This window comes from Heteronotia binoei, chromosome 4 (genome assembly GCF_032191835.1).
Source record: "Heteronotia binoei isolate CCM8104 ecotype False Entrance Well chromosome 4, APGP_CSIRO_Hbin_v1, whole genome shotgun sequence".
Classification (NCBI taxonomy): domain Eukaryota; kingdom Metazoa; phylum Chordata; class Lepidosauria; order Squamata; family Gekkonidae; genus Heteronotia; species Heteronotia binoei.
Genome location: NC_083226.1, coordinates 632568 through 691374, shown reverse-complemented (window position 1 = coordinate 691374; position 58807 = coordinate 632568). Strand labels below are relative to the sequence as shown.

The 58807-nt window shown below is 49.9% G+C and overlaps 1 protein-coding gene across 1 annotated transcript; it reads left to right on the top strand.

Annotated features, from left to right (window-relative positions):
* Positions 1 to 534: 534 nt before the first annotated feature.
* Positions 535 to 49534, top strand: MYOZ1 (myozenin 1). The gene is made up of 6 exons (XM_060236322.1): positions 535 to 618; positions 16073 to 16165; positions 20229 to 20410; positions 40072 to 40351; positions 42229 to 42394; positions 49283 to 49534. The coding sequence occupies exons 2-6, from the start codon at positions 16090 to 16092 to the stop codon at positions 49512 to 49514; spliced, it is 936 nt and encodes a 311-aa protein (XP_060092305.1). The 5' UTR covers positions 535 to 618; positions 16073 to 16089; the 3' UTR covers positions 49515 to 49534.
* Positions 49535 to 58807: the final 9273 nt, after the last annotated feature.

The window sequence follows — 58807 nt, the reverse complement described above, 5'->3', positions numbered from 1 at the left end:
CAAAGCAAGCTGCAGAACTCTGCAATGGTCCCTCTGCCACCAGGGCCTTTCTGGGTCTACTGACTTGGCACAGAAGGGAAGTTTTGTGCAATTGTGTGCTCCCCCCGTCACTCCTCCTCTACTAACCCCAGAGCAGAAGGGCCTCGAATGCCCACACACACCATTCCTAGGACCCCACCCCCTCAGGCAGCCTCCAGCACTGCATGGGGAGCATAACCTGGCGTCTGTGAAAGGAGAAGGAGCCTCTGGGTCTCCGGCCCCAGGCTGAGGTGGCTGCTTGGGGAGGGCAGAGGTGCACTCCCCCCCTCCCCACTCCTGCCTAGGCTGGTGCCATCCGAGACCTCCTCGCACTTCGAGATCCCCTCGACTATTAATAACCGCAGGATGCCTGTGTGAGCAGTCTCCAAGAGTCAAATTCACAGCACTCCGCATCAGCACTTTGTGCTGTGCAGACCCTGATCTGGGAGTGGGGGCTCTGGAAGCACCGGGGGGGGGGACAAGAACCCAACCAGCAGAGCCACCCACAGGAGGAGGAACGCCAGAGACCCCGCAGGAGGCCTTTGCTCTTGCTGCTGGAGGCTCCCCAGAGTGGTCGCTGCAGGTGTCTCGGAGCCAAAGGTAAGTCTCTCCAAGAAAGTTTGGAAGGAAAGAGCACGGAGGAAAGAGCAAGCAGTGCAAAGACCTTGTAGCAGGTGGCCTGGCCGTGGGGTGGAGGATTAGCAGGTGGCTCAGAGAAGGCAGGGACTTCTTTCCCTGGGGTCCCTTTCCTCCTGTGGGTTTCCAAGGGCTCTTTCCCCTGATGCAGTTCAAGAGGCGCTGACCTTGTTCTGAGACTAGAGAAGCAAAGAAGTAGAGACCCCTGGAAATCCCTTAAGCCTGACAGGATCCGCTCCCAAATCTTTCTATCGGCACCAAAAGCTACAACATCCCTTTAGCCACTGCCCAGAATGTCCTGGAAGCATGCCAGCTCCCCTCTCTTCCTTCCTTGGCCTTACTAGATGCCAATGCATCAGCTCTTCCCCAAAGAATTCCCTCCATATATCTCACTTGGGGGAATGCCCCCCCTCCGGGCGTTTCCCCCACTTGGTAGCCTCAGGCAGGAGAATCCCTTTGTGGCCGTCCCACTGCATCTCCCAGTATTTCCCACCCATCTACTTCTGTGCTCTATCGGCCACTGGGTCCCAGAAGAAGTTAGGCATTTTCTCAGCACACCTGCTCTTACTTCTGACTCGCCTCAGGTTTGGGCCTGGACTTCCCAGCTTCCCAGTTGCATAATGCCCAGTTAGGAAGGAAACCCCTGAACAGATCATTCAGTCCAGGTGAGGATGCTGCTTGCGAAACTGAGGGGAGCTCTTCTTCTTCTGGCAGAAGATGATCGATGCCTTCACATCTCTTCAGCACAAAAGGATTCCTAAATCCGCTTCAGATTTTGGAGGGAGGAGCTCTAACTCTTGGGATTGAGTTGAGAATTACTGGGTGATATTTTCACTCGCCTTAAACCAGTCAACAATCAGGCTGTCCTCTGCCCTTGACGTCTAGGAATAATGAAAGGAAAGTCTTGTTTGTAACTGACACACTCCTCCAATCCTCTCTGCCTAATGCATGGAGTGACTTCTGCCCTTCTAATCCGAGAGGGGAGAGCAGATGGCACCCTGGATGGAGCAGCAGAACGGAGCTGCCCAGATCCCGGATTCCCCTGCCGGCTCTAAATAGAAGGAGCAAGCGGCTCTCTGGCAAGCAGTGCTGCCCTGCCATCTGTCCCAGGAAGAAGCTCTACCCAGTTGTCTTGGAGCAGGCAGAGCCTGTCACTCTTCCACACACTTCTCTCTGGTGGCCAAAGTGGAGGCTCGGCGGGGCTTCTTCAACATAACTGCTCTCTTTATTCCAGAGAGCAAACGAGGCTAATCATTTTGCCCACAGAAATCTTCTCAAACTTCAGCTCACCTTCTTCAGCTTATCAAAGGCGGGGGGGGGGCAAAAGGGAGAAAGGGGGATCCACTGGCCCCATTCTGAGGCAAGGAGGAGGGGAAAACTTGAAACATCCCAACAAACATAAAGCAACTTCCTTAGCCAAACTGAACTCCCTGTCCTTGTTCAGCATATTTCTATAGAATGGCTTATGAGAAAAGAAAGAATGTTTTGGAGATTGTCCTAAGCATTAAAAGAAGAAGAAGATGATATTGGATTTATATCCCCCCCTCCACTCCGAAGAGTCTCAGAGCGGCTCACAATCTCCTTTACCTTCCTCCTTAGAAAGGCAACAAAATGTTGAGCCATTCTCTATAGACTGCAGGAAGTCAATGTAAGGGCAGGTACCTGCGTTGTCTGAATGTGGTGTGTATCGTAAAGATTCTGAAATTTATCTGATGTTTATTGAAAGCACATTATGGTGCCCAGAGACAAAATACAGCAAACTGAGGCCAAACAGGCAGAAAAAGCAGGAACCAGCGTTGTATGCAAAGCTCATGTTTTAAACATGAGCGGATCTGTGGGATCCAATGTGCGTTTTCCATTCCTAACAAGTTTGTGTGACATGAGAGATCAGAAGCAGTCAATTCCCTCCTGAAAGTGGGAGAAGAGACCCTGCAAGGAGCATCATCTGAGGGGGCAGCCATCTTGACCTGGGGCAGAAGAGCCAGTCCAGGAGCCCCTCAGAGACCCACAAGGTGTTTGGAGCCAAAGCTCAAGAGAGTGGAAGTTCCCTGCAGCGACAGAGACTTTGGCTCTCAACAGCTTCTCCCCTGGGAATGCGGTTGGTCTTTGACGTGCTTCTGGACTCCAATCTTGCTCTTCAGGACCTCTAAATGGAACCCCATCATCTGCTCATGGGGCAACCTTTTGCACTCCAGAGAAAGGACCCAGCCTTTGAAAGAGAGTGGATCTGGAGAAAGTGCATAAAATATCATTCCGTGATCTTCGGGAGAACGAGATGGATAGCCTCCAGGCAGGATGTTGGGCCTTCAGACATCTCGGCAGCCTTATAGGGAACGGTGCTCCCTGGCCTGTCAAGGGGGGACCAGTGACATAGGGAAATGTCAGCGAGACGTTCTGGATTCTAAATTTAGACGGTTAGGTAAGATAGCAAAGTTGGAACTTCTATGGTGGCTTTTTAAAAAATATACCTCTCCTTTCCAGATAGAGATCAAGCAGGCAGGCAGGCAAAGGGCCTGATTGGCAAAGCATGAATCAGTAAACCATGTTAAAAAGAAAAACACCAGCGCTTTATTTGATGTTAACTAAGGCATCTTCTGTGAGGAAAGAAAAAACATCAATCAGTTTTAATGAAAGCAAAATAAAACCAATGCTATGCCTGAAAGCTTGCAGAAGTCCAAGAAAGAAAGAAAGAAAGAAAGAAAGAAAGAAAGAAAGAAAGAAAGAAAGAAAGAAAGAAAGAAAGAAAGAAAGAAAGAAAGAAAGAAAGAAAGAAAGAAAGAAAGAAAGAAAGAAAGAAAGAAAGAAAGGGCTAGTCTTTGCAGAGAAAACTCTGGGAAGGAAATTGCTAATCTATCTTCATGCATTGGGCACAAGCACTCAAAGTTTGGGAGGGGGTTCCTTTGAATCCATCATTGGATCTTTTCTCAACATGAACTTTACTACAAAGCTCGTTGCTTTGTTTTAGACCCAGTTCCAAAAGATTGTGAAGGTGCTTCATCTCTACCAGTTAGGCAAAGGGTGCTGGGCTGCTTCACAAATGATGCCCCTCCACCCCACTCCCTTTTGTCTATTTGTTTTTAACAAAACTTTCAAAAGTATGCTTTGTGACTTCTGAAGCTTGGCATGGTCACTTACATATTTTGCTGTGAATGTGTGACCTGAAATAACTAACTAGCTTCCCAACACAGATAGATCTTACACTTGCCTTGCGCTTCCCGAGGGGTCATTTAATAGAAAAAGAGGTGCCAGAGCTCATTTGCACAACTCATTTGCATATGCCACACACCCCTGACATCCCCGGAAGGTGGACTACATTATATCAGCTCAGCATCTACCTTAAAATGCTTCTTGAATTAGAATGGTCATAAAAAAACCTCACTCACATCATACTTTTTAAATGACTTTCTCCTATGTGGCCACAGTGGCAGGAGGAAGATTTCCATCTGTCTGCTTTAGATGTTTTGGTTCTTTCCCCATTTTTTTGCAGAGGAAAATATAAGAAAGTTTGTCAAATCTGAGAGTTCGTCAAAATTCTCACAGGGGGTTTGAACAATGGAGGCCAGAAGCAAGTATTTTTTTTTGGGGGGGGGGGGTGGGGTAAGAAAAAAAGAGCACAATAAAATTGAGAGGTTCTGGAGCTCTGCTCCTGTGAGCTCATGTCCAAAATGAGGCCTCACAAATGGCAGCCTTCTCTTCATGGAGGTCAGCTTTGAGTAAGAAGAAATGCAGGTGAATTGATCCTGGCCTGCCTGGGGCAGATAGCCATTCCTCTGGATTTGATCTACAAGCTGTGTGTAAGTGCAAGATATAGGCTGCAATGACCTGGGTTCAAATCCCCACTCTGCAATTAACCTCACTAAATACTCTGAGCAAATCACTGCTCTCCCTCTTACACTTGGGGTGGGAATAAAACGGGATAACCCCATGGATAAAAACGAGAGCCTGTCCCCGGATGAGATACAGTGGAAAGGCCCTAAAGGGAAATCAACTGCAAAAATTCTGCCAAGTTAAATGTAGAACTTTAAGACTTGCCCCTAAATGCTGGTGTTATATATTGAACATAAGTAACCAGACCTCATGGCGATGGCGACTAAAGGAAACCCTGGGGTCCCCGGATGGAGCTCGCCTGAGGCCCCGCCCATCAAGATCTGCGGCGGGAAGTTTGACCGACCAGGAATGGCCTGGTCGGATGGGGGGGCTGTACCGGGCAATGTATATAAGCGGGGCCCGGCCCGCATGCTCCCTCTCTTGTGATGTACGTCTGATTAAACTACTATGTTGCCTTCAAACCATCTCGGTTCTCAGTACATTACAGTGGCAACGAAGGTGGGATCCTAGCCAGCCCACCCCATAGGGCTGGCAGATCCGGTGAGAGATGACCAAAGCAGCAAGGTTGACCGACGGGCCACCACCACAGCCACCATAGGTAACCAGAGCGGATCCACCGGCCGTCTTGAAGAGTTCAACCCTGCTACTCCGGAGAGGTGGGAGACCTACACGAAACGAGTCGCGTGCTACCTGCGAGCGAACAGGATAACGGAGGATAGCCTAAAGAGAGATGTCCTCCTGAGCATCTGCGGTGAGGCCACGTTTGAGATCACCAAGGGTCTCTCGGCCCCCGCGAGGATCACGGAAAAGACCTACGAGGAGATAATCAGACTCCTCAACAGGCATTTCCTGCCCCAACCCTCACTTGTTGCCCGCCTGCTCCTCTTCCACAGGAGAGACCAAGAGGCGGGATAGACGGCGGCAGACTACCTGGTTGCTCTCTGCCAAATCACGGGCAACTGCAGCTTTGAAAAGCTGGAGGAGACCCTGCGGGACCGGTTCACATGGGGCCTGAGGAACGAGAGGCTGCAACAAAAGCTCTTGGCGAGGGAAGAGCTCACCCTCCAGAGCGCCTTCAACGAGGCCGTCTCATTCGAGCGGACCACGAGAACCTTCTCCAAGATGAAGGCCGAAGCCGTCCATCGGGAAGAGAGGGACCCCAGCCCACCGGACGAAGAAGAGGCACTCCAGCTACGCTGCCCAACAGGGACAGGCCCACGAGTGGCCCAGTGAACCCGAGCGGTCGAGAGACCCACCGGCACCAAGTGCACCAGCTGCGGAGACCCACACGAGCGACGAGACTGCCCCTACCGCCACGTGGTCAGCAGGAGCTGTGGAAAGATGGGCCACATCGTGAGGGCCTGCTGGGCCAAGGCCACCCGCCGCCGCCAGTCAGCCAACCAGGAATCGACCAGGGACTACGCGATCACCTCAACCAGCGTGCAGGTAATGAACTTGCCCGACGAGACCCCCAAGAAGGTTAAGGTTTCGGTCAGGGTCGAGGGCAAGCCCTGCCTGATGGAACTGGACTCGGGTTCCTCCATATCTATAGTCACGGAGGAAACCTTGAGAAATCTGTGCCCACGTGGCCTGCCCAGACTGCGACAGGCACGCTTTGTGCTACGGGACTTTCAAAAGAACCCCATAGAAGTCTTAGGGTGGGCAACGGTGGGGGTGGAATACAACGGGTTTCGGGACAAACTCGACATACTGGTGGTCAAGAGGCAGCTCACCACCTTGTTGGGCCTGGCCTGGTTTCGGCCGCAGGAAATAAAGATCGTGGGGGTGCAACAGCTGGGGATGGGGGGGGATTTGAAAACATGTGCCGGAAGTTCCCGGAGGTGTTTGATGGGGCCCTGGGGGGCTACAAGGGGCCTCCCGTATCCTTACCCCTCGATCCCCATGTGCGACCCATAAGACTGAAGGCAAGGCGGGTTCCCTTTGCTCTGAAGTCGAAAATCGAAGCGGAGCTAGATCGCCTCACAGCCCAGGGGGTGCTTGAACCTGTGGCCTATGCTGCATGGGAAACCCCAATAGTTACCCGGTGAAGCCGAACGGGGAGGTGTGCATATGCACGGATTATAAGTGCACAATTAACAAGGCACTACAGGATAACCCCTACCCTGTTCCAGTAATAAGCCACGTTCTGGCGGAATTAGCGGGGTCCAAAATCTTCTGCAAACTAGATCTGGCCCAGGCGTACCAGCAGCTGCCTGAGGACACTGCGACGGCCGAAGCACAGACCATAGTCACCCACAGGGGGGAGTTTAAGATGCGGCAATTGCAGTTTGGGGTGATCGTGGCCCTGGGGGTGTTTCAGAGCCTGATGGATTCTCTCCTCAAAGGGATCCCCAGGGTGCAACCGTTTTTCGATGACGTTTTGATTGCCGCACCGAACGCGGAGGAATTCAGCAACCGGCTACGAGAAGTCCTCCGCCGTTTCCAAGAGGCCAGTCTTAAAGTAAAGCGTGAAAAGTGTTCCCTGGGGGTACTGAGGGTAGAGTTCTTGGGGTTTGCGGTCGACGCAGCGGGAATCCACACCACACATGACAAAACCAAGGCCACGAGCCCCCCAAGGCCCCATTCCCGCGAGCAAGGCGGAGCTACAAAGTTTCTTGGGGTTATTAAATTTCTAACATTCGTTCTTGCCCCACAAAGCCACTATTGCTGAGCCCCTCCACAGACTCCTAGACAAAAATGCCCCATGGGTCTGGGGGAAGAAACAGGACGCAGCGTTCCAAGCAGTAAAAGGGCTGCTCGTATCAAACAACCTGCTACAGCATTTTGATGAGAGCCTACTGTGATCTTAGCATGTGATGCATCACCGTACGGGGTGGGCGCCGTTTTGAGTCACCAACTCCCGGATGGGAGGGAGGTCCCGGTAGCCTACTACTCGAGGACTCTGACCCCCGCGGAGCGAAACTATGCCCATATTGATAAGGAGGCATTAGCGATCGTGGCAGGGGTGCATAAGTTTAATGACTACCTGTACGGGAGGCGTTTCACCATTGCCACGGACCACAAACCGCTCCTGGGCCTCTTAGCGCCAGACCGCCAAACACCACAGATCCTATCGCAGCGCGTTTTGCGATGGAATCAGTTTCTTAATTCCTACACGTATGCCCTGGTCCACCAGCCTGGGAAGGCGATGGGCCATGCAGATGCTCTCAGTCGCCTCCTGCTGCCCTCCACGGACCCCGACCCAGCCCCAGCCCATCATGTGATACTCATTGAAACACTGCCTGAAAGACCCCTACACGCAGCCGAGGTAGCAAAAGCAACGGGGCAAGACAAAATTCTCGCGCGGGTTCTCTACTGGGTGGTGAGGGGCTGGCCAGAGGGAAAACAGGGTGAAGAGTTCAGGGCATACACAACACGCAGGGACGAACTATCCGCCCACAAGGGATGCCTGTTATGGGGGAGCAGGGTGGTGGTTCCTCCCCCGCTGCGGAAACAAGTGTTGGGCGCCCTGCATGAAACATACCCAGGGATTGTACATATGAAGGCCCTAGCACGCAGCTATGTCTGGTGGCCGGGGATGGATGAAGAAATAGAGGGTTGGGTCCGAGGGTGCAAAGCTTGCCAGGAGTCCCGACCCGATACGCCCAGCGCCCCTGCACAACACTGGGAACCACACAGGAAGCTGTGGTCTAGACTACACATAGACTTCGCAGGGCCCTTCCAGGGCCAAATATTTTTTATCTTGGTGGACGCATACACCAAGTGGTTGGAAGTGATTCTGTTAGCGTCAACCTCAACAGCGGTGGCAATCCGGGCATTACGCAGGGTCCTATGCACATACGGGATCCCGGACATCATCGTCTCGGACAACGAGACTGCCTTCACATCCCGGGAATTCCGGGAGTTCATGCAGCAATACATGATCCAGCATATCCGGTCCGCCCCTTTCCATCCGGCCACCAACGGCCAAGCCGAGCGGATGCTGCGCACCACAAAGGAAGCACTGGGCCGTATAGTACAGTGGGACTGGGACCACCGCCGAGCCGCCTTCCTATTCGATAATAGGATAACTCCCAAACCAGTCACGGGGGTCAGCCCAGCCGAGCTGTTAATGGGGCGGAAGCTAATCACAAGATGAGATAGGCTGCACCCTGACCGGGCCTCGGACATACGCAGCTCCCCAGAGACCAGAGAAGTGGCCAGGGGATTCTTCCCAGGGGACCCAGTGTATGCAAGAAACTATGCGAACGGTCCCGAGTGGGTTGAGGGCCGGGTACTTCAAGTAGTAGGGTCCCGCCATTACGACGCTTCCATGGGGGTAGGCAGGATATTGCGGAGGCACATCGACCAGATACGTCGCCGCACCCTGCCGGAGGAACCGGCCGAGACACTGGGCGAGGAAGAGCTCACGATCACGGCTCCACTAAGATCCAACATCAACACAACCAACCACGCAGGCGAACCAGGAGGTAGAGCCCAACCGTAGCGAGAGCCTGCCCCAGGGAGCAGGGGCAACCAAGGAACCGAAAGGCGCTGACAACCGCGGGCTGGTGGCGTCCCCACGCGGGGAGTCCACCACCCCGCCCGCGACGGAGGCTGGGGCCCCGGAGGCACCGGCGACCGCTCTGACCTCACCAGCTATTCCGAGGAGGTCTAACCGGGAGCGCACGGCCCCTGCTTACTTGCGGGACTATGTGTCCTGAGCCAGGGGGGAGGAGTGTTATGTATTGAACATAAGTAACCAGACCTCATGGCGATGGCGACTAAAGGAGACCCTGGGGTCCCCGGATGGAGCTCGCCTGAGGCCCCGCCCATCAAGATCCTCGGCGGGAAGTTTGACCGACCAGGAATGGCCTGGTCGGATGGGGGGGTCTGTACCGGGCAATGTATATAAGCAGGGCCCGGCCCGCGTGCTCCCTCTCTTGTGATGTACGTCTGATTAAACTACTATGTTGCCTTCAAACCATCTCGGTTCTCAGTACATTACAGCTGGCATAGCAATTTAATGATATAAAAAGAAATAGAGACCATAGCAAATATCAAAATGCTGGTGAGATGTTGGTGCTGAACCCCCGGGGTCACTGGGGAAAGCTCACTGGGCACCATTAGCTTAACTGATGAGGAAAACCCATTTGGACTGCATGTTGATGATCTTTTGATGAACTTTGCACCTGTAGGAGAGACCATCACAGAACATCAATTCTCATCAAAGGAATGTATAATTAGAAAACTGTTAAACTGGAAAACATTTATCTGTTTATTTGTGGGTTCATTTTATTGTTAATGAGGATGAATAATTTGAGAATCATTCTGGAGTTTCCCACATAAGTCCTTGCAAGAAACACCACAGCTTTCAAACTGGCGGTCATATGCAAAAAAAAGCCAGTTTCCAGGTTCTGCCGTTGGATCATGTTCCTGTGTCACCAAGAAGCCTCACAGCTGGAGGTGGCTCCATTCAAAAAGTGTCCATTATGAGTCAAGTGGATTTCACAGGACCCAGTGAGTAAACTAACAGAGAACACCACAACTGGGAGGAGTGCAATATGTCAGGAATCTATTTCGCCCCCTGCCCTCATTGTGCCACTGCATGTATACCTGTACTGTGCCCCTGAGTAAGTGACTGGGGGTCACTCATCCAATGGCAAACAATGAAGGGGCAGGACAAAGCCTAACCCATCCTCTGAACCCTCCATGCTCCTTAGGCCTCAGTTGCAAAGGATGGGTCTCATGGAAGTTCCCATCTTTTCCATTCCATCTTCACTTTGCTTATCTGATAGCAATCCTTTTATTTCATCAGCAACAAATTCCAACCTGCCCATTTCAGATACAGAATTTCATTTCTCACTCTTGATGATTATTCCCTTGAGTGCTGCAGCTCCTTCCTTTTCTCTGTATCTTTTTAAATCAGACCATCTTGATCACAGTCTTTAATCCACATCCAGCAAATCCATAGATTTCCTTCCTCACATGGGAGACCATGGCAATGGCAGGCTTTCCATCTCTGCAATCGGCCCCCCTTGGATCAAACACCCTTTTTGCTCTGCGCCTGGCTTCGTTCCTGCGGGCTGGAAAAAACGTCTTTGGCTGCTGGCAGCCAACGCCTTCTCAATGACTTCTCTCTTGCTGCAGCAGCCCCAACATTATTGTTTTTACTTCTAAGTCCCTAAGACTTTATCCCATCTATAATTTCTGTAGCTTCTTTCAAGCATCAATCTATTTGGAGGAAACTCTATTACATGTGTAGAAAATCTGTGTTAACTGCAGGAACTCCTTTGCATATTAGACCACATACCCCTGATGTAGCCAGTCCTCCTGGAGCTTACAGTAGGTCCTGTAATAAGAGCTTGCTGTAAGCTCTTGGAGGATTGGCTACATCAGGGAGGTGTGGCCTAATATGCAAAGGAGTTCCTGCTACAAAAAAGCCCTGAATCTAACACCAAAGACAAGTTGATAAATTCTACCCCACCTTTATTTATTTATGTTACTTATAGTCTGCCTTTCTCACTGAGATGCAAACCCAATTACCCACGATGTCTCTGAAGAAGGGATGGGCAGGAACTGGACCATGAATCCTAACTTGTGCTAAAAATGGCTCATTTGTGGTTCGTTCTGGTTTGTCTGATCCCACTGCACCCGAACGTGACCTGGCCTTTTTTTTGGCATGTCATTTGGTTCGTGTTTGCTTCATTTTTCCAGACAGCCTGGCACCAGCATGCTTCTAGTGAAACTGACTAGAAATGGCAACTCCACTCTCCCTGCCCCCCTTGGCTTCTGGTCAGTTTCCAGTGAAATTAACTAGAAATGGCAGCTCTGCTCTCCCCCTGCACTTTTGGCCATTTTCACTGGAAACTGAACAGAAGCACAAGGGGGCTGGGGAGAGCAGAGCTGCTGCTTCTAGTCAGTTTCCAAGCTTCCTGGGGGTGAAACTGACCAGAAGCTGCAGGCTGGCTTCCCTTTATTTCCCCAGCTTGACATACTCCTAGGAGAGCAGTTTACTGGGGGCACCTGCTTTGGGGGCTGTAGCTCCCCTGAAATCCAATTTGGAGAGCAGGTAGAGGAGAGTCCACTGAAGAGTTTTCCACCAGTTCAGCATCTCTGGCCCACTTGGGGACCATTCTACGCCTTCTTGAATTGAACAAAACAATGTACCACAAATAGTTCAGAAAACTGGGGAGGGGGGAAACACGAAACAAAATGAACCACTGATTCATGCAGCCCAGAGAATCACTATTTTCACATCCCAGGCCCTTCCCTAGTCTGAAGGGCCATCAACAGGATTGGGCATCCAATAAACAACACAGCAGGACTAGGATCCAGAAACCAACTATAGACAACTTTATGTGAGAATTTATTTGCTGCTTGGTGTTTTCCCATGATTCTGTTCTCAGTTCCTGTCCTATTGCCATGTTTTATTTATGCTGAACATGGTTCATCTCACTGTACGTTGTTTCTAATAACACACCCAGGGCATGATCATTTTTACTATCTTTTCAATAACTTTTTGGTTTTTAAGACATCCCCCCAAGTCATTGCTTTCCTGAATTGTCTCCATTATAGATTCAGGTGGGTCCCAGTGCTGGGATGAATTAGCAAAACAAAGTTCAAATCCAGGGGCGCCTTTAAGACCAACAAAGTTTATTCAAGGTATCAATTTCGTGTGTACACACACATTTAAATACAATGAAATGGAAGGTCCATACATATAGGTAAAGAGTGAGCAGTAAATACAGCATAATGAAGATGTTAAACAGATTCACAGACCAAACAGGAATAACAAGCTTAGTTTATCTGGTTACCATTTGTTTGGGTTTAATTCCAGGGGAAACATAGTGAAGGAAATAAATATGTCAAAATTGGAGACTGATGGGCAGATGTATCCTTAATTGTGGAATGCTGAGAGTAAATAATGGGGACCCTGCCATTATACTCCATCCATCTCCTCTTCGGCATGGAAGTCACCTGACGGCATCTTCTTCCTCCCCCCTAGACCAGAGAAATACGTTCCAGTCTACCATTCCAGTTTACATTACATTCCGCTATTATTAAATCACATTACAATCTACTCTTCTAATCTATTTTTTAAAGAAATAAAACAAAGAGGATGTGTGGCCCTTCTAGGGGACTGGTGAGAATACAGATGTAAGGGATGAATGAGGTTAGCCTATGTAGTGAGATTAGAAACCAATATCCCTGTTAAATCCTGGGAATTTCATTGAATTCTCAGGGTCTTGGTTGAATCTGTTTAACATCTTCATTATGCTGTGTGCTAATTTACTACTCACCCTTTACCCTATATGTATGGACTGTTACCTTCCATTTCATTGTATCTGAAGACGTGGGCGTGCACATTAAAGCATATACATTGAATAAAATTTTGTTGGTCTTAAAGGTGGCACTGGACTCAGGTTCTGTTCTGTCTCCATTATAAAATGTTTAACTTGCCAATACCCAAATATTCTTTGGATAGTTATTCACTGAACAGTGCCAAAGGGCTTAGAAGGCTGTATATCCTGTTTAGGAATGCACTGCAAGTTGGTATTCCCACTGTGACCCCGTGTTTGGAAAGTTCCTGCAAAATGCATCATGATTAAATCCAGTGTAATGTGGAAAATACTCTAACAGGACCTCTGGAGTATAAAATCTTGTCCCAGAAACTGAAAATTGCAACCCAAACCTGAGCTCCAAGGGATCTGAGACCAAGTTCTGCCCTCAGTGATACTCCAGCAATGCAAGCCAGTGATTTTTCAAATAAAATAATTCAGAAGGGAGTCAATCAATTCTCCTGGACTCAAATGTCATGTTCACAAAATGCAAAACTCAGGGCAGTGGAACCCCCAGGGCTTAACAGGGATATTGATTTCTTATCTTACTACCCATGCTAATATCATTCAATTCTCACATCTGTTTCTAACTCTTTTGTTATGCTGTATGCTAATTTGCTGCTATTCACAGGTTTTACCAATTGCCTTAATCCAATTTTAGCTGCTCAGTTGCTTATGCATCTTGACTCTAATTAGCCCTTCCTGGCAACACCCTTCCCACCTTCTACTTACATGTAATGGGTGGTAACTTCTGTTTCAACATATCTGAAGAAGTGTGTGTGCGCACATGAAAGTGTATACCTAGAATAAAACTTTGTTGGTCTTAAAGATGCCCCTGGACTCACACTTTGCTCTAAAGAAACAATGTTAGCTTGAACTGTGGTGGCTGGAAGGTAGACAAGAGCAGAGATGCTTTATGCTTTTTCTATGCACAGCCAGTTTTCTTCTTCAGATGTGTGAAGTTATTTGGGGAAGCAGCAATGTACATGCCATATGTTGAAGCAAATCAGACTAAACTGCAGTGAAGCAGACAAGCCTAATTACATGAAACAGTGGAGGAAACTGATCTGTAACCCAGGATGTAACTTTATGCTTGAAGTGTTCCTAAAAATCTGATTGATTGGAGTTAGCCAATAATGGCTAGGATGAATTACTCTTCCTGTAATTACCGCCTTGCATAGACTTGCCTCTGGAACATCTGGCCCTGGCTGTGTCAGAGGCAGAAACGGAGTCTGGGACTTTGCAGCTAAGAAAGGAGGGGGGGGGGAGCATGACAGAGGTTTATAAAATTATGCACAGGGTAGAGAGAGTGGACAGATAACTTTTTCTCCTTCTCCCAAAATACTACAATTTGAGGGCATTCAATGTAGTTGGTTTTCAACAGAATCAGAACAGATGAAAGGAAATACTTCTTTACTCAACAAGTGATTAAAATGTGCAGTGAACTGCCAGAGGATATAGTGATGGCCATAGGCACAGAAGGCTTTCAAAGAGGAGTAGAGAGATTCATGGAGAAGAGGTCTATCAGTGGCTAGAAGCTATGGTGCCTAAAGGGAACCTCCATGTTCAGAGGCAGTCAACCCCTGAATGCTGGTGCCAGAGGCAACATCACCCTCTATGCCCTGTTATTGGCCACTTCAGGAGGAGTTGGTCACGGGGTGAAGCAGTTTGCTGGACGAGATGGACCTTCACTGGTATGATCCAGCTGGGCTCTTCTTATGCCCGGTCTCAAGTCATCCTGGAAGCAATGCAAGTTGGTTGGAATAACTCAGTGGTGAGAGAAGGCCAATGCCTGTAGTTCACTCAAAGGACTTCTAGCTTTTCCCTCAGCAGCTGTTACTATGCAACCATAGTATTCCAAGCTTGGTTTTGTCAGTAAAAGGCGGGGGGAGGCCCTTTCCAGGACTATTTTAGTCTTGAAGGGAGACCTCGTTGGGCCAGTTACCAGCTCCAGGTTGGTGGGAAATTTCTGGAGATTTCATGGTGGAGTCTAAGGAAGCCAGAGTTGGGGGAGGGGAGAGGCCTCAGCTGAATATACTGCCATAGAGTCCATCTTCCAAAGCAGTTATTTTCTCCAGGGGGAGAGAGATCTGTTGTCTGGAGTTCAGTTGTGATACCAGGAGATCTTCAGACTCCACCTGGAGTTGGCTACCCTAGACTTGGCAGCATCCCCTGGGTAACTTGATGCTTCCTGACTGACATGACTTAACTAGGCCCTGCTGCTTGCTCCTTTTCAGCAGCAGATTCCCTATGACAGCCAGTGTGGCATAGTAGTTAGCACTTCAGATCAGGGTCTGCCAGACCCAGATTCTTGCTGTGGAAGCTGTCTGAGTGATTTCAGACCAGTCATGGATGTTCAGTCTAACCTACCTCACAGAGTTGTTCTGCAGAGCAAAAGGGGGAGAGGAGAATGATGTAAGCTGCTTTGGTCCTCACTGTAGAGGAAGACTGTACTTTTCCTAGTTAGAAGCTGTTGGGGGGAAGGAGATGGAAAGCTGAAGTCAGAAGGGCAGATAAAGGTAGAGTGATGGTTGGCACAAAAGGAGATAGGGTTGTCAACTCCAGATTGGGAAATTCCTGGAGATTTGATGGGTGGAACTTGGAGAGGGTAGGTATTGAGGAGGGGTGAGACCTCAGACAGGTATAATGCCATAGACTCCACCCTCCAAACCAGCCATTTCCTCCTGAGAAACTATTGTTGCCAATCTCCAGGTGATGGATGGAGATCACTCAGAATTACAACTGATTTCCAGATGGCAGAGATCACTTCCACTGGAGAAAATGTTGGACTCTGTGTCATTAAATCCTGCTGAGGTCGTTTCTCTCCTGCTTTGGGCAACATTGTGGAGAAAGACTGTACTTTTCCTAGGTAGAAGCTACAGAGGAGAGTGGGGAGGAGATGAAAACCTGAAGTCAGATCACTTCCCCTACAGACCCCCATATAGCCAATTGGTCAGGGCAGGCCCTTTGGTGGGGAAAAGGCTGGAACTGTCATAATCACTGCAAAACGCCCTCCCAGGGACAAAGAAGCCCTAGTGTAGAAGCCCCTCTTAGAGACCATTTAGGAAATGACTCTGGAGTGCATCTCTACTGGTGGGAAGGAAAGAGGGACCAGTGTGGCCTCAGTGTAGATGGTGCCCATATCTTGGGGAGATGAAGCTTGATGGGCGGGTCTTCTATATATGAAGGAGTCATAGAGGGGGTAAGTATGGGGTGACAATGTGCCTGCCCCACCATGGAAGGGGCAGGTAGTGGCTTCCTGGGTCAGGAGAGCATGCACTCATTTCCACTGTTCCATTCTCATGCAGAACCTCCCTCGCACAGCATGCCTCTTGCAGGAACCCCGGCTCCCAACAAGAAGAGAAAGCCAACTAAGCTCATTTTAGAACTAACCCAAGAAGGTAAGAGGGGCGCTCTCCATGTGTGCACACAATGGCACCTCTCCCCGCAGCCCCTCTCCTGCATGCCTGCATTGTCTGCAGAGGGCCAGGTAGGGGAGGATCAGGAATCCTGCTCCAGGGGGGAGGGGGGCAGTCTGAGGAGCCACAGGCTGAAAAGGAGCCCCCGTTTCACAGCTGAGCTGCAGGTCTGCCTCCATTATTCCAAGGGAAGAGCTGCGGGGGGGGGGGGGGGGAGGCAGACTTCTGATGCTCTGCAAGAGACTGCCAGGGCTGTGGAGTCCCCTTGACTTCTTACTCCTGACCGGACGAGGCCCCAGGCAGGACTCTGGCACAGATGACTGCAAAGTTTGTTGAGGTTAGTGTGGTGAAGAGAACCAGTTTGGTGTAGTGGTTTAGTGCGTGGAATCTTATCTGGGAGAACCGGGTTGGATTCCCCACTCCTCCACTTGCAGTTGCTGGAATGGCCTTGGGTCAGTCATAGCTCTTGCAGAGTTGTCCTTGAAAGAGCAGCTTCTGTCAGAGCCCTCTCAGCCCCACCCACCTCACAGGGTGTCTGTTGTGAGGGAGGAAGATAAAGGAGATTGTAAGCTGCTCTGAGTCTCTGATTCAGAGAGAAGGGCGGGGTATAAATCTGCAGTCGTCTTCTTCTTCTTCAATGGGTGCAAGTATAGCACGGAGGGCAGAAGACAGAGATCAAAACACCTACAACCCCTCCCCCTCCACTGGTGATGTCAAAAGGGACTGGCCAGCATGGAGGACTGGGTCAGGGAAAAGACAATGAAGCATGTGGAAGCCCCGTCCGTTGCCATTGGGGTGAACTGGCCCTTGATGTTTCCCCAGCTTCCTCTCTGTCCCTAGAGGTCCTCTTGACCTCTACAAAGGGGGGAGGAATAGTGTGTGGGCTGGGGAGGGGCGAGATGATGCTCACTGTGGCTGTGTTTCATCCCATCGCCTCTCCTCACTTCAGCACCCCCTCCCCTCTCCGTGGCTAGTCCTCCAGGTGGGCAATGGTCATTCAGGGGGGTCGGAAGGGGCTGCAGGAACAGAGAGCAACACAGGTAGGGTTGCCAGGTCCTTCTTGGCCACTGGCAGGTCCAGGCTGGGGAACTTCTGGAGATTTGGGGGTGGCGCTTGGGAGGGGGGCACAATGCCCCAGAGTCCACCCTCCAAGCCGTCCATTAACTCCAAGGGAACTGATCTCTGTAGTCTGGAGCTCAGCCATAATGCCAGGGGATTCCCAGGTCTCACCTGGAGGTTGAGCTCTGCCTTTTGTCCCTCGGTGGTTGGGTGCAGGCCCATTTCTTTTGGCAGCCAGGAAGCAGAGGCTGTGGCTATGTAGAGACAGGAACTTGCACAGCTGCAGCACCCCACCCTACCTCTTCTTAGGGCCAAAGTTCAGTGGAGCAAATGGGAGAGCTTTTGCCAAAGTGCTGTTGGCAGGAGTCCTTGGAGCAGTGTCACATGGCCTTCAGTGGCAATTGCACACCTGTGGACAACAACAGCAACCTAATGGCACAGCAAAGAGGTGCTCAGGAGGGGACGGAGAAAGCAGCATCCACAAAACTGCCACCAGCTACGTCAGCCCTGAGAACAACTGGATGGCAGAATGTTTCGCCTTTGATGGTGATGCAACATACCCATGCCAGCAAAACTCCACAGTGCCCTTTTGGACCTTTCCCTTTCAAGCCAGCACACCTGACTGATGCTCCTGGGGTAGCAATCCATTAATTACCATGTGGGCAGTGTGTGTAGGACAGCCAGGAGATCCTAAGATTGTCTGGCAGCCAGAACCTCTCGCTCTTTAAGCCTGATGCTGCTGGGGCATGAGATGCTGCAATAACTGCCTCTGTGCCGTGAGGGGACTGAGCTCAGACTGAGAAAACCACGAGAACAAGGCCAGAAATGATGCTACAGAGCAGCACCCCCAGGGATTTCAACAGTAGGGAACTGGTGAGGATCCACTCCAAACACCAGAGCGTCAGATCAACGTTATTTTACAGAGTTTGAATGCTGGGTGAGGTTTAGGAGCTACCCTGAGCCTTGGTTTTTAAAAATCACAAGCATCTTTTCCAATCCTGATTCGTGGGTGTCAGTCTTAGAGCCTTTTGTTCTGTCTTTGGACTCTGTTGTATGCTGTAAACTGTCCCGGTGGGTTTGTCCCAGATACGAGTCTCTACCACTCTCTGCAGCAGGCAGTGAGGACGACAGGAATTCTCCTGCCTGCAGTCCTGCTTGCGAAACGCGCTGCTCATCCAGCTGATGCTATTCACTTGGGGCAGCAGTTTGTCTGTGAGTGTGTTGCTGATTGTAAGTGTGTGCCACGTGGCAGGGTCCAAGCAAATGGGCTTCGTAAACCCTGGATGGGGTCACCGGAGGAGAACATGCGGCAGCTGAATGTTTCCAGAAGCCGGAGAAAATGATGTGTGGCTGTGCAAATCTTTGTCTGTGTTCTTGCCTGGTGGGAAGATGCTTTTATGATAGTTGTTGCTTTCTCCGTCTTGCTTCATCCATGCATTATATGACATAACAATTAAGAATTTAGGATGCACAGACAACATTGTGACCTTGTTGATAAAGAAAGGGATTCTTATGGGGACCCTATTGACAATTTGTGACATCATTGACTCAGGAAGTCTATTAACTCAGGAGGTCATCTAGTCTAACCCCCTGCACAATGCAGGAAATTCACAAATATGCCCCCCACATACATCCCCAGTGACTCCTGCAGGCTCCATGCCCACAAGATGGCAAAAACTTGAGGTCCCTGGGGCCAAACTGACCTGGAGAAAAAAATCTCCACTGACTCCAAAATATAGTAAACAGCATTTCCCTGACTGTGTAAGAAAGGGCTAGGAGAACTAAACACTGCTGCAGCCCTTCCTGCCCTCCTTCTCATGATCTGCCCAATTCACAGAATCAGCATTGCTGTCAGATGGCCATCCAGCCTCTATTTGAAAACTTCCAAAGAAGGAGAGACCACCACTTCCTGAGGAAGCCTCTTCCATGAGGAACCACTCTCACAGTCAGGAAGTTCTTCCTAATGTTGAGCCAGAAACCCTTTTGATTTAATTTCAACCCATTGGTTCTGGTCCTGCCTTCTGGGGCCACAGAAAACAATTCCACCCCATCCTTTAGATGACAGCCCTCCAAGTTCCTTGAAGATTGTGATCATATCACCTCTCAGCAGCCTCCTTTCCAGGCTAATCATGCCTAGCTCCTTCAGCCTTTCCTCATAGGACTTGGTCTCCAGACCCCTCACCATCTTCATCACCCTCCTCTGGATCCATTCCAGCTTGTCTATATCCTTCTTAAAATGTGGTGCCAAAAACTGAACACAATACTCCAGGTGAGGTCTCACCAGAGCAGAGTGATACCATATCATGCCTCACTGTATTCTCCTTGTCCCAGTCCCTCTCCAAGAGGTTGTTTGGGACTCTTGGATATCAGAGCAGAGAACACACACTACTGAATCAGACCCTCCTCAGTCCATCAGGGTCAGTCTTGCCTCTCCAGGAGTCTCAGACTGAGGTCTTTCACACCATCTGCTGCCTGGTCCTTTGAACTGGAGATGCTGTCAGGGATTGAACCTGGGACCTTCTGCATGCCAAGCAGATGTTCTGCCAGTGAGCCACAGCCCTTCCTCACACAGGAGAAGACACAAACCATTTGAGAAATATGTCCTGAATCAATTCACCTGCTTTGTTTACCTTAGGATGTGCCTGTACAGATTTTTATGGGGCACTGTGGATGGAATGAGATATTTGTGGGACACATTTGTGTTTCCAAAGCTATGTTTGTCAAGATAACAGAGAGTACTCAGCGAGGATGTTTGACAGGTGGGAGACAGAAATACTTTCCCCCTTCAGGATATGCCAATTGCCCCCAGTCTCTGAGTTCTTCCTCCCCATCTAAGAGAAGGCCGTTTCCACCTCTGGTAGTTTATGAAGCAAACAGTGCCTTGAACTTCTCTGAATGCCACTAGTCCTGAGCAGCTGAGGGGTGGGAGTTTTGTTGCCTGTTGTTTTCATGCCCTTCTCTTTCTGCTTCTTCTTGCCCTCTTCAGTCATGCCACAAGAAGGGTCCAAGCTGAACCTGGGGAAGAAGATCAGCATCCCCAGGGATGTGATGCTGGAAGAGCTCTCTCTCCTCACCAACAAGGGATCCAAGATGTTCAAACTTCGCCAGATGAGGGTGGAGAAATTCATCTATGAGAACAACCCAGATTCCTTTGTGGACAATTCTGTGGTAGGTACAGCATGTGCACACACATATGAACATATAAACATATGAAGCTGCCTTCTAATGAATTAGACCCTGGGTCCATCAAAGTCAGTATTGTTCTCAGACTGGCAGCGGCTCTCCAGGGTCTCAAGCTGAGGTTTTTCACGCCTATTTGCCTGGACCCTTTTTAGTTGGAGATGCCGGGGATTGAACCTGGGACCTTCTCCTTCCCAAGCAGATGCTCTACCACTGAGCCACTGTCCCTCCCCCATTGTCTCTGACCCAAAGAAATGTGAGGAGTGCAGATGGTGCTGTAGGGTCAGCCTAAGGACCAAGATGCACACAGACCCTAGAGGACTGTTGGGTTGTATGTGTGTGTGTGTGTTTTGGGGGGTTGTCTTTTGAATCCCAAGATCTGGACATGTTTGAGATCCACTAAGAAATAACTGCCAGGAAAACCACAAATGGTGCTGCAAGGAGGAGGGAAGCTGCTGCCTGCCCTTCTTGCTACCCGTACCCTGGGGGAGGGGGAGGGAGATGGCCCCCAGAGGTGCTGTTTGCTGCAGCAGAAGACACCCCCCCAGCACTGATGAGAGGGAAGCGACAAGGCTGTCTGGTGCCCCAGTGAACAGGCCAGCACTGAGGAAATGTAGCGTAACCTATGAGGAAATGTAGCGTACCAAAGGGAGTTTCTCTGCTCCCTCTTTCTGCATCCAGTCTGCTGTGCACATGATGAGGTCAGATGCAACCAGGGGCCACTGGAAGAGTGTGTGGAGATGTGCTTCCTTTTTCATCTCGTCTCATGTCCACCTCACGTCCACATCATCCAGAGCAAGAGAATACTGTGCCTCTGCAGTGCCCACCTGCAGAGAGCTTTGCGAAACCCTTTCTGAGACCTGGGCAGGCAGAAAAACTCCACTGCAGTGGTCAGCACAGACATGCCCGTCCAGGGTGGAAGAGGTTAACCATCTAAGTGCCCCGGCTAAGAGAGCTGGCTCTTCTCTTCCCTGGGGGAGTGGTTGGAGCGCTGCATTTAAGAGCCCCTGGTTGAAACCCCGTCTCCGTCATGAGGCTCAAGGGTGGGTTTGGGTCCATCGCTCTCACTTAGCCTCACCTACCAGGCAGGGCTGCTGCGAAGAGAAACAGGAGGTGACAGGAACCCCAAGTTTCTGGAAGGGAGTGAGAAATAAAAATGTTCCTCCTCCCCGCCCCCAGTTTTAGGCTCTGCTACACCAACAGTGACCACTAAGGCAACGGCAGATGCCAAAGGGGTGAATATAATTGATTCAGACCTTACTGGTGTGATGGGTGATCACATTCTATTTAGCTGTTATTTGGTCTCAAGGCAGTTTTTGTTTGATAGATATGCCTACTTTCCAGGCAGTTTACAAATAATCTGTAATAATAATTCTCCTGTCATGGTGGCAAATCTGACCATCTGGATTGGTTGGGGCTCAGTGGGATTGTGGGCAGCGTTCCAAGCTTACAGTTTTTTAGCCTCCAGCTTACACATTTGTGTCTTAGCTCAGGAAGGTTGACCCCAGAGCACAATCACTGATGCAGTAGCTCACAATTTTAATGCCAGTAGCTCACTAAGTAGAATTTTTGCTCACAAGACTCTGCAGCTGAGAGGGAACATTGATTGTGGGGTATCAGCCTTTGGTCTGTCAAACTATCAATAAAGAGTACTTGTGTGCCATTGGCTGAGTCTGCTCCACTTTCCTGCCTGAGTGGCTGTTGCAAGCCAGCAAAGCTAGCTGATTCTGTCAGTAAAAGGCAACCAACCTTAGTTCTGGCACTATTGGCCCATCACATGTCGGTCACTATTTCTGGCCTCCCATGGGCTGACTCCCCTGCCCCCACCTACTGCAGGCCCAGGAATGTTGAACAAACTGCCCAAAGCAGTCTTACCTCAGAGACAGCTAGATCTCCAACTTTTCTCTGTGTTCTCTCTGTCAGCCAGCCTCAGAAAGTGTTGCAGAGCTACTGTGGCCTCCCAAAAGGCCTCCAAGCACACGCAGCCTCCAAAGGCCACAGAAATAGTCAGGGAGGCCAGTGTTTCCTTAGAGCTCATGGCTGCCCCCAGGAGATGCTAACCAGAGGCTGCTGCCAGGCAACCCAGGTTGCTTTTGTCAGGAAAGGGAGAGGCCTCAGGGGAATGCAATGCCATACAGTCCACCCTCCAAAACAGTTATTTTCTCCAGGATGGGGAAAGAGATCTGCTGTCTGAAGTCCAGATGGCAGAGATCAGCTCCTCTTGAGGGTGGGGGGGAGTGAATGCCTTCACTTGGGTGGGTGGGAAGACAGCAAGGGAGGGCACTCACCTAAGGCCTTTACTGATACCTTTCCAGGTTGGTGGGAACTCCACTTGGTTTTTCTGGCCACTGTGTGACACAGAGTATTGGACTCTGGCTGATTCAACATGGCTTCTTTTATGTTCTTAAGGAAAATAGATGGGGAGGGAGGGAGAGGTAGAAAGAAAGCAGCTTTAACTTTAAATGCATTCTGCAATCCACCAACTTGCTTGGCTTGGAGAAGTAATTTAGAATGGGACCCCCTGGTCCAATCGTTTTGAAACTTGGGAGATACTTTGGGGAGAGTCACTAGATACTATATTGAAAATTTGGTACCTCTACCTCAAAAACAGCTTCCCCAGAGCCCCCGAAACCTCCAGATCAATTCCCCATTATACCCTATGAGAATCAATCTCCACATAGAGAATAATGCTCAGCAGACGTGAGAGGATGCAAGGACTACAAGTCCCAGCATGCACCTCGCGAAGGGAGGCTGGACTGGAGCAAATAGCAGGCCAGCGGTGGGTGGGTCTTTGTGAGCCGGAGGAAGGGAGAAGCCTGAAGCCAGGCACGGAAAAAGACACGATGCCATTCCACCCCCCACCCCCACTATCAGATTTTTAGATAGCGGGGGATTAGGCTGCTAATCCAGGGGTCCCCCGGCAGGGTGGGGGGGTTGGAAAGCCTAGTCAGCAGGGCCGTGACGCCAAAGAGAGCCTGCCCTCCAAAACTAACCTTTCCTCCAGGGGAAATGACCTCTGTTGTAATTCTGGGACATCTTCAGGATGCATTTGGAAGTTGGCAACCCTATAGTGACAGTCCAGTCTGTTGTGTCTTCTGAAAAAACCTGGCACTGGCCTCCAAACCCAGGGTCCCCCCCCCCCCCGCCCAGCTTTTTATTACACGTTTTTCAAGCACTTCCTCAGGTAAACATTTGGCTGAAATAAGCTACTCTGGAGCAGAGTGAGAGGTGACTTCATGACCCACAAGCGATGTGCAGAGTGGCAAACTATCATGAGGTGGTTTCTCTTCAGGGCCACCCTACAGGGAACATTCTCCATTGGGGTCCCCAACACGAGGCCCATGGTCGCCATGGCACCAGCCAACACTATTCCTAGTGCCTGCCAAGTGTTTTGAGGAAGTGGGTGGGGCCATGTGGGGCTTTTGCCCAGCAAAGCTTCTGATTGGTCACTGGGAATTTGATTGGCTGTGTAGAATCTTCTCTGTGTGACTGAAGGGAAGCTGTGGCAGTAGGCTTCCCAAATCCCCCGCCTAGCCGGGGGACCCCCCGATTTGGAGCCTTCTCCCCCGCTCACCAAAAATCTGGAAAGCTGGGGGGGGGGAATGGCAGCCCTTCCCACCCAGCCCCGATCCCAGCAGCTTCTCCTTGCCCTTCCCTTCCCACCCAGCCCCGATCGCAGCAGCCTTTCTTCAGTTTTTCCAAGCTGATTCCCACCCCCAATCAGCTGGCTGGCGGGGGGGGAGGGAGCCCCGCCCGCAAAGGACCATGTGCCTTTGCACCTCCGGAGGCTTGACTTGAAAGGCTTCAATTTAGGATGGTGTGTCTGTGTTTCTGTAAAGAAGCTGGCAGCAACTGGTGAGTAGAGAGGCCGATCCGCTGCTTCAGACTCGCCAGAAAGGGGGGGGAGAGGGAAACGTCTTCATTATTCCCTATGTGATCGATTCTCATAGGGTATAATGGGGAATTGTTCTGGAGGTTTCGGGGACTCTGGGGGAGCTGTTTTTTGAGGTAGAGGCACCAAATTTTCAATATAGTATCTAGTGCCTCTCCCCAAAGTACCCCCCAAGTTTCAAAACGATTGGACCAGGGGGTCCAATTCTATGAGCCCCAAAAGAAGGTGCCCCTATCCCTCATTATTTCCTATGGAAGGAAGACATTTTAAAAGGTGTGCTGTCCCTTTAAATGTGATGGCCAGAACTCTCTTGGAGTTCAATTATGCTTGTCACACCCTTGTTCCTGGCTCCGCCCCCAGTGTCTCCTGGCTCCACCCCCAAAGTCCCCAGATATTTCTTGACTTGGACTTGGCAACCCTATGTGGCAGCCATTTTGTGGCTGGCTCCACCTCCTTGGGCCTTGCCCACCATGCTGTGTCAGAAGCCCTGAAGTGCCCACAGGCTCAAAATGGTTGGGGCCTCTGATGGACATGAGCTGGAATAGGACGTGTGTCCAGCTCCACACCGGCTCACAGCACAATCCTAAACAGAATTCTACCATTCTCAGTCCATTGACTTCATATGGCTGAGAAAGATGGGACTGTTCACAGTATTATCGGCAGTTGTCTCGCTTGTCAGATGCTTCTCAGAAAGAGAACACAAACCAGAGCTCTCTGTGACTGCAGGCGGGGTGGGGGGACTGCCAGGTAGGGTTGCCAATCTCCATTTGGGGGAAGGAGATCCCCTGGTTTGGAGGCCCCCCCCCAATTCAGGATTATCAGAAAGGGGGGGAGAGAAAATGTTTGCTGGGCACTCCATTATACCATCTGGAGACTGGCTCCCATAGGGTATAATGGAGAATTGAGCTGTGGGTATCTGGGCTTGGGGGGCTGGTTTTTGAGGTATCAGCACTAACGTTTCAGCATAGTATCTGCTGCCTCTGATCAGAAAACACCCCAAATTTCAAAAAGATTGGACATGCATAAGAACATAAGAGAAGCCATCTTGGATCAGGCCAATGGCCCATCTAGTCCAACACTCTGTGTCACACAGTGGCCAAAAAAATTATACACACACACACACACATATATACACACTGTGGCTAATAGCCACTGATGGACCTCTGATCCATATTTTTATCTAACCCCCTCTTGAAGCTGGCTATGCTTAAAGCTGCCACCACGTCCTGTGGCAGTGAATTCCACATGTTAATCACCCTTTGGGTAAAGAAGTAATTCCTTTTATCTGTTTTTACCTGACTGCTCAGCAATTTTATCGAATGCCCACGAGTTCTATGAGCCCCAAAAGAAGGTGCCCTTCATTATTTCCAATGGAGGGAAGGCATTTAAAAGGAGTGCGGTCCCTTTAAATGTGATGGCCAGAACTCCCTTTGAAGTTCAGTCGTGCTTGTCACACCCTTGCTCCTGGCTCCACCCCCAAAGTCTCCTGGCTCCACCCCCAAAGTCTCCTGGCTCCACCCCCAAAGTCTCCTGGCTCCACCCCAAAGTCTCCAGATATTTCTTGAGTCGGAGCTGGCAACCATACTGCCAGGTGATGCCTGCAGCCTGCCCAAAGAAGCAGGCCATGAATTTGCCCCTCCTTGCCATTATTCACCCTCGTAGGGTTGCCACCTCCTGCCTGGAAAATCCCTGGAGACTGGGGAGGGGAGGGAATTCATCAGGGGTGGGATTCCACAGAGAGCGCACCAGCAAAGCAGCCATTCTCCCCAGGGGAGCCTGCTGACCTCTGCAGTCGGCTGCATGGGTGGAAGTAGCCCTAGGCAAGGCTTGTCCTGCCTGCCTTTGATTCCCCTCTGGGGCCTCCACCAAGAAGGCCAAAAATCCCTTTTCTGCAAGAGAAAGAAGTTGTCTTCATCTCTTAGCAGGCAGCAGCTGAGCAGCAGGAACTCACAGCATTTGCACTTTTTGCACCTGAGCAAGATTCTGGACGCTCTCACTCTGATTGGGGGGCTAGGGCATGCAATACAATTGGGGGGCTAGGGTCCATCATGCTCAAGTCAAGCTGGCTTGGTTCTGACCCGGCCACCAGACCTACACTGGACGGATGTTGCGGTGTGGGGTTGAAAACAGGCTGCCCAAGTTCCAGCTCTGCAAAGGATGACACTTGAATATAGTCTTTTACAAATCCAAAGGCTCACCAAATGGTGTTGCAGAGAGAAGGGAGAGGCTGGCTAGTAGATCATTGCCACTAGACTGCTACCAAAGGGAATACTCAGTTTCTAAAAGCAATGCTGTGTCTTTTGAATTTAAAATAAAAATTCTGGGGTCCTACCTGAGGGTTAAAAAGAGCCCTGTGGTGCAGAGTGGTAAAGCTGCAGTACTGCAGTTGGAGCCCTCTGCTCACGACCTGAGTTCAATCCCAGCGGAAGCTGGTTCAGGTAGATGGCTTGAGGTTGACTCAGCCTTCCATCCTCCCAAGGTCGGTAAAATGAGTCCCCAGCTTGCAGGGGGGGAAGTGTAGATGACTGGGGAAGGCAATGGCAAACCACCCCGTAAAAAGTCTGCCGTGAAAATGTTGTGAAAGCAACAACACCCCAGAGTCGGAAACGACTGGTGCTTGCACAGGGTTGCAACCCTTTACCTTTTTTAACCTGAGGGTTGCTACTAATCATCAGTAAGGAGGACTCAAGTGCTAGTCTGTGGCTCTTCAGCGACTGCACAACAGTGTTTAGCACACAGATATGCTAGTTGGTGAGGGGGGAGGCACATTGAGTGCTGGGGAAACAGGACTTCCACAGAGCTAGACGTGCATTTGGGGTGGGGGGGAAGAGGTTTTGCTCTCCTGCCCCAGTTGAATATTTTAAAAGCACTCCATGCACAATGTGCCATTTTCCTATTTCAAATGAAAAAGATACTGCTTCTTTTTTGCAAGGGCAACTTCTAGAGTGACTGTAACCCCAGAAGTGTTGTTAATAACACAGACAGTAAGCATTTTGGGAAGCTCTTCATGAGGGCAGTGGAAATAGAAGCACACATGGCCATCTCAATCATTCCCTTCGGAGCACACCAAAAGCAGCTCATGGTGCCCCCCCACCCTCAATGACGTCTGGGCCTTGCGATGCCAGGCAGTTCCCTCCCCTGGGGGCCGATCAGCTTCCAGGGCTTGTTTCTCCCACCACCAGAAGTGCTGAAGCCAGGGAGGGCCTGAGGGCAGCGGCTGGGACGTTGCCACTGCTGCAGGGCTTGGGAGAGGGCACGAGTTTGTCCCTCTTGCTGGCACTGGAGGCAGCAGCCAAAGCTGAAGGTGCCCTTCAGACAGCGTCTCTGTGGGCTGGCTGGGAGGAGGGGGGTGGAATCCAAAGAACTCTCAACTTTATTATTGAATATATTTATGGGCCATCACACTTAATTAAAATGTTCTGATCTGCTTTGAATGTTAAGGTGCGCACACAAAACATTCATCATGAAGTCCAGACTTTGCTATGCCCTGCAGGTCCCATCTAGCCCTCGTGTCCTGGGGCAGGGGGCGGGGAAGTGCCATCACGTTGCAGCGACTTATGCCCCTCCCCAAGTTGTGAAGGCAAGAGATCTTCAGAGGTGGTCTGCCCTGGACTGCCTCTGCTCGGCAACCCTGGACTCCCTTGGGGGTCTCCCGTCCAAGGACTCACCAGGGTAGATCATGGGAGGGGGGGGCAGGAAGGGCTGCCTCAGGGCTTCATTGTTCTCCTGGCCCCTCCTTACAGGCCCAGGGAAAGACTGGCCGCACTTTAGGGTCCAGCAGCAATTGTTCTCTAGGCCAGTTTGGCCAGGGCTCACTGGCGTGTGTGGAGGGAAGTATTTCTGAGTTTCCTGCATTGTGCAGGGGGTTGGACGATGCACCTGGAGGTCCCTTCCAGCCCTATGGCTCCATGACTCTAGAGCTGACCCTGCTGAGCTCCTGAGACCTGAAGAGGTGGGGCTAGCCAGCTGGCAGGGTTGCCAGTTTCCAGGTGGGGCCTGGATTCCTCCCAGGACTATGGGTGACTCCAGACCACCCATCTAGATGACCCTGGAGGTCCCGGAAATGGCCGCTTTGGATGACAGGCACTGGTGTGATCACACAAGCAGTTTGACCCGCCAGAGCCACTCCTCCCCTCTGGACTGAACAGCTGCAATCACATGTGCACGTCTGGCTCCCCTGCCCCATTTGCCTTGCCTTGCACTAAAACAATTGCCATGCAGATTAAATAGCCCCCAGCAAATTCCACTGGCTTCCCCAGTGAAGCGCTTCCATGGCAGGTTTATGGCCACCTGATCACCCCAGTGCACCATGGAAATGCATGAGCACAGTGATTGCTGCACTCTGTTTCCTTTCCCCCTCCCCCCCTCCAACCCCACCACAAAGTGCACTTCAGCACTCCCATGGAACGTGTGCACGTGTCTGCTTCTGCACATGCACAGCAGGAGGGAAACACCCAACCCAGCCGCAGGTCAATGGTTGCACTGCATTAGTGATGTGGACGACCAGCTGTGGGATTGTGGCACTATGATGCCGGCTAAGCAGCTGCTGTCTAATCGATGTGAAGTGGCCCCAAACCCTGAGATCCTGCTGCAGGAACTTGCCCACCTGATCACCCCCACCCCCACTGCTCTCTCTCCCCACATCCCACCTTCCCCAGGCACTGCCCTCTCCAAAGCCCCAAGAATTCCCCCAGGATGAGTGGGACACCCTCACTGGCAGGTCAGAGAGAACCTAGAGATGTGCAGCCTACCATGTGCCTGTGGCTAGACAGTACCGGAGAACTGTGAAGAAGGCCCTCCAGGCCTTCCAATACTTCCCATCCCTCCATCCCTCCCTCCATCCATCCACCCATTGACATCTTCAGTGATGTCTAGCACAACTCCAAAATCTCTCTCCTTGTCAGTCTCCACCAGTTTGGACTCTATTGATGTATACTTATAGTTAGGATTTTTGGCCCCAATATGCATTATGTGCATTTGCCTAAGTTGAACCTCATTTGCCACACTGATGCCCACTCACCCAGCCTTGACAGATCCCTTTGGAGTGTGTGACGGAACCGGCCTGATTCTGCCTTCAGACCCGGTCCCGTCAACTCCCTATTGAGTCGCCAACTCCTGGAGGAAGCTATTTCTCCTCCGGCCACTTGGGCTCACTGCCACCACCTGCTCAGTCTAGGGGTTCAGATTGAGAGGAACAGGACTCCCAATCCCCCTCTCCAGCTCTGAGGCCAGGCCTACCAAATGGCAACCAGAGCCTATATAAGCGACCCTGCTTCCATACCACTTGTTCAGTCAGAGCTTCTGAGAACTCCACTTCCTGGTCCCTTGCTACCTTACGCAGTGGTTCCAGACTAGGGTAACGTTGGATCTCTGACAGGAAAGTTTCTGGTTCCCTTAGACTCTCTGCCCTCAGCTCCTCCAAGCCACCCATAAACCCACTATTCCCAGGACACTCAGCCAAAGTTTGGTTTGGGTTCTCCGCCCCCTCAGTTGGTTTTTCAGTGTCAACCAACTGAACTCCTTCCTGCTTGGAAGGCTCCACAGCATCCTGCTGCCCTTGGGTGAATTGGCACCCCTCTTCCCATTGGGCATACCCTCCTTCAGGGCTTGGGACAGGCTGGTCCTCTCCCTCCTGGGTGACTGACCTCTCTTCGTCCTCAGTAATCTGGGCTATTTCCCCCTCCCTGGTTGGTGGTGAGGTGGCTTCCCTAAAGTTGCCTTCCTCCTCCTACTTTCCTCTGAGGGTTTGGCTGCGGGTTACAGCATTGATAGAGTACTGGCCAACCAACAAATCCCGGCCCAATAACACTGGAACTGTCCGTTCCTTCATTACCCCAACCTCCATAAGACCTGCTGATCCTTGCCATTCCACTAGCATCCGGGCCACAGGAATCGTGGCGGGTGGTCCCAGAACCCCCTTGATTCTGAACGCCATATCAGGGACAATGTCAGCTTCTGACACCAGATCAGCCCTCACAAGGGTGACTGAAGAGCCAGTGTCAGCATATCCCAAAACCAACCGGTCCTTAAGCCTTACTGGTTCAACAAAATCACTCCAGGCCTCCGCAGGCTCCATTCTGGTGAAAAGACATTCATGGCTTACAATGGCCACATACTCCTCCTTCACCTTTGGAGTGACTGGTGCTTTTGTTGCGGGTTTGGGGGGTTCAGCTTGCAGCTCTGGGCAGGCTGACCTTAGATGTCCAGCCTTCCCGCAGTTGTAGCATGTTCGAATCTGGGGCCGATCCTGATTAGTCAAATCAGGGGATTTCCTACCCTCTTCCTGGGCAGGTTTCCCTTCCCTTTTGGGTAACGGGTGTTCCTTCCCACCCCTTGGGGACCCCTTTTGTCCCCATCCCAACTGGGAAGGGATCCAATCCAACCCCTCTCTGTTCTGCACCAGCTCGTCCACCAGTTCTGAGGCCTCTGTAATGGTTTTAGGTTTCCTATCTTTTACCAGGCATTTCAGCTCTTTGGGAAGTCTGAAGTGGAACTGGTCTAAAATCAACAACTGAAACAAAGCCTTAAAATCCTGGGCTTTTTCTTCCTCTACCCATCTCTTCCCAAGATCACCAAGCTTTACCCCAAATTCAGAATAGGATTTACATTCGGGAGGGACTAAACCCCTGAACTGCTTTTGGAAGTGGTCTGCCCCCAGTCTAAACCTTTTAAAGACAGTGGCTTTATAGGTTGCAAAAGTTATCCCCCATCTTCCATAGGCATGCTGTGATAGATGGCTGCAAGTTCTTCAGTCAGGATGCTACAGAGGTAAGACATATAGTCTCCCTCTGCAATTCCCCACTGTTTGGCTGCCTTCTCAAAGTTGGAGAGGTATATGGAGGGGTCTTCTCCCTCTCTGTACACTGCAAAGTCTTTGGGGGTGACTTTGATCTTTTTGCTTTGTTCAGCTTTCAGACGTAGCACCTCAAGCTCATGGTGACGTTGCTCTTCCTGCTCCCGTCTGCGGATCTCAGCTTGTCTTTCATCCCTCTCTCTTTCCTCCCGGCTGCAGATCTCTGCCTGTCTTTCATCCCTCTCTCTTTCCTCCCGTCTGTGGTCTCGGTCCGCCTCGATACGCATTCTCTCCAGTTCCAATTGTAGCCGTAAGGTTGCTTCTGACTGGGCGGGGTGCACTTCTGCAGGTGCCCCTGCATGCTGATTATGCTCCAACAGGAGGTCTTGCATATCTGCTACAGTCCTGTTGTCACACTCCAGCTTTTGCTTTGCACACTCTTCCTGGAGCTGTGGCTTTGTCATCTTCAGGATGTCCCATCTCTTGGCATGCTCCATCCTAACTAAACTAAACTTTCCCTACTCCAGTTGACCTGAAAATAAAACAAAACCTCTGTTGCTTCCTGTGGGTGCTTGCACATATCAAATTCAAAATGCCAACTTAAAAAAAAAATGCCTGGCCAATCAAGTTCTCTGTTTGTTCTTATCCCACCGCTGCCGCCAAATGTGACGGAACCGGCCCGATTCTGCCTTCAGACCCGGTCCCGTCAACTCCCTATTGAGTCGCCAACTCCTGGAGGGAGCTATTTCTCCTCCGGCCACTTGGGTTCGCTGCCACCACCTGCTCAGTCTAGGGGTTCAGATTGAGAGGAACAGGACTCCCAATCCCCCTCTCCAGCTCTGAGGCCAGGCCTCAAGGTCCTCTGCCACCCTGTACTTGGGTATCACAGAGAAAACAGCACTTCTTCGGGGAACCCCTGGAGGATTGGCACCTTATCCAACTGCATGCCTTCCCCCTTCCCCGGGGCCCCCTTCATAAAGCAGCGTGGTCTAAGCGGTTGGGGATCTATGTGGTACAGAGTTTGACTGCCAGCATTCAAAACAGTAAAAATGTTTAATAAGAAGAGAAAGAAAAATAAATAAAAACAAAAACAGTTACATGTAAAAGTTTAGCACAGCACCTGATCAGCAACAAGAAGGACAAATAAAAGGTGGATTTAAACGCATCCTCTCGTCCCTGGTGTAAACTTGCCCTACCTTGTGAATTACTTACTCGGTCTGACTGCCTGGGGTCCTCTTCCTCTTGAGTAGGCCTCTCCCACAGTCAGGAGCCCACAGACTGACAACCTCTCTCTTTGAGGACCAGTTGAGAACTGCCCTTTTCCCGCTTCACTCCAATAAAACAAAAGAACTTCCTGCCCCTCTAGGAGGCTCTCCCCCTAGAGTTGATGGTTTAATTCCAGAAGAGAGGGGGGAGTGAAGGGAAGGTAGGCCCCAAAGCCTGCCTAGCAGTTTCATGTTCCCTCCCAACTAAGATGGCATTTCTCCACAGAGTGTCTCACAATCCTCGTTGGTTCTCGCCACCCTGAACAATTTAGTGTCATCTGCAAACTTGGTCACATCACTGCTCATTCCCAACTCCAAATCATTAATGAACAAGTTGAAAGGCAGCAGACCCAGTAATGTCCTGCAGTATCCCACTTCTTACCACCCTCCACTGTGAAAATTGTCCATTAATACTTACTCTCTGTTTCCTATTAATTAGCAAGTTTTTGATCCACAAGAGGGCTTGTCCTTTTACCCCATGACTCTCGAGCTCACTTAGGAGCCTTTGATGAGGAACTTTATCAAAAGCTTTCTGGAAGTCAGGGTCAACAACATCTGTTGGGTCTCCTTTGTCCACATGTTTCTTCACCCCCTCCAAGAACTCTAACAGGTTTGTGAGACCCATGCTGAGTCTTCCTCAATAGCTTTTGTTCATCAGTGTTCCTACTAATTCTCTTTAATAACGGTCTCTACTAACTTTCCCGGTATTGAAGTCAGACTGACTGGCCTGTAATTTCCTGGATCTCCTCCGGGACCCTTTTTAGAGATGGGCCTCCGCCTCTCTGGCCTGATGGCACCCTAGGGGGCTGCCTACCTGGCTTATTCCTAGCGCTGGCCCTGGCCAAACTGGGAAGAAGAAAAGGAATACTAGGTTTTAATACTCTGCGTTTCTCTACCTGAAGGAGTCTCGGAACGGCTTACAATCTCCTTCCCTCCCTCTCCCCACAACAGGCACCTTGTGAGGCAGGTGGGCTGAGAGAACTGTGACTGGCCAAGGTCACCCAGCAAGCTTCAAGTGGAGGAGGAGGGGGGGGGATCAAACCTCCCAGCTCTCCAGATGCTGCTGCTCTTAACCACCACACCAGGCTGGGAGAAAGGTGGGCCTTAAGAGGAAACCAGCTGCCAATTATTTAGGCTAGATTCCCATGTAACATTTTTTTCCTTCCTTCTCTTGCTTCTCAAACCCCCCACTTGAGCCAGGTTTCTATATTGACTAATGACCGCACTGTCTGATTGAGAGGAGATGGCTTCCTGCTCTGCAATTCACACCTGTTTACCTGGGGTGGGGGAGGAGCCACCGTGCTCCAAAAATGTCTTCCCACCCACTTGTGCAGCCCCTGTGGCTCGACTGCAGCCTCGCCTGGCATTTCACCCCCCCCCCCCCGACTGCTTGCTTGGTTTCAAGGACAAATGACCCGATGGGCCTCCCTGGCAAAACCCTGAGCAGGGCGGAAAAGCTCGCAGCACAGGACCTCGTGACACACTCCGCTTCAACATAGGGCAAAGATCCCTGAAATCAATGCCGAACACACTGCCCATCAAGCTGGCCGGCTCACACATTGTGACATCTCCATCCATTAGCTCACGTTCATTTCCAGGCACTTGGGAACCTTGACGGGTTTCTCCTGTGGGGCTTCCTAGTGAGATGCCTCCAGGTGGTCCAGGAGGTCAGGTCTGGGGTCCTCGGGAGTGCCTTCACTGAATGTCATGCATGGAACAGAACTCTCCATGGAAATTATTTTGGAGGCTGGCAACCCCCACTTAATTCTTGCAGATCATTTTTTTGGGGGAGGGAATGGCTGTGCTCATTGCTTTGGGAGAAATCTTGTGGTTGCTAATATCTGCTTTTCTTGGCAGCAGAGAGTGGACTCATCACATTTCTGCTCATTTTTGTGGTGCTGTTCAGGGGTGGAATTCTAGCAGGAGCTCCTTTGCATATTAGGCCACATACCCTCCAAGAGCTTACAAAAAAGAGCCCTGTAAGCTCTTGGAGGACTGGCTACATCAAGGGAGTGTGGCCTAATATGCAAAGGAGCTCCTGCTAGAATTCCATCCCTGGTGCTGGTGAAAAGTCCAGCCAAGTGGTGACCAACTTATGGCAACCACATCTGGCTGCCAAGACAAGAGATGAGCAGAAGTGGTTTGCCTTTGCCTGCTTCTGCACAGCTGGTCTCCTAGCCAAGTCCCTGCTGTGCTCCTGAGGTCTGCTGAGAGCGGGCTGCCCTGGGCCTTGCAGAGCTCTGCAGGCACTCACCTCTGTCCCTTGGCTCTGGGAGGGCTGCTGTAGGGGGCAGGGCTGGAAGCTGATGTGGACAGAATGCTCCATTCTGGGGAGGCTGTGGGCAGGGTGAAGAAGGGCCACAGCTGGGAAGCCTGTTCTGTCTCCCGCTGCAGCAACACATGGCCTGCTGCCTCCCATGCCCAAAGACCAGCCTCTGGTTTTCGTTTGCATTTGTGCCATTCCTTGGTTCCCCCTGCTCACCACACCAGAACAAGCAGCCTGGCCCCAGCCTCTCTCCATCGTTTCATGCCCCGAGATGAAACCTTCGACCGATTGAGGAGGATTCTCTGCCACTGTTGTCCCCCGCTGCCCCCACCAGGTTTCCTGACATTCAGGGGAACTTTATCTTCCTCCTTCTTTAAGTGGGAAGCTCATCCATTCTGGGGGAGGGCCATTCCCCAAAGACACCTCCTGGCCCCCGCTCTGCCAGTTCAGTTGGCTGAAGGTCCCCTGGATAGCCTGCAGATAGAGGGTCCCACTGCAAAGAGCTGGTTGCTGCTGCTGCGGATACGTGGAGGAAAGCATTAGATAATTCTACACTTCTCCTTGGCTATATTTAGCTAGCCGAACAGCTGGCCTCGGTTGACGCCCGGGAAGTGTCTTTCTCCTGGCTGCTCAGAGCAGGCAAACAACAGTGACCCTGCGCAAACAGCAGCGGCAGCAGAACAGAGGGGTTCTGTAGAGGACGTCTGGCCCTCTGAGCATTTCTGGGAGGGCCCCCGCACAGAATCGGAGAGGCTGTTGTAGAGTCTCACTGGTGGCACCTGAGGGACAGGCTCCTGGCTCTGCCAGGCTGAGGGCTGCAAAGTCTGAGTTGGGAAATTCCTGGAGATTTGCAACAGTGATCCATGCTGCAGTCACCTCAAGACTGGATTACTGTAATGCCCTCTACATGGGCCTGCCCTTGTCTCAAATCTGGTGGCTCTAGCTAGTGCAGAATGCTGCAGCCAGGTTGTTAATGGGAGTTTCTTTATGGGAACACATTCAGCTAGGGTTGCCAAGTCCAATTTAAGAAATATCTGGGGACTTTGAGGGTGGAACCAGGAGAGTTTGGGGGTGGATCCAGGAGACATTGGGGTGGAGCCAAAATCAAGGCTGTGACAAGCATAATTGAACTCCAAAGGGAGTTCTGGCCCTCACATTTAAAGGGACACCTTTTCAATGCCTTCCTTCCATAGGAAATAATGAAGGATAGGGGCACCTTCTTTTGGGGCTCATAGAATTGGACCCCCTGGTCCAATCGTTTTAAAACTTGGGGGGTATTTTGGGGAGAGGCACTGGATGCTGTACTGAAAATTTGGTGTCTCTACCCCAAAATACAGCCCCCCCAGAGCCCCAGATACCCGCGGATCAATTCTCCATTATTTTCTATGGGAATAAATCTCCATAGGGAATAATAAGAGTTCCCAGCAGACATTTCCCTCCCCTCCCCCCACTTTCTGACGACCCTGAAGCGGGGGGAGGGCCTCCAAACCGGGGATCCCCTGCCCCCACCTGGGGATTGGCAACCCTATATTCAGCCTGTGCTGAAAGCGCTGCACTGGCTACCAATAGTGTACCAGATTTGCTTCAAGGTGCTGGTCATTACCTTTAAAGCCCTATGTTATTATACCCTATATGGCCAGGGTCCTACCTACCTTAGGGATCGCCTTTCTCTGCATGTGCCCCAGCGAGCACTTCGGTTCGAGTCTCAAAACCTGCTAGCAGTTCCCAGCATCAGAGAAGTTAGAGCCAGCCTTTTCTGCTGCTGCCCCTCGCTGGTGGAATGAGTTGGCCCTGCAAGAGCTCTCACAGTTCCACAGGGCCTGCAGGACGGTACTCTTCCGCCAGGCATTTTCATAACAGCAACACCTGCAGCAACGGGACAGGCCCATAAAATACTGCCAATGGTTCTATCTCCTCATGCTATGGTGATCCAGGGACCTCTTAGAGCATCTAATAGCGACCATCTAGCTACTTACCACCATTAGAATTCTAATCATTGTCTGAAACCACTAGCACCTGTGGATGTTTTAATAATTGTTTTTATGTTTTCATTGTTGTTTTATCTTGTTTGGTCATGCTAATCTGATTGAGTGACCCTTAATGTGTCAGCCGCCCTGAGCCTGCCATTGATGAGGAGGGTGGGATATAAATAAATTAATTAAATAAATAAGGTTGCCAGACCTCCTGGTGGAGCTGGGGGGCTTACATGGAAAAAGAACGAGGCCCAGTTGACGTTGCAGTGACATGACCCAGAAGTGACATCATCACATTGGTGAAGCTCTGGTATTTGGGCAAAAACTCTATGGCAGTAGACAAATTTACCATAGAGTTTTTGCCCAAATACCAGAGCAATGCACTGCATGATGATGTCGCTTCCAGGTCACATTGGTACTAACATACCAATGTCAGTGGGACCTCCTTCCTGCTCCTGGTAAGCCCCTCTCCCATCCCCCACTGGTTGCCAGGAAGGACTCGGCAACCCTCATTCTGTGACCTCAGACTGCACTGAAGTCCTTCCTCTCCTCAAACCTTGCCCTCCTAGGACTGCCAGGTCCGGTTGTCCGGGTGGTGAGGGGCGGGAGGGAACCATCTGGGAGTTTTTGGCCAAAAAGCTAGAACGTCGAGATGCGTTGTCCCTGGCATGATGACATCACTTCTGTATGAAATTATCATGCTGACCACGTCGATGCATGACGGGATTCTTTGGGCTGGGATTGGAGCCCCAAAGATCAGTTGTAATTCTGGTAGATATCCAGGCTCCAGCAACTTTAGACCTCCTGGCTGGACTGGAGGTCTGGCAACCCTATGCCCTCCTCCACTGATGTGGCTGGTCTCTTTAGCCTGCCTGGGGAGGGGAAAGGCTGTCTCCTGGGGGGGGGGGGCTAGATTAAAGTGTGAGTATAGCACCACATCACAGGGACCAATTCTAGCCCTGGGCAACATCCATAGCAGACTGGTGACATACTCTTTGAGATGACTCATGGCCTCAGAAGGCCTGAACCCACGGCCTGGCCATCCTCCGGCCTTCAGGCCCCCGGCTGGTTGGATGGAAGAGAAGGGAGGGCCAGCAGCTGGTGTGTGTGTGTGGCCCTGAAGAACCAAAAGTCTGGCACTCCATCCCTTTTTCATAAGTGTGTGTGCGCATGTGCATGCCCTATGTGCACACATGTATAAAAGGGCCAGGACTAGGGTTGCCAACCTCTGGGGGGGGGGGGGACTTGAGCTCTCTCAGAATTCCAACTTATCTTTAAACTACATAAATTGCTTGTTTATTTAATGTCTATTTATTTAAAACTTTTACTCCATTTCCCCTGGAGAAAATGGCTGCTTTGGGAGGTGGACTGCAGGGCACTATACCAATGCCACTTCATCCATTAGTTTGCTCTGGGGCCCTTCTTCCTGAGCGAAGACAAATATGTGTGAGCTGGAGGCTAAAAAACTGTGAGCTAGCTCACACTAACTCAGCTTAGAGGGAATATTGCACTATACCCTACCAAGGTCCCCTCGCTCCCTAAACCCCTCCTTAAACCCTACTCTCCCAGGCCCCACCCTCAAAGCTCCGGGTATTTCTGAACCTGGAGCACACAACCCTGTGGGGGGGGGGGCTGCTCCCTGAAGCTCAGAAAGGCTCCCAAAATTCCAGGAGAGAACTATTCACTACTCCCAGAATTCCTGGTGTGTTTGTTTTCATTCAGGCTTCCATCCTTCCGAGGTCAGTCAAATGAGTCCCCAGCTGGCTGGAGGAAAAATATAGGACGGGGGAAGGCAATGGCAAACCACCCTGTAAAATGTCTGCCATGAAAACATTGTGATGCGAATGTCACCCCAGAGTCAGAAATGACTGGTGCTTACACAGTCTTTTTATATCCAGACACACACCCCTAGTGCTAATACAAATATAGATGATAATTGAGAATGACCTGTAACCCCCAGCATTTCCTGACTGCTCTGGGAATTAGTCAGAAAAGGCTGTGTCTCCACCCCAGCTGGCCAGCCAGTATTTCAAACAGGCTGTTGAACAAACCACCACTGGAGAGGAAGCTCTGCCAGCTTCCTCACAGGTCTTTTGCGAGCTTCATGGCTGGGTGGGGATATTAACCCGCCGTCTGTGCAAGCCCAACTCTCCAGTGTTGCTCATAAAAGGGTGTCAGTCATCTTTCAACCCAGATGGCAAAGGGCAAGAAGCTACAGCTTCTGCTGCATTTCCTGGTTTTATGGTGCAAAGTCTTTGTTCCCTTTTGCATGCCATACAGAAGGCTGGGCTGCTCAAGGAAACCACCCTGGCCCCAAAGCCCAGCTCTCTGCACCTGGTTCTGCCCAGGCAGAGGGCTGGCTCCCTCTTGGCACAAGCACTGTCAGCCCTACTGCGTGTCCACCGTGGGCTCAGACATGCCCAGACATGTTGTCATCATCACCTGGGCAAGCCAGCTCAGGCCTCTCCTAAGCCCTATTAAACATTTCTGAAAGTCCAGGCCAGGCTCCACCACTTCAAAGGCCTCCAGAACACTGGAATGACTAACCACTTCTGCGTGGAGAAAAACAGGGACACCCTTCGATTCTTGTGGCTTCCATACTAGCAACTGCAGCTCCTATGTGCTCACCCAAACACACCAGTCAAACATCTCTAAATCTTTGTCTTCCTGTTCCTGTCCCAGACCAGTTCTTGGAACAAATTTGTAAACCAATAACAGTATCTACTTTTAAAAAAATTAAGGATAATTAATACGAGGGGGCAGTGTTGCCACACTAGGTTTTCAAGATTATGCATGGAATAGAGAAGGTAGAGAAAGAAGTACTTTTCTCCCTTTCTCAAGGTCTCATGGGCATTCAATGAAATTGCTGAGCAGTCAGGTTAGAATGGATAAAAGGAAGTCCTTCTTCACCCAAAGGGTGATTAACATGTGGAATTCACTGCCACAGGAGGTGGTGGTGGCTACAAGCATAGCCAGCTTCAAGAGAGCATTGAATCAACATATTGAGCAAGGTCCATCTGTGACTATTAGGTATATCTGGAACTCTCTGTCTAGGGCAGTGATGCTCTGTCTTCTTGGTGGCGGGGGACCACAGTGGGAGGGCTTCTAGTGTCCTGGCTCCACTGATGGACCTCCTGATGACACCTGGTTTTTTGGCCACTGTGTGACCCAAAGTGTTGCACTAGTTAGGTCATTGGCTTGATCCAACATGGCTTCTCTTATGTTCTTATGTTCAAGCATGACATAAATGGTTTAATAAAATAAATAAATAATAGATAAATGCCAAACTGTGGTTTCTGAGTCATTGATCCAGCATTCCCTCCCCCCACAAGCAGACAGCCCAAGTCCTGCCTGAAAAAGGGGTCAGGAGGCTGCCTCTAAAGCCTTATGTGTGTGTGTGTGTGTCATCTTCACAATTACTTGATAATTTCTCTTTCTCTCTCATCCCTCCCTCTCTCAGGATAATTTCCAGAGATTCATCCCATCTGTTGGCGGACATTACGGAGCTGATGCTCACAGTTACTCCCTCAGTGGGGGGAGGATGGTGAGCGGCGTGACTGTGGGGCCCTATGGCTCCAGCAAGCTGCAGTTCCCTCCCAACCCTCCTCCAAAGCCCGGGAGCAAAGGTGGAGCCGGAGGGGCTGGAGGGGCCGGAGGGGCTGGAGGCTGCCACCCCGAGGGGATACCTGGCACAGGGGAAGGAGTAGACGGCGGAGGAAGCGAGACCGCAGGTGGGAAAGGCAAGTATGGCTTCAGATTCAGCAATAATGGATTCAGGAAGGAAAGAGGGCAAGAAAACCTGACCCTCTTCCTCAAGAAATGGATTCCAAAAGAGCAAGGCAGAACCTGAATCCTTCCCCCAAGGTATTTCCCTGCCACAGACAGACAGGGGTCTGGGAGATAATTTTTTTAAAAACCACCCTAACTACACCCTAACTGGCTCATTTCTCAGCTTTCAGGCTTTCCTATTGACTGAATTTTCTAATTAATTGTCCCTCAAATCCTAATCCTAAACTCTTCAGAGAACTTCATAATTTTATCTCAGATCTGGTGAACATGTCGTAGTACCTAAGTCAACAGAGGGTAAGCCTGGCTGTCGTCACCACAGCAAAAAGGTAACTGTTGATGCTAACCTAACTTATCCCCAGTTGTTTTAATATTGCTTTTAAAAGCAATATTAATTGAGTATTTAATTGAGTACTGGAGCCAATATAGAAAACATCTGGTTAAGGATTCACTTCATTCACCACCACCACCACTGAATGGTGTATAAAACTAACATAAATAAGCAATGACAAAAATGGCACGTGTGTGTGGATTTTTCTATCACACAACAAAACATTCTAATGTGAAACTGATCCAGGTAGGTGGCTGTATGAGGGTGTAGCTGCAGAAAAAAGTCCAAGTCCAGTAGAACCTTCAAGACAAATAAAAGTTGTGACCGGGGAGAAGCTTTTGTGAGACCAATTCCTCATTAGCCTTATGCTGCTCTCACGCGCCTCTTCTCCGCGGGGCTTCCGTCGAATTTCACACTCTCTGCCCTGGGGCTGCAACTCGCTTCACCTTTTTCGTGCAGCAAACAGAAACTTGTTTCTAGAGAATCTTGTTTGCTGCGTGAAAAAGATGAAGCTAGTTGCAGCCCTGGGGTACATAGTGTGAAATTTGATGGAAGCCCCATGGAAGAAGAAGAAGAAGATATTGGATTTATATCCCGCCCTCCACTCCAAAAAGTCTCAGAGCGGCTCACAATCTCCTTTACCTTCCTCCCCCACAACAGACACCCTGTGAGGTGGGTGGGGCTGGAGAGGGCTCTCACAGCAGTTGCCCTTTCAAGGACAACCTCTGCCAGGGCTATGGCTGACCCAAGCCCATTCCAGCAGCTGCAAGTGGAGGAGTGGGGAATCAAACCCGGTTCTCCCAGATAAGAGAGCTATGGCTGACCCAAGGCCATTCCAGCAGGTGCAAGTGGAGGAGTGGGGAATCAAACCCGGTTCTCCCAGATAAGAGAGCTCTGGCTGACCCAAGGCCATTCCAGCAGCTGCAAGTGGAGGAGGGGGGAATCCAACCCGGTTCTCCCAGATAAGAGAGCTCTGGCTGACCCAAGGCCATTCCAGCAGCTGCAAGGGGAGGAGTGGGGAATCAAACCCGGATCTCCCAGATAAGAGTCCGCACACTTAACCACTACACCAAACTGGCTCTCCAGCACTGGAGAAGAGGAGAGTGAGAGTGAAGTAAGGCTAGTGGGAAATCGATCCCACTGTTCACTTCTTCAGATACAGCTAGAAAGTAAGTTCATCTGCCCTTCTCTCTTGGAGAGCAGAGTGATTTCAGTTACCAAATTACAATAGCAAGGTATAAAATATACAAAAAACAATAAACTGCTCATAGCCCCTTAATAAATTCGCAATAACTTATAAATAAAAATAATAAAGTGACATTTTTGTGTTTTATATAATTCCACATGCATTTGAAAAATATACTAATATAAACAATTACCATTTTCCTCCAAGAACCTTCTTGGAATGTATTTGCCTCACTTCAAGCTTGCAAATGGAGGAGTGAAGTCTCTTTGCCTCCCTGAGCCTCCTAACTCTTCTTTGCTGTCCTTGAAAAACAGGTGAGAGCAAGGCTGGGGGTGGGAAACACATCTCCATTTTCAAGACTTACATCTCTCCCTGGGAAAGAGCCCTGGGCATCACCCCACAGGAAAAAAGCGAATGCACGACTGACCTCCTGTCCTACGACTCCAAAGCAGCTCTCTGCCATTACAAATCTTTCAACAGGTAAGGAAACCAAATGGACAGGTTTCTTGGACGAGAGATGGAGAGACCTGGGTTCCAGTTCTCATTCAGCCATGAACCATTCGTTCTCAGGGTTGTTAGGAGTATGAAATGCAAATAAAATGGAGAGGAGACTTTATAGTACCTTTCAGGAAGGTCAAGATGAAAGAGAAAGAGCAGTTGTGACCAGGCCAAATCATGTTACAAAGGCCATGAGGTTGGTATGTGAACTGCTGACAGATGTGGTATATTGCAGGGGTGGCCAACGGTAGCTCTCCAGATGTTTTTTGCCTACAACTCCCATCACCCCCAGCCATTGGCCATGCTGGCTGGGGCTGATGGGAGTTGTAAGCAAAAAACATCTGGAGAGCTACCATTGGCCACCCTGTTGGCCACCCAGAGGCTGAGCACATTTCAGAGAGTTCTGAGAGAGAGCAGAGTAGCTCTGAGAGAGAGCAGAAAATAAGTGATATAAGATTTGGCTAAGCAGCTGGGGAAGTTGCTGAGAATTTCTGAGTTTGTGTGACTGCTGAAAATTCTGAGTTTGTGGTTGCTGGGGAACTGCTGTCTGTTTTGGTTTGAGTGGGCTGAAGGTGAAGGTGAAGGTGATTGAAGGTGATTGTTGCTGATTGATTAGGAGTGGCTGTGTTCCCCACCCTCTTTGCATTATTAAGCTGAGCCTTGCCAGAGGTGTGAGCCTTTGGCACAAGCCGAAGGGCGAGAGCTAAAGGGCTTTTGGCCTGGGGGCTCTGTAACAACCTAGAACCCAGATCCCTAATTTCTTTGTGTTCCCAATAAGGTAAGTTGATCCTCCAGAGGGGAGCCACATAAACAAACAGGATTTTAAGGGGACTGTATATATTTTTTAAAAAACTATCATGAAGGTAGAATGCCAGCATGGGGATGGGGGCTTTCCAGAGTTTTGCACTGAGTGTCACATGTATGACTGTCTGCCCACAGGACAGAAGTCTTGGGTGTGTGCTCGATGCAAGGAGCTCCTGGTCCTCACAGAACGAGTTCGTACCCTTGAGGCCGAGGTGACTGACCTGGAGAAGCAGAGACGGTCAGTTAGGCACTCGGGGAAGACTCTCAGGGACGTTTTAGATGAGCCCTGCTCTGAACATGGCAGCCCCGTTGCTGCCAGGAAGCATTAGGGTCAAGAGGGAACACGGCACTGTGCTGAGGATAAGGGGAATGAGCCCTCAGAAGGGACCTCTTCTTCAGTTGGTGAGTGGGAATCTTTTCGCGCCAAGAAACCATCCCTGGGCAGGGAGAGGGGGGGGGGGTCTTGGTAGTTGGTGATTCGATCCTTAGGCAAGTAGACACCTAGGTGGCAAAACCGTGTACTGACCGTATGGTGACTTGCCTGTCTGGTGCAAAGGTAGCGGACATTACGCATGTAGTAGATAGGCTGATAGACAGTGCTGGGGAGGAGCCAGTGGTCGTGGTGCATGTTGGCACCAACGATGTGGGAAGGTCCTGGAGGAAAAATTTAGGCTGCTAGGCAAGAGACTTAAGGCCAGGACCTCCAAGGTAGCCTTCTCAGAAGTGCTACCTGTTCCACATGCAGGGCTGGAGAGACAGGCATAAATTAAAAGTCTCAATGTGTGAATGAGACAATGGTGTAAGTAGGAAGGGTTTAAGTTTATTAGGCACTGGGATGCTTTCTAGAACAAGTGGGAACAGTACAAAAGAGATGGTCTCCACTTGTCCCCAGATGGAACCAGGCTGCTGGCGCTTAAAATCAAAAAGGTGGCAGAGCAGTTTTTAAACTAAATCTTGGGGGAAAGCCGACAGGAGATGAAATGTCTCTGGTTCGGGAGGACTCATCTCAAAGAGATGAAGGGTTAGCTGTTACTTTTCTACCGGGTAATGGATCAGAGTTGTCCACTGAGATGGTGACAAACAGTATGGAGTGTCTGCCAAAGTCTCGAGGCAGCAGGAGGAAGGTTGAGAGCCTAACTTGCCTGGGAAATTATAGATGTTTGTATACAAATGCTAGAAGTGTTTGAAGTAAAATTGGTGAGTTGGAATGTTTAGTATTGGGGGAAAACATAGACATTGTGGGAATTTCTGAAACTTGGTGGAATGGGGAGAATCAGTGGAACACGGTGATTCCTGTATATAAGTTATATAGGAAGGATAGGGAGGGAAGGGTTGGAGGTGGGGTGGCTCTGTATGTCAGTAAGACCGAGGTCAAAAAATTAGATTCCCTTCTGGAAATGCTTTGGGTTAAAATAGAGGACCCAAAAGGAAATTAACTATGGGAGTTTGTTATCGCCCATCGAATCAAAAGATAGAGGACAATTATAATATGATGGAAGGATTAAAGATAGCGGCTAAATGTAAAAACTGTGTCGTAATAGGTGATTTTAACTACCCGCAGATTGATTGGGTCAATATGTGTTCAGGATGAGAGAAAGAGATTGAGTTTCTAGATGCTCTTAATGACTGTGCTATGGAGCAGATGGTAACAGAACCTACCAGGGGTGGGGCGATCCTGGATTTGGCCAGGACTTGGTGAGAGATGTAAAAGTGATCGCACCGCTTGGGAGCAGTGACCATAACATTATTGATTTCACCATTTGTATAAATAGAGAGTTGCCCCAAAAGACCAGCACAACCACATTTAACTTTAAAAGGGGTAAATTCTCTGAGATGAGGAGGCATGTGAAGAGGAAACTGAAAGGAAAGGTAAATACAGTCAAAACCCTTGGGGAAGTTTGGAGCCTATTTAAAACTACAATCCTAGAAGCACAGATAAAATATATACCACAAGTTAGGAAAGGCACAAACAGGTATAAGAAAAGGCCTGCAAGGTTAACAAACAAAGTAATGGAAGCTGTAAAAGGTAAGAAGGACTCCTTTAAGCGGTGGAAAGCTAGTCCAAGTGAGATTAATAAAAGGGAACACAGGCTGTGGCAAATCAAATGCAAGACTGTGATCAGGCAAGCAAAAAGGGACTATGAGGAGCATATTGCAAAAAACATAAAGACCAACAATAAAAATTTCTTCAAATATATTAGAAGCAGGAAACCAGCCAGGGAGGCAGTGGGGCCCTTGGATGACCATGGGGTAAAAGGATTACTGAAGGAGGACAGGGAAATGGCTGAGAAGCTGAATGCATTTTTTGCCTCCGTCTTCACTGTGGAAGATGAAAAGTGTTTGCCAGCTCCAGAACCACTTATTTTGGAAGGGGTGTTGAAAGACCTGAGTCAGATTGAGGTGACAAGAGAGGAGGTCCTACAACTGATAGACAAATTAAAAACTAATAAGTCACCAGGTCCGGATGGCAAATGTTACCCCCATCTTTAAAAAGGGTTCCAGAGGAGATCCAGGAAATTACAGGCCAGTCAGTCTGACTTCAATACCGGGAAAGTTGGTAGAAACCATTATCAAGGACAGAATGAGTAGGCACATTGATGAACACAAGTTATTGAGGAAGACTCAGCATGGGTTCTGTAAGGGAAGATCTTGCCTCACTAACCTGTTACATTTCTTTGAGGGGGTGAACAAACATGTGGACAAAGGAGACCCAATATATGTTGTTTACCTTTTACTTCCAGAAAGCTTTTGATAGAGTTCAAAGGCTCCTTAGAAAGCTTGAGAGTCATGGAGTAAAAGAACAGGTTCTCTTGTGGATCAAAAACTGACTAATTAATAGGAAGCAGAGAGTGAGTATAAATGGGCAGTCTTCGCAGTGGAGGATGGTAAGCAGTGGAGTGCCGCAGGGCTCAGTACTGGGTCCCATGCTCTTTAACTTGTTCATAAATGATTTAGAGTTGGGAGTAAGCACTGAAGTGGCCAAGTTTGCAGATGACACTAAATTGTTCAGGGTGGTGAGAACCAGCGAGGATTGTGAGGCACTCCAAAGGGATCTGTTGAGGCTGGGTGAGTGGGCGTCAATGTGGCAGATGAGGTTCTATGTGGCCAAGTGCAAAGTAATGCACATTGGGGCCAAAAATCCCAGCTACAAATACAAGTTGATGGGGGGTGAACTGGCAGAGACTGACCAAGAGAGAGATCTTGGGGTCGTGGTAGATAACTCACTGAAAATGTCAAGACAGTGTGCGATTGCAATAAAAAAGGTCAATGCCATGCTGGGAATTATTAGGAAGGGAATTGAAAACAAATCAGCCAGTATCGATGGTGCAGTCTTATTTGGAATACTGTGTACAATTCTGGTCACCGCACCTCAAAAAGGATATTATAACATTGGAAAAAGTCCAGAAAAGGGCAACTAGAATGATTAAAGGGTTGGAACACTTCCCCTATGAAGAAGGGTTAAAACGCTTGGGGCTCTTTAGCTTGGAGAAACGTCGACTGCGGGGTGACATGATAGAGGTTTACAAGATTATGCATGGGATGGAGAAAGTAGAGAAAGAAGTACTTTTCTCCCTTTCTCACAATACAAGAACTTGTGGGCATTCGATGAAATTGCTGAGCAGTCGGGTTAAAATGGATAAAAGGAAGTACTTCTTCACCCAAAGGGTGATTAACATGTGGAATTCACTGCCACAGGAGGTGGCGGTGGCTACAAGCATAGCCACCTTCAAGAGGGGTTTAGATAAAAATATGTAGCAGAGGGTCCATCAGTGGCTATTAGCCACAGTGTGTATATATATATGTGTGTGTATATATATAATTTTTTTGGCCACTGTGTGACACAGAGTGTAGGACTGGATGGGCCATTGGCCTGATCCAACATGGCTTCTCTTATGTTCTTATGGTATATTGTAAAGTGAGTTCAGCCAGCTCTTAAGTAAGCAGGAACAGTTTATTCCAGAAGAAACAGTCACATACAAACAGGCAACACAGTGCAATATAGACACCACCTGGGATGAGTTAAACATGCCCCCTTTTGTTGGTAGCAATCCTTCCTATTGGTCTTTCAGTTGCATTTCCTGGGAGAAATGCCTCGCATCCCAATTGGCCGGTTCTAAGAGGACGGGCAATCGGAATGTAGGCATCCGGATCTCGGAGAGTAATGGAAGCCTGACCTGAGTCAAGTTGTAGCCTGCTAACAGGGAACACAGCAAAGGCATGACCTGGTGGGGGAGTTTTGTGCTTGGAACTGAATTCTCAAGTAGGCGCAGGACTGACTTGAATCAGAGGCGTGATGTGCAGAGAAAGGGGCTTGCGCTATTTGTCCCACTGGGAACACCTCTGCGGGCCCCTTTGTACATGCAACCTTCCCCAGCTGGGCAGATATAGGCTCCTTGTGGCCATAAAACAGTATGGGGTAGGCTTGCCAATCCCCAGGTGAGGGCAGGCAATCCCCCGGTTTGGAGGCCCTCCCCCGGCTTCAGGGTCACCAGAAAGCATGGGTGGGGGGAATGTCTGCTGGGCACTCCATCATTCCCTATGGAGAGCGATTGCCATAAGGTATAATGGAGAATTGATCTGTGGATATCTGGGACCCTGAGGAGGCTGTTTTTTGAGGTAGAGGCACCACATTTTCAGTACAGCATCCAGTGCCTCTCCTCAAAACACCCTCAAAGTTTCAAAAGGATCAGACCAGGGGGTCCAATTCTATGAGCCCCCAAAGAAGGTTCCCCTATCCTTCATTATTTTCAATGGAGGGAAGCCATTTAAAAGGAACACAATCTCTTTAAATGTGATGGCCAGAACTCCCTTTGGAGTTCAATTAAGCTTGTCATAACTTTGCTCCTGGCTCCATCCCCAAAGTCCCCAGATATATCTTGAATTGGACTTGGCCACCCTAAGCCGGCCACTAAATGGCTGCTGTTGCAGCGGGTGCAGCTTAACTGTAGTCGGACAGCAAAGATCCCTGCAATGCAGAGGCCGCTGCTGCCAAAGCAACTTTGAAAAGCAAAACTCCAGTGGCCAATTGGAAGCCTCGCTGGGCAGAAGCCCCACCTGGCCCGGCCACTTTCTAAAAGCATTCCAAGGGGCGTGGCTTCCGTGGACCCCACCTTGAGTGCTCTTAGTAGAGCTAGCATAGGTAGAGCCTACCCTTGTGTGGAGAAACGCCATCTTAGTTAATGGTGGTGCTTGGTTGGGAGGGAACATGAAACTGCTAAGGCAGGCTTTGTGGCCTAGTCTTCCCTTCACTCCCTCCTCCCTTCCGGAGTTAAACCATCAACTCTAGGGGGAAAGCCTCCTAGAGGGGCAGGAAGTTCTTTTTTTGTATTGGAGTGAGGCGGGAAAAGGTCAGTTCTTGGCTGGCCCTCAAGGAGAGAGGTTGTCAGTCTATGGGCTCCTGACTGTGGGAGAGGCCTTCTCAAGAGGAAGAGGACTCCAGGCAGTCAGACCGAGGAAGTCATCCACAAGGCAGGGCAAGTTTAGACCAGGGACGGGAGGATGCGTTTAAATCCACCTTTTATTTGTCATTCTGGTTGCTGTTCGGGTGCTGTGCTAAACTGTTACATTCAACTGCTTTTGGTTTTTTCTTTTCTTTTCTTTTTCTCTTCTAATTAAATATTTTTACTGTTTTGAATGCTGGCAGTCAAAGTTTGTACCACATAGATCCCCAACCACTTTAGACCACGCTGCTTTATGAAGGGGGCCCCGGGGAAAGGAGGAAGGCATGTAGTTAGGTAAGGTGCCAATCCTCCAGGGGTTCCCCAAAGAAGTGCTGTGGTCTCTGTGATACCCAAGTACAGGGTGGCAGAGGACTTTGAGGCTTGGCCTCAGAGCTGGAGAGGGGGATTGGGAGTCCTGTTCCTCTCAATCTGAACCCCTAGACTGAGCAGGTGGTGGCAGCGAGCCCAAGTGGCCGGGGGAGAAATAGCTCCCTCCAAAAAGGGGAACGGGGTCTGGTAGGCAAACCAGGGCCGTTCCGTCACACCTTGCATAGGCCCGGTGGGAAACGGCCGGGTGGGGAACCTCGACTGCTGCTGATTCTCCATCTTCCTCGGCCTTCTCTAGGACGGCTATTCCTTACGGGGGCTATGAGAAGGCAGCCAAGCTGATGACCTTCCAGATGCCAGAGTTTGATGCCGGACCCCCCGTCCCGGAGCCGGTGGTCGTATATAACCAAGAAGCCACCAACAGGCCATCCTTCAACAGAACCCCTGTCCCTTGGCTGGCCTCAGGAGAACCTGCAGAATACAACATTGAGGTGACCGTGCCACTGGCAGGAGAAACGGAAGAGTTATAAGGCCTCATCCCACCACTCCGTCCCACTCACAAGTCCGAGAGGAGGGACTGAAAAATGTACTTCCTGGTCCAGAGATGCGGCCTCATCTTGGTCCCTAGAACAGCTGAGCTCCCAGTAGGCCCTCCCATAACTTTGCTGTGGCGTTTATCTGTATCAGAGGCAGGAGGAGGGAAACACTAGTGTGAGAAAGAAGGAGAGAATGAGCTAATGAATGAGTGTGCGAGAATGGGCACATCTCTAAGCCCGCTGAGACAACAAGACAGCCTTAAGAATGTCCCATGATAATAAACGCTGCCTGCTCTGTGCTGCTCCTTTCCTGTCATTTGGCAAAAACAAATAAAGTGCCTAGAAACTAAGACCAGCCTCTCTGCTTTTGCTTGGCCTCTTTCCCACTCGGGACGGTCCATTCTCAAAATCCCTCCTGGTCTCAGGTGTCAGAGCCTGTTTTTTCCTCCGCCATCTGTGGGAGGGGGGCTCAGCAGCACCCTCCTGGACCCCCAGGCTGCAGGATGGGGTGGGGGGTGGGGCTGGCATCATCTACCAGCTGCTGCCCAGAGCAAGCCTAAGTGCCTGCCTGCCAGGACAGCCCCACAAGGGTGTGAAAACTAAGCCCTGGGAGATACTGGAGCCTCAGAAGGAAGACAGCCTGTTTCACCTCAAGGCCAAAGCGAACATCTGGATTTATTACTCAAAGGAAAAGCAGCCCTCCCCTTAGGCTTGGCTTTGTTAGGAGAAGCGAACAGGAATTGGAGAACGCTTATCTTGTCTCCCTACCACAAAAGAATTACTGGATACATAATGTTGCCTACTATGTCCTTGGGGGTGTCTTTGCATCATCTTTGCTGCATTAAAACATATTTTGGGGGGGCATCTATCTTTTCCCCAGTTGCACTTGAAAAATGGCTGTTGCCCTTCCTCAGGAAGAATTTAGCCGCTGTCTTCCATGTCTTGGCAGTTTCAAAGATCAAGGCCATTAATGTTCTCCATGTGCCTTTGAAAGATAACTATAAAGCCATAGAACCCGCCCTCGAAGGCAGCCATTTCCCCCAGGGGAGCTGGCCTCTGTAGTCTGGAGATCAGCTCTAATTCCAAAAGATCTCCAGGCCTCACCTGGAGGTTGGCATAGCATTGCCAGATTTGGGTTGAGAGATTTGGGAGGTGGAGCCTGAGGAAGGCAGGGAGAGGGACTTCCATGGGGTACAGTGCAAGACTGCACATTCTAAAACAGCCATTTTCTCCAGAGGAAATTGTCTCTATCACTTGGAAGCCAGTGGTAATCCCAGATCTCCAGCCCCTACCTGGAGGCTGGCAACTGTAGCCTGACAACTCTCCTCCTAGAGTCTAAGAAGAAGAGCAGAAAAGTGAGAGCTCCCTGGCTGGCAGACAAGGCTCCTCCGGGGCTCTGATTTGGTCCTCTCTGCAACACACCTCTTGCTGCTTCCTTGCCCAAGCTCTCTCGCCGCCCACCGCCAGGGATTTGATACCATAACTCCAGTCCCATCCCGTCCCGTCCCCCCCGCCCACGTGCTTGCATCTCCAAGGGTCCCAGCTTTGGAGAGGCCGAAGACCAGGGCTTTCTGAACTTACGAAGCTGCCTTCTACTGAATCAGACCCTCCTAGGGTTGCCAATCCCCAGGTGGGGCAGGGTATCCCCCGGTTTGGAGACCCTCCCCCCACTTCAGGGTCGTCAGAAAGCGGGGGGAGGGAAATGTCTGCTGGGAACTCTATTATTCCCTATGGAGATTTATTCCCATAGAAAATCATGGAGAATTGATCTGTGGGTGTCTGGGGCTCTGAGGAGGCTGTTTTTTGGAGTAGAAGCACCAAATTTTCAGTATAGCATCTAGTGCCTCTTCCCAAAGCACCCCCCAAGTTTCAAAAAGATTGGACCAGGGAGTCCAATTCTATGAACCCCAAAAGAAGGTGCCCCTATCCTTCATTATTTCCTGTGGAAGGAAGGAATTGAAAAGGTGTGCCGTCCCTTTAAATGTGATGGCCAGAACTCCCTTTGGAGTTCAATTATGCTTGTCACAGCCTTGATCTTGGCTCCACCCCTAATGTCTCCTGGCTCCACCCCCAAAGTCTCCTAGCTCCACCCCCAAAGTCCCCAGATATTTCTTGAATTGGACGTGGCAACCCTAGACCCTCCTTGGTCCATCAAAGTCAGTCTTGTCTACTCAGACTGGCAGAGGCTCTCCAGGGTCTCAAGCTGAGGTTTTTCACGCCTGCTTGCCTGGGCCCCTTTTTAGTTGGAGATGCCGGGGATTGAACCTGGGACCTTCTGCTTACCAACCAGATGCTCTACCACCAGGGGTCCCCAACCCCTGGTCCGTGGATCGGTCCCAGTCCCTGGCCTGTTAGCAACCAGGCCGTGAGTTGCATAATTATTTCATTATATATTACAATGTAGTAATAATAAGAAGACGACATTGGATTTATATCCAGCCCTCCGTTCTGAAATTCAGAGTCTCAGACTGGCTCACAATCTCCTTTACCTTTCTCTCCCACAACAGATGTAGCAGGGAAATAACGAGGCACACACTTACTGATTGAAAACGAGGTATTTTACTATTTGGCACCAATAGCAAGGTTCATTTGAACATCAAGGCTCCCAAAAACAATGAACCCCCAAACACTTCTCAGACTTTAAGCAAAAGCTTTAAGCAAAAGCAAGCCTGCAGGCTGGCCCCTTACACGTTATCTGATTCACTTCCTCCTTCCCCTTTCTCCCTGGTAGTTTTCCAGTGTGTCTGCTTATCTATTCAACAAGGAGTTTCCTACTATCAATACACATTCGTGACTCACACCCATTTGGGCTGCCTGGTTTTAACAGTTTAGCAGAAGCTCCTCTGAGGGGCCTCCCAACAGTCACTCTAAACATTGCATCAGACATTCTCTTTTGAAGGCACAAAACCATGTTTCCATTTATTATTATTATAGGGGTGTTCATAATTATTCAGGGGTCTCCCCTTCACAGACACCCTGTGTGGTGGGTGGGGCTGAGAGAGCTCTCCCCAGAAACTGCCCTTTCAAGGACAGAGAGTAGCCTACAATCTCCTATATCTTCTCCCCCCATAACAGACACCCTGTGAGGTGAGTGGGGCTAAGAGGGCTCTCACAGCAACTGCCCTTTCAAGGACAACCTCTGCCAGAGCTATGGTTGGCCCAAGGCCATTCCAGCAGCTGCAAGTGGAGGACTGGGGAATCAAACCCAGGTCTCCCAGATAAGAGTCTGCACACTTAACCACTACACCAAGCTAATAGAAATAAAGTGCACAATTGTATCATCCGAAACCATCCCCCACCCCCCAGTCTGTGGAAAAATTGTCTTCCACAAAACCGGTCCCTGGTGCCAAAATGTTGAGGACCACTGCTCTACCACTGAGCCACCATCCCTCCCCTAATATATATATATATGCTTTCTTGATCTATTCGTTTCCTTCAGAGGCCTGGGACCTAAGCCCCTCCCTCCCTCCTTTAAAAAAAGGTCAGCCACCATTTTCTCTACCTCGAACACAGCAGCAGAAATGGAACAGCACACAACCTCTGTTTTTCATGACTCTCTGTTCTGTGTGCTGCTCTCCTGAGAGGGGGAGTATTACTGTCATCTACATGAGAAGAGAAATAATTCCCCTGGCCATGGGAGCAGGCACATTTATGCAGATCTACATAACATTTTGGAGAGGCATTCAAGAGTCATTCCTTTCTTGCAAGGAACAAAGAACCATTTGAACAAGATCCCTGGGATGTTGGTGGGGAAGTGTCATGTCATGGGGCTCGGGGGGGGGGGCAGGGGGCCAATATGTATTTTATGCGCACTCCTGTCAGGGAAAGCCAGGCAGAGACATCAGGAGGTTTTTCCTGCGGTGCAACAGGACAGCTGAAGGTGGTACATTACTGTTCCTGGCCTCATATCGATAGAAGAGAAGAAAAGGCATGTACTTGAGGCCTCTTCCAGACATCTGCCCCTGCCCTTACTGAAACCTGGAGAACCCAGCTTGAGAACTACATGTCAGCATCCTCAAGAACAGGCATGCATAGACATGCACCGCCCCCCCCCCCCATACATATACATGTGTGTGTGACCCCAGTTGATGGAAGAAACCCAGTTGAGGGTTATTCATGAAGAGGGGTGGGGTGATGAGAAAGAGAGAGACAGAGACAGAGAGAGGTGGTGCTTCCATTTCTTCACAGGAGGGATGTCCAGTAGGCAAAAAAAGAAAAAACAGTTAAATCAAAAGGCAACACCCAGACACTCCAGTCACCCCTAAGCAAACACCAGTTGAATTTAAAACAGAAGTTATGGGTTTAATTCCGCAAGGAGAGATGGGGAATGACAGCAGGATGGAAAACTCCAACTTAGACACCACAGCTTGGAAGCAAAGAGGGGAGGGGGGGGGTCTTTGTCTCTCTTCTGGAAGTCCCTCAGCCTCAGCTGGCCCTGGCTTTGCCAGCTCTCTGTAGGGGCAGGGGGGGCTTTTGATTCTGGGGGTAGCCGCAGGTCTCTTGGAGGGCTTCTTCTGGGGCTGCTCTGTTCTCCGCCCTGCTTGGACCCAGCTGGCTTCTCTCACCCATTTTCTTCTCTCAGGCCTCTCCTCCTCGGGCTCCCCCTCAGGGGCAACATGCCCTTCCCCCAATTCCAGGGATCAATGGATCCATCAGGCAGGACAGGCCACAGCAGCTGGTCTCCCAAAGAGCGGCTGACAGAGATCAGCATCGTATCCTTCAATGTCTAAATTCCAGCTTTGTTATTATCAGTTGTTACATTTTTCTTTATTAAAATATTTTCTTGGGTAGCTTGCTGTCATATTATACATAAATAGCTTTGAAATAAAGTTTAGAAATGATAACATACAAAAAGAAGACGATGAAGACTGCAGATTTATACCCCCCTTCTCTCTGAATCAGTCTCAGAGTGGCTTACAATCTCCTATGTCTTCTCCCCCCACAACAGACACCCTGTGAGGTGGGTGGGGCTGAGAGGGCTCTCCCAGCAGCTGCCCTTTCAAGGACAATTCCTGCGAGAGCTCTGGCTGACCCAAGGCTATTCCAGCAGCTGCAAGTGGAGGAGTGAGGAATCAAACCTGCTTATCCCAGATAAGAGTCCGCACACTTCACCACCACACCAAACTGGCACCAGAGGCGGCCACACCAAACTGGCAATGGCGGCCACATCGCACATGTCACTCATGGTGTGAGTGCAGGGAAGGCAAAGCAGCTGTTCTGTGGCTGGCTCTCCCTCCTCCTGTAGACATTTTGTGGCTGCTCCCCCCCTCCAATGGTGCTAGAATTCCAAAGGTGCCTGCAGGCTCAGAACCCCTGGTGTAACCGCTCTCCCCTGCTTTTCTCCTGGCTTGAGGCAGGTCACAAAAGCATACACATAATGATCTACTTGAGCACTTTAAAAGGCCCAGCAGGTCCTTCTGAGGAAGGAGTTGCGTAGCAATTAGGGTGGCCAGTTGTGGGTTGGGAAAGACTGGAGATTTTGGGGGGAGGGAGGGGAGGGATTGCAGCAGGGGATGAAGCCACGACAGAGTCCACCTTTCATTTTCTCCAGGGGACTGGATCTTAGTTGTCTGGGGTGGGATCCACGGTAATAGCAAGAGATCCCCAGGAGGCTGGCAAGCCTAATCAGCAATGGGACACCCTAGAGAAGCGTCTGCCCTGTGTACTAGTAAACCTGCCCCTCCTAAAGCAGAGTAGGCAAAACAGCTGAAACCCCTGCCTTATCTCACCAAAGACTTCTCAGGGACATGGGATTTGTTTTCCAGTGGAGGTGGCTCGTCTTTTGAAGGATGCCACAGTTCGACTTTTATTGAAGAAAAACTTTTGACCTGGGAATGACAAGTCAGCCTTCCATACCTTGCTGTAGAAGCCAGCTGGTCAGATGGGGGGTGTAGCTCTTGGAGAAGAAGATTTTCTACATCTTGCCCAATCCCCACCCCCTGCTTTTGAAGCTGCCTTGGCTATTGCCGTGGACGACCTGACTTGTCCTTGAAAAGGCAGCTGCTGTGAGAGCCCTCTCAGGCCCACCCACCTCACAGAATATCTGTTGGGGGGGGAGAAGATATAGGAGATTGTAAGCCGCTCTGAGTCTCTGATTCAGAGAGAAGGATGGGGTATAAATCTGCAGTGTTTTTTTCCTCCTCCCTCCCCGATCGATCTACCTGTCTTCCTGTCTTCCCGCTGTCAAACATCTGGCATTAATGTCTTGCAGCTCTCAAAATGTCTGATGTTTATTCTATGTGGCTTTTCTGTTAAGTTTGGCCACCGCTGGTCTAGGCTGAGGCAGTGCCCTTCTGCAGTGTTTTTTTCCTCATGGGAAAGAAAGAGGCAGGTGGTGCTGCTACTAGGTGATGTTGCTTGCTTAGCCTTGTGGGAACTCTCCTGTGTTACTCAACCAGGTTCTGCCTCCTCTCCCAAGTTATTAAACAACCTCATTAAATGGCTTGTTCAGGCCACAAGGCTGGGGCATGGTGGTGACACCTGTCTCATTTTTCTTTCTCTTCAGACTGGGGTGTGGTGGGTGGTTCTCCGAACTCGTTCCGGAGAGGGTGATGAGCTGGAGGAGGGTTAAGGAATTTTTTAAAAAATTCAGTTCAGAATGTGGGAGATCCATCTGAGCCCAAGCAGGAGATCTGCATGCTCTCGATTTTGCGCTCCCTCTCCCTCTACAGTTGGTGGTCATTCGGGACCCTATTTTGCTCCTGGAAGCTCCAGTGGCGACTGGGCCCACAACACTGTTGTTATCTTTGTAGTATTGTAATGTCGTGCTCTAACAATGATTTTCTGCTTCTGATTACAAGTAGAACCAGGAAATCCAAAATAGATTCTTCTCTAATATCTAGAGCTGCCCACCTCCAGGTAATAGTTCACCTGGAGAAAATTGTTTCTGTGGAAGGTGAACTCTATGGCACTAGATCCCACTGAAGTCCCACGCCTCCCCAAACCCCACCCACCCCAGACTTCACCCCCCAAACCTCCAGGTATTTCCCAACCAAGAACTTCTCTTTTCTTCTCTTTCAGCCAATTGAAACAATTTAGTGAGGATACACGGATCTTAGATATTGAGAAACAGTCCCTTTGTTCTTCTGGACATAAACCTTGTTCCCCTTTAGCATTTGGTATCTCCCCAGATCATGGGCTGCCTCCCTTCCCAGATTATTTCATCCCATTTACGCCGCTCCTTTATGTTAGCAAGACTCAATGTTCTACCCTCAGGGGTACTGTCTGGGAGGTTTGCCAACAGCCCTTATGAGGATAGAGTCTGCCTATGTAATGGAAGGCACCTTGAAACGGTCACCCATATCTTACTTCACTGTGATTTTTATGGGAAAGTCCGGGATTGTATAATCAAACCTATTCTAATTTTTATGGATTACCCAAAGTGAAGTTAATTTTTTTTTCTACTATCCGACCAATGTTCCCATATCACAAGCCTGGTTGCAAAGTACCTTTTCACTGCCATAACAATCAGGGAGCAAAAGAATAGCTCCCCTTCTTGATGTTTGACTGGTTTTTATAGCTGAAACTCCATGTAAATTTGGTATGCTGTACTCCTCATTTCTATGCCAATAAAGGTATTTGGAACTGGAATTGGAGTATACATGGGAGTATCTTGAATAAGGCTCAAGACAATATGTAGGTATTTAAAATATTGTTTAATCAAATTTTTATGACATGCCAGCCCCTTTGGTGAGCTGCCTGAAGGATACTCCGAAAGAGTATAGAAGCAGCAGTCTGTTTGCAGCCATACCTGTTTTGGGAAGCAGTCATATTTTGGAATTTCTTGGACTTTGTGTAGCTCTACAAACAAAGAGAGAACATTGTACAATTTTCTGTAGAAGGGAATTCTTTTGAATACTACTGAATATTGTTTAGTATAAAAATCATTTTGGTACATGCATTAGTAAAACCCTCACTGAGTGCTCTATATTTATTGTCCTCCAGGTTAGGGCTGGAGTTCTCTGAAAATTATAACTCATCTCCTGAAAGAAATGGCAGTTTCTGAGGGTAGCCCCGATGGATCTACACCCCTGCTGAGCAGCCCTCTCCCCTCCCCCCCAGACACCAGCTTCCCTGGGTTCTGTCCCCAAATCTCCAGGGATTTCCCCAGCTGGAGCGGACCATGTGAAGGGCCGGGTATCTTCACGTCCAGGTTTCTACTTCAAGCCCAGAGCAGGGGACATCATGTTGAGTTTTTACTTTCAGTACAAAGCTAGCAGCTCTGATCTCATAATTAATAGCTTGCACTGACACAAAAAGCATTGAAAAGGCAGCAGTTAGGGACCTCACACATTGAGAAATTGCCCACTTCTGAGAATTAGAGAGACCAGCATCCTCTAAATGAGAGCACAGGATCTGAGCTATGGTCCTCCCCAGTAGGGAAAGGCCTCTGCAGCGATCCGATGCATTGTGTGGGAAAGGGCTATTAATAGAAAGGAGCAGGAAGAGGAAAAAGAAACAAATTGTATTTCTTTTTGACAAAACGTATGACACAGCCCACAAACTCTTCTGCCGGAATTTCAACAGAACAGGCCAGACAGCTCACAGATGCTCCATAAATTCAATTACACCGAATATTAACACAGTGCCAGAGTCAAGATCCAAAGTGTTTACTGGATGAGTAATTGCTTCCATGTTCTAGTAGAAACACACAAGCCTCTTCCTATGACCCTGACGCAGTTCTTCCTCGTATCTCCATCAATCTTTGCCTTAATTATTCCGCCCCACCCCCTCCAGACCCAGCAGCGGCTCAGAGAGATGCAAGGGAGTGTGAGGATGAGAACACAGCTCTTCTGCACTTTCTTCAGGAATCTCCCAGGTGCTGCTGTGTGTAACAATATTGCACAGGCAGTGTTGGGTGAACTGCTGATGTACAAGGCTGGAGTTCCACCTGCAGATTACATGGAAGAATATAAAAGCAGAACCCCAACACGGCACCCTCGTACCCACCACACATGCGGAGAAAATGGGTTGAGCCAGGTGGACCTCCTGCCCAGCAGGGCTTCTGAGTGGCTGAGATGGAAATCATCTTGTTCTGGCAGCAGCTGCCACTAACTGTATTATTGGTTTTATTCACTCACTCCTCTTTCTCAGCGTATTTTTAAGAAGTATTCCTCGTCGCCTGTACTTGGGCTTCCTGTGTGGCTGGCTCTACCTTCCCCAGAGGCTGTGACGGAGCATGCCAACATGATGGCAACATGAAGTCGGAGACGTCCAGATGGCAACTGGCCTGCAGGCTCTATTCTGCCTGGCCTGCCTAGGTGTTTCTCCCGCCCTGGAGCACCTTC

Bases quoted from the DNA above. Each gene is read 5' to 3' on its own strand.
- MYOZ1 (XM_060236322.1), top strand. From the start codon at position 16,090: ATGCCTCTTGCAGGAACCCCGGCTCCCAACAAGAAGAGAAAGCCAACT. The intron at 20,411-40,071 runs GTAGGTACAGCA...TCCCTCTCTCAG, and splicing joins CCTTTGTGGACAATTCTGTG to GATAATTTCCAGAGATTCAT. The intron at 42,395-49,282 runs GTAAGGAAACCA...GGCCTTCTCTAG, and splicing joins CATTACAAATCTTTCAACAG to GACGGCTATTCCTTACGGGG.